Consider the following 72,089-nt stretch of genomic DNA (forward strand, 5'->3'; position numbering starts at 1 on the left):
TTGTCCCCGACCGCTGCCACAGCAGTTACCACATCCGCCACCGCGTTGGATGTTAGTCTGCGGTGTGTGGCTGGCAGCACATGTGGGGGCGCCCCTTCCTTGGCCACAAAATGAGCAAAAGGTACCAGTTTGCTGGCGCAGGGATGAGAGGCCCATGGACCTGGCCGTAGCCCTGGAGTCCTTAAAGCGCTCAAGCGCATGGTCTGCCTTGTTGCCAAAAAGGCGACGGACATCAAATGGCATGTCCATGTATGTATTCTGGACATCAGCCAAAAATTTGGCGGACCTCAACCAGGCTTAGCAACAAATCGCCACCGTGGTTGCCATTGCTCTGCCCAGTGAGTCGATGGTATCCAGCCCAGACCAGATCTAATACCGTGCCGCATCTCGGCCTTCCACAAGGGCTTGGCCGAGTTTGGCCCGTACCTCCAACGGGCACTCTGGCAGCAGTTCCGTGACCGTGTCCCACAGAGAATGGGTGTAGCGGACCAAGAGGCATGTGATGTTGGAAGACCGCTGTCCCAGACTCAGGGAGGATAATACCATCTTGCCGTACTGCTCATACCTCTTGGATTCCCTGTCCGGCGGAGCCGACGGGAATGCGGTCTGTGAATTGGAGGCCTGGATGCCCAGGCTCTTGGGGGTGGGGTGGGTAAACAGGAAACATGGGTCGGCCGGGGCCGGGTGTTGGCGTCTGGCCACGTTCCTATCTACTGCCAAACCTGTAGTGGGCCTGGACCTGTGCCCAAAATAGCGTCAGTCGATGCCTCAGTAAACGGCAGCAGAGGCTCAGCCGAGGTTGACTACAGTTGAAGGACCTCAGTGAGGAGGTTGGTCCTCACGGCCACGACAGGGAGATGAAGGGCCAAGGCTTTGGCTGCCTGCGTCAACACCACATTGTAGGTTGCCCCCTCCTTCGAAGCCACAGTAGGATTTGAGACAAAACCAGTGTCTGGGGAGGTGTCCAGACCACTCGCATCCACCAGGCCGCCTGTCCAGTCCTCTTGGGACTGACACTCATGTGTCAGAGGGTCTTCAGACCTCTCCCAATACTCCTCATCACCCATTCTCTGATAATCAGGGTTGTCAAAAGATGGGCCCGGCTCTTTGAAGTTAAACACCCCAAGCAGAGCCGGATCGAGTGAGGTATTGGGGACGGCACTGCCCGAGCACGGCGCCGGGGGTGACACCTGGGGGACTGTTGCCGGTGAGGTCGTGAGGTCAACCAGCGACGACCAGGATCCAGAAGTGGATCCAGTGGGGCCCAGCGGGGCCAGGCCGAAGGCGCCGGCGGCGTCAGAGCCAAAGCACCTGGCGGCGTCGGGGCCGAAGCATCCGACCCGCTAGGGCCCCCAGACAGGCCCGCTTGGCCCGAAGATGCAGAGGAGCCCGTCGGAGGAGCGAGGGACCTCATGGCCATGAGGAAGCACTCTTACTCCTCCAGCGTCGCGTGCTGCCCAGGGACCGGAGGGTGTGGGGCAGGCGACGACGCGCGCGACTCCGATGGAGCCTCGTGGGCGGTGTCACCCAAAACCCTGGTCGCATTGCACGAGCATCGTGGGGAGTTGGAAGAGCGATGACGTCTCTTTGACTTCTTGTGCATACCTGACGACTTTGACCCGGAGGAGTGATGTTGACTCCCGGAGCTCTGATGGCTCTGACCCCGTGCCCGGTCCCTCGACCTCCCTCCGGACCGTGACCTCTTGCGGTGCGGGGCCGACTGCTGGAGTCCGAGCCGCTTGCGGGACCACTCCCGCCTAGCTTCAGAAGTCAGGATCTGGCAGTCGGAGCAGCTCTTGTCATCGTGGTTGACGTCGAGACAGTGGAAACACCGACGGTGAGGGTCGGTCACCGACATCAGTCGGTCGCAATCCTCACAAGGTTTGAAACCTGCCATCCCTATTGGCACCGTCCAGAGTCAAAGACTCAAGTAAAATGATCAAAAGGGATCGTAGAAAGTTTAGTTACAAAATTACTAAGGTACCACTTATTCGGGATCTGCGCTGCTGGCGTGGAAAAAGAAGACCTGATGTCAGCACGCGGAGGACTCAGACGACGTCATCACGGCGCACACGACACCGACGACGGATGCGGAGCCACACACGATGCCTACCGACACGTAAGGGTACTGCTAAGCACAAATTTCCAGATCGAGTCTGACGCATGTGGATATTCTAAGGTGAGGAATCTAATACTAACCTGTTTCTTTCAGATACAAACAGCATGCACAATCTCGCACATGGCACAAACATGACGTGATCACACAGGGTCATGCTGGGCGTCAATTTGACATCTGTGACAGTGGGCATGTTGCTGTCATCATGTGACAGTTGCCTGTACTGAATGGTGTGACATTCCAGTGTTGATGTGCATCTCAATATATTGAAGACGTTACTCAGGTGAGAAGTGTTGAATGTATGTGAAACACATGTGCACTATGATTAATGACATGTCTCAACAGCTCTTCACACATCAACTGTGCCACAAGATCACATTTCCTGTGCTTCTTCACTGTCTGCCACACCTAGGGCCTGCTGATGGAAGGATGCCATGCAGATGTATACATCCACATCGTCAACATGAGTCTACACCTACATCCCTGCCATGTGATTTCCTGGGGTCACTCGCCCAATGGTGCCATGAATGAGATCATGAACGCAGCCTACACATGCATTCACTTGAGCATGTCTAACGCACTGTACCCCAAGTGAACGTGTGTGTGTACGCCTCGTTTCCCTATTGCATTGTAGCCATACGCGAGCAGAGCGTACCCCAATGGTACGGGCGTGTGTACGGGTCGTCTACCTATTGCATTGTAGCCATATGCGAGCAGAGCATACCCCATTGGTACGTGCGTGTGTACAGGTCGTTTCCCTATTGCATTGTAGCCATATGCGAACAGAGCATACCCCAATGGTACGTGCGTGTGTACAGGTCGTTTCCCTATTGTATTGTAGCCATACGTGAGCAGAGCGTACCCCAATGGTACATGCGTGTGTACGGGTTGTCTCCCTATTGCATTGTAGCCATACACGAGCAGAGTGTACCCCAATGGTACGTGCGTGTGTACGGGTCATCTCCCTATTGCATTGTAGCTATACGCGAGCAGAGCATATCCCAATGGTACGTGCGTGTGTACGGGTCGTCTCCCTATTTCATTGTAGCCATACGCGAGCAGAGCGTACCCCAATGGTACGTGTGTGTGTACAGGTCGTTTCCCTATTGCATTGTAGCCATACGGAGCAGAGCATACCCCAATGGTACGTGCGTGTGTACGCCTCGTTTTGCTATTGCATTGTAGCCATACGCGAGCAGAGCGTACCCCAATGGTACGTGCGTGTGTACAGGTCGTTTCCCTATTGCATTGTAGTAATACGCGAGCAAAGCGTACCCCAATGGTACGTGCGTGTGTACAGGTCATTTCCCTATTGCATTATAGCCATACACGAGCAGAGCGTAACCCAATGGTACGTGTGTGTGTACGAGTCGTCTCCCTATTGCATTGTAGCCATACGCGAGCAGAGCGTACCCCAATGGTACGTGCGTGTGTACGGGTCGTCTCCCTATTGCATTGTAGCTATACACGAGCAGAGCGTACCCCAATGGTACGTGCATGTGTACGGGTCGTCTCCCTATTGCATTGTAGCCATACACGAGCAGAGGGTACCCCAATGGTACGTGCGTGTGTACATGTCGTTTCCCTATTGCATTGTAGCCATACGAAGCAGAGCGTACCCTAATGGTACGTGCGTGTGTACGCCTCGTTTCGCTATTGCATTGCAGCCATACGTGAGCAGAGCGTACCCCAATGGTACGTGCATGTGTACAGGGCGTTTCCCTATTGCATTGTAGCCATACGCGAGCATAGCGTACCCCAATGGTACGTGCGTGTGTACAGGTCGTTTCCCTATTGCATTGTAGCCATATGCGATCAGAGCAGACCCCAATGGTACGTGTGTGTGTGCAGGTCGTTTCCCTATTGCAGTGTAGCCATACGGAGCAGAGTGTACCCCAATGGGACGTGCGTGTGTATGCCTCGTTTCGCTATTGCATTGTAGCCATACGCGAGCAATGCGTACCCCAAGTGAACGTGCATGTGTACGCCTTGTTTCACCATTGAATGAGTTGCATTTAAGTATGGGCGAAATTTGAGAATTTGCGTTCCGCGAATTTGCGTGAAATCGAATTCACAATCCGCAAAATCTGCGAATTCGTGCGAATTTGCAGATTTTTGTTTTTTTGCGTGTTCGCGGGGTTTTTTGCATGTTCGCAAGGTTTTTTGCGTGTTTGCGGGGCTTTTTGCGTGTTCGCGGGCTGCTTGCATGGTGAAGTTACCCATGCTGTCATGTATGGGCACAGCACCCTCTGGTTTACCACTGCCACCCTCTGGTTCATCACTGCCACCCTCTGGTTCAACACTGCCACCCTCTGGTTCACCCCTGCCACCCTCTGGTTCACCCCTGCCACCCTCTGGTTCACCACTGCCACTCCCTGGTTCACCCCTGCCACCTTCTGGTTCAGCACTGTCACCCTCTGGTTCACCACTGCCACCCTCTGGTTCACCACTGCCACCCTCTGGTTCATCACAGCACCTCTGGTTCACCACTGCCACCCTCTGGTTAACCACTGTCACCCTCTAGTTCAGCACTGCCACCCTCTGGTTCACGACTGCCACCCTCTGGTTTACCTCTGCCACCCTCTGGTTCACCACTGCCACCCTCTGGTTCACGACTGCCACCCTCTGGTTCATCACAGCGCCTCTGGTTCACCACTGCCACCCTCTGGTTAACCACTGTCACCCTCTGGTTCAGCACTGCCACCCTCTGGTTCACCACTGCCACCCTCTGGCTCACCCCTGCCACCCTCTGGTTCACCACTGCCACCCTCTGGTTCATCACAGCACCATCTCGTTCACCCCTGCCACCCTCTGGTACAGCACTGTCACCCTCTGGTTCAGCACTGCCACCCTCTGGTTCACCACTGCGACTCTCTGGTTCACCACTGCCACCCTCTGGTTCCCCCATGCCACCCTCTTGTTCACCACTGCCACCCTCTGGTTCACCCCTGCCACCATCTGGTTCATCACTGCCACCCTCTGGTTCACCCCTGCCACCCTCTGGTTCAGCACTGCCACCCTCTGGTTCAGCACTGTCACCCTCTGGTTCACCCCTGCCACCCTCTGGTTCATCACTGTCACCCTCTGGTTCATCACTGCCACCCTCTGGTTCACCACTCCCACCCTCTACTGAGACCTTTTGTGACGCAGCGGTAGCACAAAAGATGCGCCATGGTGCTGGGTATTAACAACGTGACTCATCTCAGAGATTCAAGAACGTAGAGGGAGAAGGACCGCTCCTCACCAAGATGTGCGCTCTGTAGCATGCGGAACCGTTGTTCCTTCAGGTTTTAATGTCTATCTTAAACAATAATTCTCCGCTTTTTCAAAAATTCAAGTATTTATTTTCATTATTCACATATTCATAATGTTGATCTCATGATTTAGTGATTTTTTAATCGTTTATTCTTTTTCCCAATCTTTCATAAACCCAATGCATTTTGGGTCACAATTAAAGGACCCTTCTTCAGGGGTCTGTAAAGGAAACATACAGGACCAAGTTAATTAACCCACATATTATACTGAATCTCAAACAAACTGAAAAGGTGACATAAATCTAAACTGACACGATAATATAGTATTCTTAGAGTGACACATTTCATGTTCGAAAAGTCAAAATCATAGCTTCCCTCGTACATGGACTTAACAAACTGACGTTAATGGCGGGCTGGCGAGAGACATGACTGACAAGTTATCATGAATACAACCAATTCTTGACTGAGTGCGTTCCTGGTTAATTTCACGCATGCCTTTCCCATTCTATACAAACTACCTTAACCACACTTTCAACCGTTAACATTCCTTCACGCACTTACTTGAAGACCGGGAGCATCTCAGAGATTCGTCATGTTGTAAAGCCCTGCGCCATCAGGAGGCGTTCCGGCGCAGGGGAGGGCGTTCCTGTGCAGGAACGCCTCCTAAAAGTTGCTGAGTGAAATCTACACGAGTTCACTCAGTCACTTTTAGGCCAATGCTGCGTCAAAACCCTGCGCCTGCTTGAAGCAGGCGCAAGGCTTGATGCAGCATTGGGGAGATAGGGCCCCCCAGAGCATTGCTGGAGCTGCATGGCAAGCTCGACGCAGCTCTAGCAATCCGCTGCTTTTACGGCATAGATGCGTGACGCATCTATGCCGTTTTTTGCGGCGCACCATAGGTGGCGGAGCTGCGGTGCACAATAACTGGCGCATCCCTGGGGATGCGCCAGTTATTGTAAATCTGCCCCTATACATTTAGCCAACGAGGGATCACTTACTGATTAGACAGTAGAAAGTACTCCAGTTGAGTAGAGGTATTGCACAAAAAGGTTGCATCTTCGTGGACAAACACGCAGGGCGGGATTCATTCTGTCCCCTGTTAGACTCGTTTTTTGTGCCCTTCTGCCCTCTGTTAGACTCGTTTTTCCCTTGTTTTTCTGCCCTTCTGCCCCCTGTCAGACTCGTTTTTTGTGCCCTTCTGCCCTCTGTTAGACTCATTTTTCCCTTGTTTTTCTGCTCTTCTGCCCTCTGTTAGACTCGTTTTTTGTGCGCTTCCGCCCTCTGTTATTCCCTTGTTTTTGTGCCCTTCTGCCCTCTGTTAGACTCGCTTTATGTGCCCTTCTGCCCTCTGTTAGACTCGTTTTTGTGCCTTTCTGCCCCGTTAGACTAGATTTTTGTGCCCTTCTGCCCTCTGTTAGACTGCTTTTTGTGCCTTTCTGCCCTCTGCATCACCACATCATCACTCAGCGCTACCCCAGCATCACTCAGCACCACCACATTATCACTCAGTACCACCACATTATCACTCAGCACCACCAGAGCACCAATCAGCGCCACCACAGGATCACTCAGCGCCACCACAGCATCACTCAGTGCCACCACATTATCACTCAGCACCACCACAGCACCACTCAGCACCACCACAGCATCACTCAGCACCACCACAGCATCACTCAGCACCACCACAGCACCAATCAGCACCACCTCAGCATCAATCTGCGCAACCATTCAACAACAACTGGTTCAAATATGTTCTCTAATGTTTCAAACTTTATTACAAATGTCACAAAAAGATGTTAATATTTCACTTCTGTTCTTGGATTTTCGTCACAATAAAATACACTGAACATAATCTTCACAAAAGTTATTTACAAAAGTTTAAGCTATTGCCATTATAAATTAAAATCACTTTTATTTAAGTATTAATTATTTTAAAAAAAATTAAAAGCCATTGTAATTTGTAATATCAATACAGCTAAGTCACGTAAATACAAAACATGTTGCATTACAAATGCTATATGTGTCACATTTGCAAAAGTTATAACTATTGGCATTGTAAATGACAAAGCTATTAATTTAGCTATTTTCAAAAACAACACATAAATTTAAAAAAAAATTCATTTACAAGACCAATAACTCAAACTTTCCTAATGCGAGACCTATTGCATTGAAAATGCTTGTTTTTATATCTGTCAGTGCTTCCTGGTGAGGTTTAGTTTTCGTGACAGGTGCCTTATTGCCTACTTGTAACTATTCTCTGACCCTGCTTCAAGGGTCAGAGCAGGGTCAGAGAATAGTTGCAAGTGGGCAACGAGGTGCCAGGAAGCACTTACAGGCTTACAGCAGCAGGTGCCCAAGTTGAAGTTAATTTCTTTGTAACCCTTTTGTAAAAGGTTACAAAAAAATAGCTTCAACTTCTGCACCTGCTGCTGTAACCCTGTAAGTGCTTGGCTGAAAATTCGTCCCCGCTCATTCGCGGATTTTACCGCGATTTCGCGAGATTCGCGGATCGTGAAATCGCAGAAAATCTGCAAATTCCGCGAGCGGAACTAATTTTCAGCCCATGCTTAGTTGCATTTGCAACGGCAATCACACCGTACTTGTGTGGGGATTAAAGAAAATACATAGGGAACATCTAGGGGAACAGTGGAATGGTTAGGATGCATCCAGGTTGTCATGGAAACAGAGATTTTAGAGTGTTCTACAGGTGTTCTGGAAAATTCAGTTGGGCAAAAGTATACAATGTTGCAAAAGTTGTTGTTCAGCTCAGGCTCAGTTTTCAAACCATGCATATGTGTGTCATGGCCTTATGTGTCATGGGATTGGATGAAACATAGGATGCAAACTATTCTGGCCTATCACACAGTACTCCTTGGACTCACAGACCCTCTGCAGCACAGATATAAGGCAGCATGTGGCTGTGAGAGGGCACTTGCCTGCTCAACATTGGAGTGGAAAACACAGCTGCTGTCTCTGTATCCTCTGGACCCTGATTAGCTGAGCATGGAGAGGGCACCTGCATTCAGTGATGGGGAGATCAAGGCCCTGCTGGATGCCCTCCTGCCTAACTACAGCCAGCTGTATGGGAGACCAGAGGAGCAGGTGAGTGATGTGTGCACTACCTTGGACTGTGCACCTGTTGTGTGTGTGACACTACAGCCATTGTGTATGTATTGTTAAGAGATGCTATGTTGTTTGGAGTGAGTGCCGGTGTGTGCAGTGTGGTCTGAAGAGGGTTTTTGGTGTAGTGGGGTGTGTGACAGCATGTCACGTGCTGCAGTGCACCCTGATGTAGCATATATTGCTCAGTGTGTGCCATGCTCAAAGATTGGTTTGCACCCCTTATGGCATCTGTAGCCTTTCAATGACATGTAGTGCATTTCTGTTTGCTCACAGGCCACATACACATGGACAATGATGCAAGTGTGGTCAGCATCCTATGCCCTGTTGTCATCGAGAATTTGGTGCAAATGTGTGTCTTTGGGACATGGACCAGGTGTACTGATGTTGTCTCACTTTATATTCGTGACAGGTATCTGCCTATGAGAAGGGTGACATCTGGCTGGACATCGCCAGGGCTGTCAGGAGTGAGGGGGGCCTCACAGGAGGCTCAGTAACATCAGGAAGAGGTGGCAGGACATCTGGTGCTGGACCCGCTGCATCGCCAGGGTACAGCTCTAGCTGGAAGCTCCAAGCCGGCATGGCGGCACCCACCACCTCACCCCACACATGCTCCGGGTCCTGGAAGTGGTGTTCCCAGACCTCCATAGGCAGTTGCAGGAGGGACAGCAGCAAGAAGGGGGTAGGTACATGTCTGTTTGTTGTCATGTGTGTCACATGCTACCTGCAGTGCTCCGAGGCATGGTAACACTCCCACAGTTGGAGTGGTGTGGTCAGACAGGCACTTTATGCATTGGTATAAGAATGGCCAAGTTTCAGCAGATGCTTGTTTACATGCCTTGCCCTACTCAAGATGTGACCAGCGCTTTGTCTATTGAATTTTTTTCACAGGTACTCCTAAGGTGCAATGTCTTAGTATTCCTTTGCACATCATCATGTTGGAGGGAGGTCTGTGACACCTGTTGGTACCTTACATGTAGCACCACATGTGCACTGTGTCTGACCTTATTCAAATTTTGCCCTGATCAGGAGTCTCAACATGTGTTTTCTGCACGAGTCAGCCTCAGTGGCCTTTGTCCATGGAGAACTTTATAATTGTCATGTGTTAGCTACAGGTGCACACTGTACATGCAAACTAATTTTGGCTTGTGCATACTCACACTGTGCAGTGTGGGTGTGCATAGACTCAAAATATGTTGGATGTTGGATGTTGTTTGTAAATCATATTGATGGTCAGCCACACAATGTGACTTTGGGTGTAGACAGCTGTGATGCCAGTGTGAGGTGATTGTATACTTGGTTCAGATCCCAGGATGGCATCACATGGCAGTTCAGGAAGGACTTTTCCCATGGGGCACTGCAGATAGGTAGATAACTTGGGAGCTTCTGCCACCTCTTTCTTTGGAGCGCACAGCACATAGGAGATGGTGCAGCGAAGAGCAGAGGGATTTCCTGAGAGTAGCGATTGGAATTAGTGGCTCATGGTGCCTTGTTTACACCTTGCATTCTATAGCTTGAGTCATGTTTTGAAGTTTGTTTACTTCTAAGTTTTTTGTCCAGCATCCGACGTGGGAAAACATTGTGAGCCAGAATAACACTGTTAGTGGTGGCATTCATGGCACCAGTTATGTAACTCAAAACACCTGAAGGACTTATAGATCCATAAGCATGGTTCCCAGATGTACTACACATTTTGTTGTCACTATTGATAAAGGTTGGTGGTTTTGATGGTGATGGCATTACGTGTCAATTGCTTTCAGTATTTGGCCACACTATGTTTTGCATATTCACGCTTGGTGGTAGACTTCACCACAGGAGCTAGCAACTAGGGAGTGATTGTACAGACCGTATGTCATATATCTTTGGTTTGTGGAAACCTGTGTTAAAGCATGGCGTGAAGTTTGGTCACTATAAACACAACAAACAGGTGGTGGCAGTGTATATGATTGTTTTGGATTAATAAGGATGATTTGATATGGTCATAGGTCAATTGAAGTTGTATAGATGATGTACATACCACACATTTTGACATATCACATTGAGGTGGTAACTGGACAGTTGAGGTAAATTATCTCTGAAAGCAAGATGGTACATTACTGTGACAGAGGACCTCTCTGATTTCTGTCTCTCACATGTGCAGGTGTGTTAGTTAGATGATGACACGCTGAGGAAACCCTGCAAATAATGTGGGGTCAAAACATTGACAAACCCTCCCATTTGTTGGCATGACGAATAACGGAAAGGGACTGTTGATTTGCTTGAACTATCCTGACATTTTTGTACTGTTGTATACAACAATTAGGAATTGTATATTGTCTTTTTGTATTTATGTTGTAAATATGATCACTATGTTAGGGAAAACAGCCTTAACAGCGCGGTTGGAACACTCATGTCTTTACCAGGCTAACTTTTACTACAAATGTGCCTTTACAACGAAAATGTATTTCACAGATAAGTGTAATTACCTACTGGCGGTCGCCAGTAGGTAGTTATAGTTAGGATTTTTTTCAATGTTAAATCTCAAAATTCTATTTGGAATAACTTTGGCGCCGGTTGACGAATCTGCCTGAAAATGTCCTCAAAATGGCCTCTTTGAGCTCCGGTCTTTCTCTGAAAGTTTGGGGGGGATTCGTCAAGCGGGGGCCGAGATAAAAGGGGGGTCCCAAAACGCGTTTTCCCCATGTTAATTTCCATAGGGCGGTCGACCTCACTTTTAGCCCGAACGGCTGAATGGATTTCCACCAAACTTGGCAAAATTGTAGGGACTGGTTGCCCGATGTGCCTTTGCTATGTCTCAAGATATGTGCTCCAGTGGATTTTGAGTAATTTAGGTTAAAAAAAAAATATATATCTGTAAGCGCGCCCCGGTACGCGCACCGGGGAGCGCACCGGGCGCGCCACACGACTTGCGCACGGAAAGCTGATTGGGTCACGGGTGTCTGTAAACATTCTAAACAGTCCGGAGCGGCCGCCATCTTGTGTCTCGGTAGGATCGAGACATGAGAGGTGGCCAAAACAAAGGGGTAAATGACCATAAGGGGGCAGAGTAGACCCTCCCTGAACCCCTAGGTTTGATGTGGGGGCTTTAAAATGGCCAAACAAAAAGTAATTTTTTTTTTTCGATTTTTTTGCGGGGGGGGGGGCGCCCGGTACGCGCACCGGGAAGCGGACCGGGGAGCGTACTATGGGGAAAAAAGACTGATAGACTTTTCAAATATTGTATTTTTATTATTTGTTGTTTTTTTGCTTTTTATTTTTCTATTTTTTTCTTTAGGTACCAACATGTAGGTACCAATGCAGAGTCTAAAATGTAATATACACTGTCTCCTTTGTAGATATCTTGCATGTTGTATAGTATATTTTAAGTCTCACTTTATATTATATCTATTTTGGTACTATTTCATAATTTACATATAAAAAAGAATAATGTCTCAAACAATTTTTAATTTTTAAATTTAAATTTATTGTTGTGATTTTTCAAAATCTAAAAGAATTTGCAACATTAATTAATCAGGTATGTCCTCCTTTTCATTCCATGATTCAATTTCTTCAACACATTTAAATAAGTCTTGGTCTACAGGGTGATCCAAAAAGTATATTTCATCTTTGTCTTCCTTAGGATTGTTTTCCATATTAATTTCAAATGAAATATTATTTTCATTTTGTTGTGCTTCCATTTTCTTGCTGTAAATTGCATAAAAAATAAATATATCAGTAGAGATAGGGCACTGTTGGGTTTAAGTTCAGACAGGCAGTTTGGATTTTTTAACAGTGAAGCTATCTTTGGGTAGTGTATGGTATCAGGCTGGAATTTGAAATATAAAAAAGTGTATGTGATAAAGCCTAAGTAAATTTATAATAATACACGGGAATCCTAACTCAATCTATAACTATAACAGAGAAGCCTATCTCAATCTATATCTATTACAGTGAAATAGTATATAACTAACAGAATATTTTTTCTCAAATTAACTTAAAGTGCACAACATACTTCACTTTCCAAAATAACAACTTACCTTTGAGAAAGCAGTTGAAGTTGTCAGTGTAATTTCTTTTCAAATGTACTTCAGGAAGTAGTAGTCAAAATGGCTGTGTTTCCTTCTCTTTTTTTTATATATATTCATGTACATAACCAATCAAATGTCAGGAAATAATCTTAGAAAATGAAAGTAACTTTTTAATTGGTTGTAAATTCTAACACTTCATATGTGTTTTGGTCATGTAATTTACCTCAGGATATTTAGACAGGCCTGTAGCCTAAATGTCTCAATGGAATTCCACCAAATTTGGGTAAATGGTAGGGACTGCTATGTAGTAGGGCCTATTCTATATTTGATGAAAGTGTCTCCAGTGGTTTTTCTGTAAATTACTTTCCCACCTTTTTTTTATGGAGCGCTTACCGGTGCACGCCCCGGTACGCGCACCGGCAGCGTTACGGGAGTCCTCCATTTTGTGTTTCGGTACAATCGAGACACAAGATGGAGGACAAACAACGTTGGGAATGGGTAGAAGGGGGCACTGTAGTCACTTCCTGACCCTCTAGGTTTTCTGAGGGGGGCTTAGGACAATCATATAGGCAAAAAAAAAAAAAAATTGAAACATTTTGCGGGGGGGGGTGCTCGGTACGCGCACCGGCAAGCGTAACGGGGAGCGTACTTTGGTGAAAAATAGTGAAAAAAGTTAGAAAAAGATAGACGTTTTGAATGATCCGAGGTAGGGTAGCTCTGAAAAGAGCTTTTGGGTTCTGTGGTTGATTTAGGTACCTACAAGTAGGTTCCAATGCACAGTCTTAAATTCAGGAGGAATATTCTATTCCCCTCATCTGAGAAGTGCACACCATCTTCTCTGTACATGTCTTGCATGTTGTAACGCAAGTTATTATTGTATATTGAACCCATTCCACAGTCTCTCATGTAAGCAGAAACAGATTTATTCACATGTTTCGTGCTTTCTCAAATTGTGGACAAAATTGGTTGGACCAGTTCCATTTCTGTCTTTGGCATATATTGGAATATACCAAGGCAGTTTGTGGAAAAAGTGTCATCAATTGATCAAAGGTGTCCTTTAAAAGCATTTCCAGACCAACCCCAGTCATAGTGCCCAAATCATTTCCACCACAGTGCACTATTAAGAGGTCAGGGTTTGGCAGATGCAAAAAGGTTTTCACCAATGGTATCAATTGATGACATCTCAATCCTCTCTGGCCAATCCACTTGATTTCCACATTTGATAAATCAAGGTTGTGATAATTTCTGCTTGCTGCATACCTTTGAGCCCAGTGGATGTAGCTATGTCCAATAATCCATACAGAATACATGATGTGACAAGGTTCTGGTGCAGTCAGATGAAGTGTGGGAATGAAATGGCACTTGGAACAGTAGGAGTTTACAAAAAAATAATTGTGGAGTTTCCCTGCTGTTGAATCACAAGCAATGATTGGTGGATTCAGTTAGTTGAAAACAGAAAGTTAGGGTGCATGGTTGTGTTGTGTGTAAGAAGCAATTTGAATGGTTAAGAAAAAGTCACTAAAAGCAATAATGCCCTGGATAAGCTGGTGTATTGAGAGGTCAAACATCCTTGCTGACTTAATTTGCAACATTGTAGAATAAACTTTTGAACCTGAGAGTTCAGTTAAGAGGGAGTTGCTATGGTAACAGATAGAAAGGTCTGAGAGGGGGAAGGGTGTTGGTTTGAAAATAGTGCGGGAAGACTTTTGATTGGTTGAAATAAGGCATATGTGTGTAAAGTTAGAGATTTTCTATGCCAGTCTTGGTTTCAGTGTATTGAGTGCACACCTTTTGCTCTGCTAAAGAAAAATTGGTGTGTGTGTCTGACACTGTTTTCAATCTCCCAAAGCATTTGTAAAGGTAAGTAATGATTTATTTAATTTAGATAGAGACTTGGCTGCTCTATGGAGAATATTTTGAAGCAGATAGTTAAGTTTCAGTAGTGTAAGTGAATACTTGTACATAGGTCCTGTGTTGTGTTTCTAAAATGTTAGAAATGTTAGTCCCTCTGTGTTTCTCCCTCTAGCTCTCTTTCTCTTTACACCACTCTCTTTGTCCCCATTCCTCATGCTCACTCCTTCATTATTTTTTTCTTTCTTTTTTTTAAAAGTGCGCTGACGGAACACGCCCCGGTACGCGCACCGAGAGCGCACCAAAGTGAAATATAAAAAAAAATGAATACACTTAAAAAAATATATATTATATTAATATACAATATAGGGTTCATTTTTAGAAAAACATACCTTTCTCAGCTAATAATAATAATAATAAAGGGGCTTGTAAAGCGCATGGTGACGCCATCCCGGCGTGTCCCCGCGCTGTGGAGAAAAGTCAGGGCCAGGAGAGGGACTTACAGGGAAAACAGATGGGTTTTCAGATGTTTTCTGAAAGTGGTCTCTGAATCCGCTAGTCTGATGCTCATGGGGAGAGAGTTCCATTCTTTGGCGGCCATTACACGAAAGGAGCGACCACCCATTCTGGCTTTCTTGATACAGGGAATTTTAAGCAGTCCAGTTCCCCCAGAGCGGAGAGTTCTGTTAGGCTCATAGGGGATAGCCAGATCAGTCATGTAAGGGGGAGCTTTTTGTGAGATTATCCTGTAGCACATTAGAAGTGCTTTAAATAGGACTCTTTTTTTTATGGGAAGCCAGTGCAAAGTGGCTAGGCCTGGTTTGGAGGCTGCTCTTTTTGGAAGTCTAAGGACTAGGCGTGCTGCTGTATTTTGGAGTACTTGGAGTCTCCTGATGTTTTTTTGCGTTGTTCCGAGCAGAAGCACATTGCCATAGTCTATCCTCGAGGTCACTAGAGCTTGGGTCATAGTGCGCCTGGCTTCAAGAGGGAGGCTATAGACATTTGCGAAAAAATACCCTTAGAAAGTCACAAAAAATACATAGGTATGAAGCCCTATAAAAAGTTAGGAATTAGCAGTTAAAAAACCTAAGAAATTCACAGAAAAAACCAAAGGTTTCACACCAGTTATAGTTAGGAATTAGCAGTTAAAAAACCTATGAAGTTCACTGAAAAAACCATAGGTTTCACACCAGTTATAGTTAGGAATTAGCATTTAAAAAACCTATTAAATTCACAGAAAAAACCATAGGTTTCACACCAGTTATAGTTAGCTGGAAATTTTACTGACATAAAACCATTGAAATTCCACGTTATAGTTAGTTGGACTCACTATAACTTGCGCGTGTAATGCACTGCTGATGACGTCACATATTACATCACTCATGACATCACTGATGACACCATCCTTATGACAGAGTGACAGACCTCCTTTCACTGTAATTTAACCCTTGAAACATATATTCAAAAATAGAAACTAACATTTTCCAAAAAAGTGGTGATACCCATACCAGTTACAACAACCAATTCAGTAATACCACCATCTATATACACATCCACTCATTCACCAACAGTTCTACATAGTCACTCATACATATATTCACTCATCATATGTAGTGAAGCACCTATACATCCTATTACACACCAACAGTCATCCAAAAGTTACTCACACACATAATCACACATGCAAATAAACTATTGAGCATCCATTAATTTGCATATACAGCTATACACACACTACCACCTTACTTCTAAGGAAACTTACACATACTCACTCTCTTAAACAATTACTTATAGAAACACATACTTATTTAAACAGGAACTCTTATAATCTCACATATACTCATTTATAAACATCAATACTCACATGTACTAGATTAAAACATATGTCGTTACTGATAAAGACACTAGTGAGACAGTCATTCACTCACTAACACACACATATACACACTCATCCACCCATACAGTCCTGCACATATGCTGTATTCAAAACACATACAGTGAGTCAGTCATTGATGCATCTATATGCTAAGTAATACCCCCACCAAACCATACAGACACTCATACTGATACTAACAAAACATCTAATAACCCATATACACACAATGTAGCTACTCACCAACCCATGCAGCCAATTATACACAAAGTGAAACACTGATACATATATTTAAATATTTAAACATTACTCGCTAATATATGTATTTACTAAGATACACTTAATAAGCCAGTTAACCAATCACTTTTTTTTTAAAAAAAACATTCATTGAAATACTTATTTAAACATTTATTCTTCCATCGACCTTTACATATACATATATAAAACATATTTATTTTTCAGAAAGGCACTCATTCACTGGATGGTGTCATCAGTGATGTCATGAGTGATGTTGCTGACCATGTCATGAGTGATGTAATATGTGACGTCATAAGCAGTTATAGTGAGTCAAACTCACTATAACGTGGAATTTGAATGGTTTTATGTCAGTGAAATTTCCAGCTAACTATAACTGGTGTGAAACCTATGGTTTTTTCAGTGAATTGAATAGGTTTTTTAAATGCTAATTCCTAACTATAACTGATGTGAAACCTATGATTTTTTCAGTGAATATTTATATATATGAACTGAAAAAAGGAACATTATAGTTAGGCTCAGATTTCACTTGTACAAACAAGTGAAATTCAGCAGTTAAAGTTACCCGAGCAAACTATAACTTCCGCCCCCACAATGCACTGCTTATGACCTCACATAATACATCACTCATGACATTGTCAGTGACATCACTGACGTCATCATTGATGACATCTCTAATGACAACACTCATGACATCATCTAATGATTCTGAGTGTTTTCTAAAAGTTCATGAGTGTTAAACATATATATTAAAGTACCACAGTAGTTAAAGAAGTTAAAGTGGTATAGTTTGTTTACTACTGACTGATTCCATTTCTAAACATTGATTATGTGAGTGTCTGTGTAACTGTGTGCATCCATGTGTGTGTGTATGGTTGTATGTATGAGTGAGTGTATGACTGGCTGTTGGGGTGAATAAGTGGGTCTGTGAGTAGCTGTATTGGTGAGTGAATGGTTATGTGAGAGACTATAGGTGTGTGAGTAGCTGTATGGATGATGGAGTGAGTATGCCAGAAGCTGTATGAGTACATGAGTGGCTGTATGGGTGAGTGAGTGACTGTGAATGACTGTGTGGGTGAGTGAGTGGGTGTGGTAAGTGGTTGGTGTATGAGTGAGTGGGTATGTGTGAGACATTATAAGTGAGTATGTGTGTGAGTGGCTATATGGGTGTGTGAGTGCCAGAGTGGTATAAGGGTGTGTGAGAGGATGTATTGGTGAGTATGTGCTTATCTCAGTGACTGTTTAGGTGAGTGGGTACATGTTAATATATATGTGTAAGTGAGTGGGTATGTGAGTATCTGGCTGCATGGGTGAGTGAATGGGTGTGTGAGTAGCTGCATAGGTGACTCAGTGTCTGAGTGGTTGTTTGGGTGTAAGAGTAGGTGTGTGAGTGTCTGTATGACTGGGTGTGTGAGTGACTGTTTTAGTGAGTGAGTGAGTGAGTGGCTCTGTCAGTAGCTGTATAGAAGACTACATGGAGGTATGAGTTGCTGTATGGGTGGGTGTGTGGTTGTGGAGTGGCTTTATGAGTGAATGGGTGTGTGAGTGGCTCTATTAATGAGTTAGTGGGTGCGTGAGTAGGTATATCAGTCTGTGAGTGGGTGTGTAGGTGAGTGGGTGTGTGAGTGGTTCTGTTGATGATATCATCAATGAGGTCTTTGAGATGTCATCGGAGATGTCACTGACCATGTCATGAGTGATGTAATATGTGAGGTCAGAATCAGTGCATTGCGGAGGCGTAAGTTATAGTTAGCTGAGGTAACTATAAGTGCTGAATTTCTGGTTTGTACGAGTGAAATCTGAGCCTAACTATAATGTCCCTGTAACCTTTGGTTTTTCAGTGAATTTCTAAAGGTTCTTAGTTCTGTTTCCTAACTAAAATGTCCCTGTAACCTTTTCTTCAGTGAATTAAAAAAAATTAATTGTTATTTCCAAAGTATAACAAAACCTGTAACCTTTGGATTATTTTACTGGATTTATAAGTTTTAAATGTTTTTAATTTTCTAACTCTAACCTGTAATCTTTGAGAGTAGGTGTGTGAGTGACTGTATTGGTTGGTGAGTGGGTTTGTGAGTGGCTGTATGGTTCTGTGAGTGGGCATGTGAGTGGCTGTCTGGGTGGTTGAGTGGGTTTGTGAGTGGTTTGGTGGACGTGAGAGGGACTATGGGTCTGGGAGTGAATGTGTGAGTGACAGGGTCAGTGAGTAGATGTGAGAGTTGCAGAATGGGTGTATGAGTTGGTGTCTGAGTGTCTGTTTGGTTGTATCAATAGCTGTGTGAGTGACTGCATCAGAGTGGAACCTCACCTTTAACCAACAAGAGTCCACAGCTTTGCACAAAAAGTCTACCCAACTGGAGTACTTTTTACTGATTAATTAGTAAGTGCTACCTTATAGGTAAATATCTACTGCCTATTCTACACTACAGCTGTGTAATGGACCATAAGGAGACTTCTCTAGTGACCCTGTGTGCGTTTTGGCATTGTGATTGTTTCTCATGCGTTTACATCCAGAAATATGTGATAAAATGAATCCTTCTATAGAGAAGACAGCAAGACTACAAAGAGGTAAATCTCCACCAAACAATGGTACTTCCCCTTAACTACATGAAGCAAGTGCTTGTTTGATTGGTGGAGATTTTCTGATTTTCTAGGGCGTCCAGTATGCAGCATAATTTTCTTCGGCATTAAGATACAGATGTGCCCATAGGGCTTTTCGTTTTATTTTTATTATTATTCGCGAATTAGTCGCAAAAAGGTTCAATGCATATATTCTGCTACCGTGGATATTCGCCAAATCGGCGGGATTTTTTGAAAGTCTAAAAAACATATATACAGATATTGTAATTACCGTTTATGATCAGTAGTTTAATATTATAACATATGCAGTGAGATTTTCCTAATTAATATTATGGTTGAACACTGTTTTATTCTGTTTCCTGTAATTGCGAATACGTCGGCATTCCCGAATACGCCCGCGTTCACAAATATCATATGACTATGGAATTAAGGGATTTCACTGGACAACACACTTTTCGTTATTCTAGAAGGTAAGTCCCCACACAGTTTTCTCTTTTTACACTTCCAGTGGAGAGACTGGAAGCATCTTTAGTACTCTCTTCTATTTTCCAATACTGGAAGTGTTTTTTGAGGTATTTTTGTTTTGATTTCAAAAATAAAATGGCATCTGATGGCAGTGAGCAGTAAGAGCCAGACTCTTAAGAGGACAATTCTTCTAATGAGGAACCCTCAACAAAGCGGCAGTCAATCACCTAGGATTTCTTTACTATCCCCTCTGGGGAGAAAAAAACAGCGGCCAAGCACATTAAATGCTCATTGTGCGAAAAGGTTCTTTTCAGGGGAATATCTAAAAAGTACTCCTGTGGGACAACAAGTGTGTTGACCCACCTGAATACACACCACTGCATAGATCTGAAAAGAGCGCGGAGGGAGCACAGTGCAGGACATCCATCGACTTCTACTGCAACTCCAATTGCATTGCAAAAGTCAGTTCCCACTGAAGTGGAGCAGCGTCAACCAGAGAAGTCCCCAGAACTAAGAAGAAGAATAGGGACAATTTGGAGTGCAAAAAAGTCCTCACAGCGGGGAAAGAATCAGTTGCTGCAGTTCCGGTAGCAGCAAAGAACCACACCAGTTTTTTTTCTTTTTTATTATTGGGATCATAACACTTATTACCCTATTTTTGAGTTTCTTCAGATAATATTTTCCAGTTGCCATTGTATTTCTGAAACAACCCCAAACAAAAAAAAATAAAAAACAAAAAAAATATAAGTTCTGTTAAAAAAACAAACAACAAAAAGGTTCTTGTTAGAACCACCCTACATAGTTTAAAGAAAGATACTTTGTATGCATGTGTTATGAATAAGAAAGAGTGTGTGAGTGCCCATATGGGTAACTGAGTGGGTGTGTTAGTGGCTGTATGAGTGAGTGACTGGGTGACTGCGTGGCTCTATGGGTGAGTGGGTGGATGAGTGAGGGGCTGTATCAGTGATTGAGTGGGTGTGTCAGCAGCTGTATGAGAGAATGGGTATATGGTTTGGTGACTGAGGCATGAAGAACTGTAGGATTGTGATACTGGGTATGTGAGTGGCTGTATGGGTGACTGACTGCTGTATTACTGGCTGTATGAATGATTGACTGGGTGAATGAGTAGCTGTATGAGTGAGACACTGGGTGTGAGTGGCTCTATGAATGATTGAGTGTCTGTGTGGTTGTATAAGTGGTTGAGTGGCTCTGTGACTGACTGTATGAATGAGTGAGTGACTGTGAGTGGTTGTATGTGTGAATGGCTATATGAGTAATTCAGTGGGTGTGTAAGTGCCTATATGACTGAGTGGATGTGTATTTGATTAGCTGTATCAGTCAATGAATGATTCAGTCAGTGACTCTTTGGGTGAGGAAGTAACAGTGTGAGCGACTAAATGGGTAAGTGAGCGTGTGTATAAGAAGCTGCATGGGTGAGTGAATCTGTTAGTGTATGCATCAGTGTGTCTCCTGGTGTCTCAGTGTCTGCATCAGTGTGTGTCTGGGTGTTATAGTGTATAGAACCTTGAGTACCTGTACATAATATTGCTATTAATTTTATTATTTTCCTTTTTCATATCATTTTTCAAAATGTTGTTATTATTACTTGCCTGCTCTAAACCACTATTAATAGCATAATATATTGCCTTTTTGTACATATACAATCTATAATACTTTAACAGACTTTCTGTAACTTATATTGTACAACTACTCATCAAGCTACAACTTACAACGAAAAACAGCATATTATTAATGAGGCTCCCTTTTTCAGTTTTTACTGATTTTTACAGATAAATACAGACAGAAAACATACATTTTCTTGTCTGTATTCATTTTTAAATGTTGATAAAAATGGAAATTGGGTTGCTTTTTGAGTAATTCTGAATACTGTCTGCCATGACTGCCATTGCGTTGTAACAATGTGGTCTTTGTAACAACCGTGTTGTGAAGTACCATGTAGAAAAGGCATGCGTTGTAACGTGCTATATTCCTTTGAAATCATGAATCTGATTGAAGAATAAGCTGGATCCATGAGCAGTACAAGATTAGCGGTTTCTAGGTTAATCTCTGAGTGCCAAGTGGAATGCCCAAGACCCTCTTTTCCATCCCCGAAGGACTACATCCTTTTAAAAGTTATATGTTTGTTGGTTTTCTCAATCTTTTCCACTGCCTGTTTCCACACTAGGCATAGTCAAATATTTACTACCAGTAAGGACAAGAGAAAATCCAAGTCCAGGGTGTGAATGTGAAGGGAACACACCCAAAATTGTTGGAGAGAAAAAGGTTTTGAAGTGCAACTGCACTACAGCATTACATGTACACATGCATAAATGTACATTTATGCAAAAGTGGACACTATGTACATTTGCACAAGCAAAAATGCTTTTGTATGGGCATAAACAGAAAACTGAATTCAAGAAGTGTTCTTGGGAGCATGGGGCTTTCATATCTTCCAAGGCTTTTTTTAGCAGGTTCTGCTCCAGGATTTATACCAGTTGGATATAATGTGAAATATTAAATCTGTAACTTTTCATAGGAAACTTCAATCAAAATCTAATTTGCAGCATGTATGGAACGTGTGCTAAAAAGGTGTTTACATAAATATTTTATTTCCTATTGACAGACTTCTGATACTGTCGATCCTTGCCTTCTGGACCACATCTTTCCTAGGCAGTGGCGCTCAGAAGACTAACTAGGATTCCGAAACTTAAATTCTATGTGCCTTGCTGCGGAGGACATTAACACTAACAGACCTACCCTTTACGGGAGGTATTACTATTGTATCTATACATTTATGTATGGATAGTTTCTATACGCATTGTACATTAGAAGCACAGTCACAAATGAAATGCAAATAAAATAACGATAGCTACAGTAGATACTTCTGAACATCACAGTGCATCATAAGTATACATAAACAATATTTCAGTTGATCAAAAAAGGCCCCAAATCAATGACAATTGAACTTAGAAATAAAATTGCTTGCCCAAGAGCAAAAACTGAATATTGTTTCAAAAGCGGATGCAAATCTAAATTACGATAGTGTAAAACAATGGGCAGTGTTTACTGAATACATAACATTCTTAAACCATGGATATTTGCCATTTTTTGTAAGAATCAATGTTACTATCCCCCTTCATACCGATTGAAGCTCTTCAGCAGATCTACAGAGCTTAATGTATCTCAAACGTCATTTATGGAAGCAAGATTTGGGGTTATACTGGGCAGGACTCATTGTAAATTGTTGAAAATACCTTCTTGAGACAGGAACTCTCTTTACCGCAGAGCATTCCTTCGTATGTAGTGCACGAAGAATTGGGGAAGGCTTTTATCTCAGACAAGCTGGCTTTCCGCCCCCTAGCTTTGTGGATGACTATTTGGCTCAAGAAAGAAAATGCCCTTAGCAAGGACATTCTAAGAGAATGTATTTCCCTTGATTACGTTAACCGTATTTGTTAGATAAAGTATGTTAGAGAATGTCTATGCAGTTTGGGAAGGGTAGACCTATTTGACAATTCGCAAGTAATCTGTAGGAGGATCTAACTTAGCTGAAAGAGCTTTTTTTTAAAAGGTGTATTTGGGAAAGAGAGGAAGTAGAGTTGAGAAAGCCCAGCATGTGCAGGTACATTGTATTGAAAACTGTGCCAACTACGGCACCATAATTTTTATGGATTAAAAGTAATCATGATCTCTTTTTACTGACTAGATTTTGGCTTGATCTTATTCATGACCTTTTGGCCCAACCACACAGCACTCAGAGGTCAGTGTCTTGTGTCCTGTGGCTGTGACGGACAGTCTCCACAGGATATGATGCACTTTTTACTGTTTTGTAGTTTTTATGAGGTTCCCAGAAAGTCTTTTATGACTCCTATTCTTAAAAAATCATGTTTTAGTAGGATCAGACCTGTTTTTATTTTCTTGCAACTTCTTTCAAGTGATTCAGTACTGTACATGCTTAATTTCCTAAGGGCCGCTATCAGGCTTAGGTCCAGTTGTGCTTAACCTTGATAGTGGGGCCTACTTTTTTATTCTGTATCTATGGGCCCATAACTGTCTTATCATACTGTCTTTTGTATATTTGTTGTAGTTTTTATTGACCTTTGTATGACTTTTATGGTTTTAACTGGAAAATCGAATAAAGTATTATGACAATGATTATCCCCCTTCAATGCAAACATTTTTAAGGCAAGTAGCAGACACAAGGTAATCTTTTGTTAGGGACAAACTGCCACATGTATCAACATTAGGATTTGCGATTCCTAAATAGCGATTTTGAAGGAATCTCTATTTCTCTATTCGGGAATCGCAAATCCTTATGCATTTAGGAATCACAAAATAAAGGTTTCCTAATGCGATTCACAAATTGCGAATCACTATTAGGTAATGTTACTCCATTAGTTCATATGGGTCTATAGGCCCATAGGAATGAAAGCCAATGCATTCGTAAATTGCAATTACCAGTTTGGTAATCGCAAATTGCGAATGCAATTCCAAGGGTACCCGGGGGCCTAAGGCCTCTCTGATGCACCCCTCCAAAAAAGTGAGTGTGCACATGTGGCGCACACACATGCCCTAAGGGGATAAATAGTCAAGACTGTTTTATATTTTATATTACTGTCTGTGACGGGGCATGGGGGCCGGAACCTCAGACTACTGCCGAATGGTGGACAGCCACACCTCTTTTACCCTGCCCCTTGTCCCCACAGAATACCTCAGCATCGTGGAGCGAAGAGGACGACTCAGGTTGGATTCCGATTAGTAATTCGGAAGGTCCCTTTAAAACTTCTGAGCCAGGCAACGAGTCTCCACCCCCTGTGGGCGTAGTGGAGTCAAAAGCCGGAAAGGCAGAATCCTCAACGGACGGCGTTTCCCAAGGAGCGGAGGCCCACGTGGAAGACGACGGGAGATTCCAGGACTCGGAGCAGAAGGAGAACGACACGCCAGGAGGCCAACGGTTTCACGCTTCGCCCCGCCACGTTCCCACGGGAGGAGCGTGGCTCCAAGAGGTACGGGGCCGGGTAGCGGGTTGGGTCGGGCGGAAGAAACAGTAGTGAGTGTTTCTGTAGAAAAGCCCTCTATCCTCTACCTCTGCACGAGCACTTCCTTTCCCCACCTGTTAGGGGTAGACTAAGTAGTGCACGAACTCACGACGGTTACTCCCTCACTCCCGGTCCCTTGAGAACGTATCACACCATTATTTGGTCCTGACCCTTGTTTCCTTTCCTTTGCCGGTACCGGAGCGGAACCAAACAACGACTCCCGGTGTGGACCTCGACCACCTGACGTCCCGAAGCCAAAAAGTCAACGCCGGAGGATTACTTTTCTTCGTCCCAATTCTAAAGACTGTGTTTCATGAAAAAGACTTACGTCCCAATAAAGCCTTGGTTAAAACCGTTACTGAAGGCGCCTGTGTTCCTTTTTTCCTCAGCCCCACCGGTAGAACCAACAACCCCGAGTTCAAACCCCAACGTCCCATCAACCTCGGGACAACTGGTGTCAGAAGTGGGATCACCATCCGTCTGTAAAGAAAAGATGGAGGCCCTAATTGACCATATCATTAAAGGACAGGAGAAATTGGAAAAAGCGATGGAAAACCAAATGACGTCCGCACAGGCAGACCGGGACATGTTCACTTCCACGATAACAGCTCAACTGGAAAGTCTAAAGAGTATAACTCCTGCGCCACAAGTCGTCCAAGGGGAGGTTAGAGTACATACCCCCCATCCCCCAGGGGTGGCTCTCCAGAAATATCTTTCAGGTGAAGATCCGGACGCCTTCCTGATTAATTTTGAACGGGCGGCACGTGCACTGAGTTGGCCAGAAGAGAAATGGCCGTTTTTTCTAGCACCTCTTCTCACCGGCGAAGCCCAGTCTGCCTATCAAGCTGCTAATCCCCTCGGTACAACCCCTTACGCCACCATCAAAATGGTGATCCTGGACCATTTAGGTTTGGATCAGGAGGCGTATCGGGTGCGATTCAGGAAAGAAAGAGGCATTCTCGGGGAGAACCCAAAGACTCTTTTTTTTAGGCTAAAGATGTCAGCCGACAAATGGTTGCGCCCGGACCTCTGTAGTAAAGAGGACATTCTAAAGAAAATCTATTTGGAGCAGTTCATGGAAGCCTTGCCTTACGCTACACAGCGTTGGTTGCGCCAACATGTGGGACTTACTGTAGAACACGCAATCGAAATGGCTTCCCAATATGCTAGAGCTCAACCAAAAACCCTCACGTGGGAGCCGGAAAAAACTCAGAAAGTGCTTCCGCCATCCAAACTGGAAAAAAAACCTAAGGGCGGAGTTGAACTGCCCCGACTGCTACGCCCCACAAGTATGGTCCTTCCACCAAACAAAGGTCCTCAGTGCTTCGAATGCGGAGAGTGGGGCCATATCGCAAGAATGTGTCCCAAACGTAAGCCACCAGAGGAACCGATGGAAGTCGGCTATCTCCCGAGGACAGTGATGTACTCCGCCGAAATGGGCAGCACCTTCTACGTGAGTATGAGGATGAATGGTTACTCTGTAAAGGCATTGCTAGATTCAGGGTGCAGGCAGTCAGTGATTCAAACCCGATTTGTTAAACCAGAACAGATGAATCCAAAGGGGCCCGTTTATATAAGGTGTGTCCACGGAGATGTAAAACCATACCCCGTAGCATCTATTACGATAGCCCTTCCAAATAGGGAACCTTGTAAAGTCTGGGTAGGGGTGGGGGTGGTGGACTCACTTCCTGAAGACATGATCTTAGGAACAGACAACCCTGAGTTCTTGTCCCTTTTTAAAGAGACCCTTTCCCAAACAAAACAGAATGGTTGCCTTCCTGCATACCTGTCCCCCGAACCCTGGGTTATTGATAGAAACTTCCGACAGAACCTTAGTCAATGCCTGGGAAGCTGCCCATACTGCGGGTGATCTAGCCCCTTCCTCTTATCCGCGTTTTGTGATAAAAAACGACCTACTGTATAGACAAAACAGAGCGGAAGGAGAACTACAACTGCTGGTACCCCAGTCCTTTAGAGAACAGGTTCTTTTCTTTGCGCATGCACATTTGACAGCCGGTCACGCAGGAAAAGAAAAAACTACTGACAGCATAACCAGACATTTCTTTTGGCCCGGGATATATAAAGACGTGCAGGAATATTGTGCAAAATGTGAAGTGTGTCAACGACAAAATACACGTCAACCACCCATGGCTCCCCTACAAAAGATGCCCATTATTGGAGTACCATTCGAAAGGGTCGGCATGGACATCATAGGCCCCTTGCCAAAGTCGAGCCGAGGGTACCTGTATGCCCTAGTCATAGTTGACTACGCCACCAGGTTTGTGGAAGCTTTCCCGCTGCGAACCACCACCACAGCAGCCATCGCTGAAAAATTTGTAGACTTGTTTTCAAGAGTGGGGTTTCCTAAGGAAGTACTGACTGATCAGGGAACTCCCTTTACTTCCAAGTTAATGAAAGAGGTCTGTGCTTCCCTTGACATAAAACATCTAAAGACCTCGGTGTACCATCCACAGACCGACGGTCTGGTGGAACGGTATAATCAGACCCTTAAATCAACCCTGAAGAAAATGTTGTCGGCCGAAGGACCCTCCTGGGACAGGCTCTTACCAATAGCCCTTCATGTTATTAGGGCACAGAAACAAAGCAGCCTGGGATGCTCCTCCTTTGAACTCCTATATGGAAGGATGCCACGTTCCTTGTTGGAAATAACTAAGGACATGTGGGAGAGTGAGGAAGTAGAAGAACAAAAATCAATGTTAGAGTACACAATCAACTTAAGATCCAGGCTGGGAAAGCTACAAGAGCTAGCCTATACTAATCTGGAAGCCCAGCAGAACAGATAAAAACAAACATATGATAAAGGAAAGAAGTTGAGAACACTAAAAAAAGGAAGCTGGGCCCTTGTACTCTTACCTTCTAGCATGAGCAAACAAAAACATGAATGGCAAGGACCCTATCAGATAGTTGATACCATTGGACTTACTACCTATAGGTTACAGATGTCCCCATCCAAGACACAAACCTATCACATTAACATGCTCAAGGAATGGCTAGGACCAGTGCCACGGGAAGGACATTTGGTCGCACAAACGGGTGTGGCCCAGACGTCAACCCTGGACCAGTTAGTGGTAAACACAGAGCTGACCAATCAAGAAAAGGAGGAGTTAACAGAGACACTGAAACCCTTTTCTGACGTCTTTTCCAACTTGCCCGGAAGAACTAATCTTGCTGAACATCGCATAGAGACCTTACCGGGTAAAGTTGTAAAGCAAAGACCGTATAGGATCCCAGCTGCCCGAAAAGATGCGGTCCGCAAAGAAGTCCAAGATATGCTACGACTCGGTGTCATACGGCCATCCCAGAGCCATTGGTCTTCACCCATAGTGATGATCCCCAAACCGGATGGGTCCAAACGGTTTTGTATGGACTTCCTTGCTCTAAATGCGGTGTCGCATTTCGATACCTACCCCATCCCAAGGGTTGATGACCTGATAGAAAAGATAGGCGATGCCCGTTACATAACCACTATCAACCTCACAAAGGGGTATTGGCAAGTGCCCCTTCGGGAAGAAGATCGGAAGAAAACGGCCTTTGTAACAGACGATGGAGCTTACGAATTTACAGTGTTGCCCTTTGGGTTGCATGGGGCCCCAGCAACCTTTCAACGTTTAATGAACCTGGTGCTACAGCCCTACACCGCTTTCAGCTCGGCCTATTTGGATGATATAGTCATTTACCGCCGAGATTGGAAAGAACATCTTGTGCATCTGACAACCATCCTTTCTGCTTTGAAGAAAGCGGGACTGCACATTAATGCAAAAAAATCAAGAGCTGCCTTTTATACTGTAAACTACCTGGGGTATGTCTTGGGGGAAGGTTCCATAGCTCCCCAAAGTGAGAAAGTAAGAGCAATAGCGGCCGTACCTTTTCCTTCTAACAAAAGAGACCTACGAGCTTTTCTGGGACTGGTGGGGTACTACCGCAGGTTTATACCTCATTTTGCGGAGATAGCAGCCCCTTTGACCGATCTCCTTCGCAAAGACACCAGGCCTAGCGTGTTTAAGCAGCCCTCACCTGAGTCAGTAAAAGCCTTTCAGTTCTTAAAAACCACCATGACTACGGCACCCGTATTGACCTCTCCTGATCATGCTAAACCCTATATTCTAGCTACAGATGCCTCCAATGTGGGTATTGGTGCAGTTCTGTCCCAAGTCAGTAAAGATGGTATTGAGCATCCTGTGTTGTATGTAAGTAGGAAGCTGTTTCCAAGAAAATGCAGGTATTCCACTATCGAAAGGGAGGCCCTGGCTATAAAGTGGGCTGTAGAGAAGCTTAGATATTATCTCGAGGGAAAACCATTCATCCTTCATACAGACCACGCGCCCCTGAGATGGATACATCAAAACAGTAGCCATAATCCCAGAGTCTTGAGGTGGTTCCTGTCTCTTCAACCGTATGCCTTTACCATTCAACACCGTAAGGGAAAAGACAATGGTAACGCGGACTTCCTTTCAAGGGTGTTTCCTCTCCCCGAACGGGAGAAGCCAGGGGGGGAGGAATGTGACGGGGCACGGGGGCCGGAACCTCAGACTACTGACGAATGGTGGACAGCCACATCTCTTTTACCCTGCCCCTTGTCCCCACAGAATACCTCAGCATCGTGGAGCGAAGATGACGACTCAGGTTGGATTCCGATTAGTAATTCGGAAGGTCCCTTTAAAACTTCTGAGCCAGGCAACGAGTCTCCACCCCCTGTGGGCGTAGCGGAGTCAAAAGCCGGAAAGGCAGAATCCTTAACGGACGGCGTTTCCCAAGGAGCGGAGGCCCACGTGGAAGACGACGGGAGATTCCAGGACTCGGAGCAGAAGGAGAACGACACGCCAGGAGGCCAACGGTTTCACGCTTCGCCCCGCCACGTTCCCACGGGAGGAGCGTGGCTCCAAGAGGTACGGGGCCGGGTAGCGGGTTGGGTCGGGCGGAAGAAACAGTAGTGAGTGTTTCTGTAGAAAAGCCCTCTATCCTCTACCTCTGCACGAGCACTTCCTTTCCCCACCTGTTAGGGGTAGACTAAGTAGTGCACGAACTCACGACGGTTACTCCCTCACTCCCAGTCCCTTGAGAACGTATCACAACATTATTTGGTCCTGACCCTTGTTTCCTTTCCTTTGCCGGTACCGGAGCGGAACCAAACGACGACTCCCGGTGTGGACCTCAACCACCTGACGTCCCGAAGCCAAAAAGTCAACGCCGGAGGATTACTTTTCTTCGTCCCAATTCTAAAGACTGTGTTTCATGAAAAAGACTTACGTCCCAATAAAGCCTTCGTTAAAACCGTTACTGAAGGCGCCTGTGTTCCTTTTTTCCTCCGCCCCACCGGTAGAACCAACAACCCCGAGTTCAAACCCCAACGTCCCATCAACCTCGGGACACTGTCATAACTGTCTACCACCAACTTTTCTCCCTTAACTCTTCGTCTTCCCTACACTTCTCATCCTCCTATCACCGCAACTCGTAACACTTCTCTAAAGTGGCTTCTCCTCAATGCCCACTCTTTGCCCAAGCACAATACTGAAATTAATCTTTTCATTAGTTCCCTTCAACTAGATATACACTTTACAAAAGAGTCCTGGATTAAAGATGCATCTATTCTTTACCCAGCCATTGCCATCCGGATACCCAAACTATCATTAATTTTGATTGTCATTCTTGATAAGGTGACAGTATTGCCATTATTTTCTATGCTTCCCTTTTGTTTTTTTCTGATCCCCACCGTCCTATCTGCAAAAAAATATTTATGCACCACTTCTTGCTCCCACTAATTTTCTATAATGACTGCCCTTATTTCTTGTCTCTACACACCATTTGGTTCATTCTTCAATGACCTCACAGTCCAGATCGCACCTTTTATTCTCCGTCAATATAACTTTGAGGTCTTAGAAGATCTTAACTTATGGCTGAATGATCCAGAGTGTACTGAAGCTCATCGATTATCTGCAACCGCTTGGTTTCCAGCTTCTGGTTCACCATCCTACTCTTATTTGTTTTTCCCCATGTCAGCCCATGTTATCCAATCTTCCCAACCTCTCAGACAATCTGTTGTTACCTCTCACTTGGACAGATAACTTTGCTGTCTAATTCAGTCTTTTTAGGAGACATTCAACTCATACACCTGTTAATCTCTCAACTATTTTTGACTGACTGGCTGAAATATTTGTAAAGCGCACTATTGTTGAGGCGTCGTGGCGCTGAGGAATGTGAAAAACGGAACACCAGGAAAAATTAGAGTTGCGTAAATAGACAGGTTTTAATATTTTCCCTAAAAAGCATCCAACAGGACTGAAGTCTTACTTGGACGGGGAGGGAGTTCCATAACTTAGCTGCTTGAAATGAAAATCGTTTTCCTCCCCATCTTACTTTTTTTTATCCCCGGAAGATGTACCAGTCCAGTGTCAGTAGATCTTAGGCAGGGCGGTGGAGCATATCAAGGGAATAGAGATTGTAAGTCATTTGCCCCTTCTCCATAAAGGGCTTTATGAACTAGGCAAAGGGCTTTAAACTCCACCTGCCATCTCACTGGAAGCCAGTGAAGTTGCCTTATACTGGTGGAAGTGGGGTGGTGTTTGGGTAAACTGAGCAGTACTCGTGCTGCTGCGTTTTGAAGTGATTGGAGTTTAGTGAGCTGCCTTGAGCCAGCACCTAGGTCGTGAGCGTTACAATAGTCTATTCTCAATAGAACTAAGGCTCCTACCACCATTTAGCTCAGAGAGAAAGGAATGAAAGGAAGGATCTTCAGAAGAACGCTCAGTGTGAACAAATAGGATGAAGCCACTTGGTTTATCTGTGAGGCAAGTGTTAGATCTTTGTCAATCAGGAAACCTAGGTTACAAGCCTTGGGCACCGCAACCGGGCATGTTCCGGCTTCGATGGCCACCATGATTGGCTCCAAATCGATGGTTTCTGACCGAATTCTATGATCTCAGTTTTTTCAGTGTTGAGTTTTAAGAAGTTGGCATTCATCCAGGACATCAGCGATGTAAGTCAGTTACGAAACTGTTTGGCTGTCATGTCCCCCTTTTGCGTAACAGACACCACTAGCTGCATGTCATCAACGTAGGACACGAGCAACAGACCATGACTTTTTATTAGTCTGGCTAGAGGGGCCAGGTATATGTTAAACATAGTCGGGGACAGGGCCGAGCCTTGGGCGACTCCCTCCTGGGAGAGTTCACAGTTCTGACCGAAGTCCCTCCCAATGAATTAATTGATGCCTGGATGACAAGAATGATGTTAGAAGGGCCAGGGCTCTACCACTAATACCTACAGCCTGCAGCTTTTGTATTAATACTGCATGATTTACGGTATTAAAGGCTGCCGTAAGGTCAAGCAGTATCAGGGCAGCCCTACCACCTCCATCCATCACCTTATGGATCTACTCTGTCGCCATGATCAGGGCTGACTGTGGAATGCCGAGATCTAAAGCCATGCTGAGTGGAATCAAGGATGTTATGTAGATCCAAATAGGCTGTCAACTCAGAATTCATGGCTTTCTCCAAGATTTTGGAGGGTAGAGGTAGATAGTAGATCGGGCGGTAATTTTTAGCCTCTAGGGGATTGAGCGTGGTTTTTTAAAAAAATAGGTTGAATACAGGCAAAGGGAAGATTCCTGATCTTGTGACTTGGTTTAATAGAGGTTTCAAGGATGTACAAACCTCGCCTGGCACCAGATGCAAGATGTGTGGGGGACAAGGATCAAGTGGGGACCCTGATTTAATTTGCAGCAATAAATCTAACACTTTCTCTTCACTTAAAGCGGAAAACGGAGTTAGGCTGCAATGGACTGTCTCCTCTTCCTGATCCTCTAGATTGTTCCTCCCCCTCGCTTCAGGAGTTCATTATAGACGGTCTGGAGTTTGTTCTGGAAGAAGACCGCCAATTTGTCCACAAAATTTGGTTCGGAACAAAAACAGTATCTCGCGGGCAGTGCAGCTCAACAAAGCTGTTACTGTTTTGAATAGTTCCTTTGAGGAATTTGTGGCCTCTTGAATTTTGGAAGTAAAATAAGTTGTCTTTGCTTGTTTTATTGCCAACTTGTATTGCTCTAAGGCTAAGCAATATTTTTCCTTCCTCCTTGAGAACCTAGCATGGATCTAAATTCTAAAATATCACTTTTTAATGACTAAAAAGTGTTGCCTCTTATCGCTCTACTTCCACCGTGGCTTAGAATAATTAGTATCTAGATAATGATAAATCTCTTGTGAAAAGCTTGAAGGTAATTGAAGGAAACAATGTCTCCCCTTAGACATATTGATTTATGCCAATGCATTATATTCCTATAAGCTGCTCATCGTAGAAACACGCTCTGAACACAATGCTGAGTGCACTGACCCAGCTAAATACACTTCTAAAAAACTCTTAAAGATTGTGAAGGAATTTACCGCTCATAGGTCTTGCAGTAAATGGTTAAATGGATACCTCCTTTGCTGCTTTGTGTAATAATCATTCTACTTTTTTTACTGATAAGATTGGGACACTATGTACCTCTCTAGTTGAACTTCTATCTGTGTCTCCTCCTTCTGTTGCTGTATCTTCTCCTGCAACTGAATTTCCAATATTTAATCCACTTTAAATACGAACAAATCTACTTGATCTGGTTTGCCTCTGCATCCTTGTACTGGCCTTTTTTCCCATTGCCCTAAATACTATTTGTCCTACCTAACTAATCACTGGTCTCCTGTACCTTCCCAGGTTACTGGAAGAAAGGTATGGTGGTACTGGTGCTGAAAAAAATAGTTGCCGACCTCTCCAGTCTCTGCAATTTCAGACCTATTTGCCCACTTCTTTTTCCTGTGAAAATTCTTCAGATTGAAGTCAATTATCAATTTCCAGTTTTTTTAAGACAACCATATTCTGGATGTTGCTCAATCTGGCTTTCACTCTTTAAATGGGATTCCAGCCATAACTGACAACAGTCATCTCTGCTTGGATGCTGGGGGCAATGCTGTTATTCTTCTTGACTTATGTCCAGAATTTCCCATAACATTCTCTGCGGCTACCTTTTTAAGTCAAAATCCAAGGTCTTGCTCATGGATCCCAGACAATTCCTTTTCCTCCTTTCTACTACTTTGCCATCCTTTACACTGTTAAAAGGGCTATCCTTTGAGCCCTACTCCTGCCCCACCTTTATGTGCTTCACTTGGCTACCATGATTCATTCAATCGGCTTTTCTCTTCTGGTATACACCAATGACATCCAGATCGCAGTCATTCAATCAGAATTTCAATTGTATGCGAGCTGTAGGTGTTTGGAAGAAGAGCAACTGCTTAAAACTTAATAATAATAATAAGAGTGAACTTTCATCTTCAGTATGTTATATTATGCTATGTTATGTTATGTGAATTTTTAGTGCACAGCTAATCACCCGTGAGGGTATCCGGGCGCTAAGTAGGGCAAGCCTAAAGTGGGAGGGGGACATCATGCCTGTTTCATCTGTTCCTTGGGACGTCCATGAGGGATTTAGAGATTCTGATGTGTTGTGGAAGGTTGTTCCAGGTCTTGGCTGCAAGTTATGAGAAGGAATAGCCCCTGCTTTTGGTCTTCTTGATGCGAGAGAGGCGTTCTCTTGACTGGGACACAGATCGAAGGTGTCTGGTGGGTTGGCGGAAGCTGAGGCAGTTGTTGAGGTAAACTGGACTCTTGTTCTCTTCTCTTGTTATGGAGGGCTTTTTAGGAGGGGGTACATAGATTGAATTCATACCTTTCCTGGACTGAAAGCCAGTGGAGCTTGTTGAGGTGTGTAGAGATGAGCTTATTTAGTGGGATGTTCAGGGTAAGTCTAGTGACAGTGAGTCTGTGTATGACATGGGCTGAGATTCCAATGTAGAGGGCATTTCTGTAGTCAAGCCTATTCGTGATGAGGGCCTGGATGACTGTTCGTCTAGTTTTAAGTAGGATCCACTTGAAAATCTTGTGTAGCATTCACAGGATGTGGTAGCAGAATAAGGTGACAGCATTGATCTGTCTGCTCTTGGAGAGGTTGGTGTTCAGGATGATCCCAAGGTTTTTGGCACGGTCCACAGGGGTGGATGGGGGGCCAAGTTCAGAGGGAGACCAAGAGGCGTCTCAGCAGGACTGTTTTTTACCAAAGATTAGGACTTTGGATTTGTCTGTGTTGAGCTGGAGGCAGTTGTTTTTCATCCAAGCAGCAACGTTGTTTATGCAGCTGGCCAAGTTTGTTTTGGCGGTGCTGGTTGAGTCAGTAAGGGAAAGGATGAGCTGTGTGTCATCGGTCGTGATACTATGCTGATGCCATGGGCTCCGACGATGTCTGTGAGGGGCGTCATATAGACATTGAAGAGTGTTGGGCTGAGCGAAAATCCTTGTGGGACTTCACAGATGAGTTTCTTGGGTTCTGAGGTATGTGGGGGAAGTCTGACCCTGTCTGTGAGGAAGGAGGATACAATCGCAATGGACCGCACACCGCTAGCACCTCCTCCGGATCGCCCCTAGGGACTCTGGTACATGGAGTTCTTGAGTGGTTCACCCCAGTGGGTGCAAGTAGGTACTTGTTGAACTGATGATCTCTAGACCCGATACATGTCCCGGGTTTTTGGATATCGTCCGAGACATGGCTCGGGTTTCGGGATAACTTCCCACATCAGTAGAGAAAATAGTTAGGGGTGGAAGAGAAGGCCGCCAAGCAACCGTCAAAGGCCTCAATGCCCGAACCGGCACGCAGGTGCTTCATCCAGGAGCCCGTCGGCTCAAAGCTCAAGGGGAGGAAGGAGGATATCCACTTGAGGGCCGGTCTGCAGATACCCAAATGCTGAAGCTTTCTGATGAGTGAGTTGTGGGAGACCATATCAAAAGCTGTGGAGAGGTGGAGGTGGAGGAGTGCAGCTGTTTCTTCTTGGCCAAGGATGCTTCTGATGTCATTGGTGGCTGTAATGAGGGCTGTTTTGTGCTATGATGTCACAAAAGCCAGATTGAGAGCTGTATAGGAGTTGATGGATTTCTAGGTGGTCTGTGAGTTGGGTATGGATGTCTCCATGACTTTCACAGGAAAAGGCAGGCTTGAGATGTGTCTGTAGCTGCTGAGGGTGTTGAGGTCTGCTGTTGGTTTCTCCAATAGGGGGTTGACTTCTGCATTTTGCCAGCAAGACCAGAAGGTGGAGGTGGTTATCGAGGTGTTGATGATAGCTGTGAGTGAAGGGAAGATGATGGTTCTTCCAAGGTTATATATGAAATGGGGCATAGGTCACTACCCCTACCCACAAGGCAGGACACACGCTCTACCCCATCTTCGCAGGAGGGAACAATATCCACTGCAGCCACACCACGCAACCCCCCTGGACAGACCACCACTGTGTTTACTTCTCCTTCGATAAAGCTACCACCCACAAACTTACACCACACCCTCCGTAAAGGAACTGGAGCAAGGTCACTGAGGAGAACCTCAACTCCACCCTCAACCACGATCCCCCTACCAACACGACCGATGTCCACTCTGCACCCAACAAACTACACAGATGGATCACCAATTGCACAGACAAGCTCGCCCCCCCATCCGCAACTCTGACAGACAGAGCCCCATGAAAGCCACCTGGTTCACCACTGACCTCCGAGAATCCAGATGCACCTGCAGACGTCTCGAGAAATTAGGGAGAAACAGGAAAACCCCGGAAGATCAGACCACCTACAAGAAAGCCATGACAGAATACCACCAACGCATCAGATCCATCAAAAGATCCTTCATCCAGAACAAAATCCTCACCAATTCCAGCGACTCGAGGGAACTCTTCAGCATCAAACAGGAATTCACCAAACCCCCCACCGGAGCCTCGGACATCACACCTTCCCAGGACCTCTGTAACAAACTCGGCTCCTACTTCCATTTCAAAATCAAGTCTCTCTATGACAACTTCAAACAAGCAACACTAGACACCGAAATCACACCTACCTCCAGCAACGCCAGCCAGCCTACCATCTCCGCGTGGACCGCGCTCACCACCGAAGACAACCACCAAGACCATGAAGAGCATTCACTCAGGAGCTCCCACGGACCTGTGCCTGCCGCACATGTCCACAGAGCCACCGCCGCCATAGCTCCCGAGCTACGACGCACCATCAATGCCACCTTCAAATCCGGCACATTGCCCGACGACTGGAAATGCGCAGAAGTCAAGCCCCTCTGCAGATCTGCCAGACCTCAAAAACTACAGACCCATCTCCTCCCCTTCGTGGCTAAAGTCACCGAAAAGATCGTCAACATCCAGCTAACGAACTTCATTGAAGATAACTCCATCCTCGACTCTTGCCAATCCAAATTCCGCAGCAACCACAGCACTGAGACCATCCTCCTCGCCGCCACAGACATCCGCACTCTCCTCGACCAGGGCCACACCGCGGCCCTCATCCTACTAGACCTCTCTGCAGCCTTGGACACCGTCTCCCAGCGCACTCTCACTGCACTCTCACCGTTAGACTCCAGGCCGGCATGAAGGGAACCACCCTCGACTGGATATGCCCTATCTTCACCGGCCGAAACCAAAGAGTCAGACTGCGGAGTACTCAAAGGATCATCGTTCAGCCCCACGCTCTTTAACATCTACATGGCGCCCCTCAACACTATCGTCAGACAGCATGGACTCAGCATAGAATCCTACGTCGATGACACCCAGCTCATCCTCTCCCTCACAAAGGAACCCGACACCACCAGACTCAGGTTCCAGGAAGAAATTAAAGACGTTCCATCTTGGATGAGCAGCAGCTATCTGAAGCTCAACTTTGAGAAGACAGAAGTCCTCGTCCTCGGACCCACCCCCTCAGCATGGGAAAACATCTGGTGGACTACTGCCCTCGGCAACCCCCCACTCCCACACCCAGAATCTCTGCATCATACTCGGCTCCTCCCTCACCATGACCTGACAGATCAACGCTGCCTCCTCCACGTGCTTCAACACCCTCCACATCCCTCGCAGACCTTCAAGTGGATCCCCCCCGAATCCAGCAAGACCATCAATTATGCACTCATAACAAGCAGACTGGACTATGTAAATGCCCTCTATGCCAGAATCAACAAATCCCTGCTCCACAAACTCCAGACCATCCAGAACACTGCTGCCAGACTCGTCCTCAGCATCCCACGCCATGAACACATCACTCAGCACCTTTGAGACCTCCACTGGCTCCCCGTCGAGAAGAGAGTAACCTTCAAGCTACTCACTCATGGCTATAAATCCCTCCACAACACCTGCTCCAAAGCCTCAACGAAAGAGTCTCCATCCTCAAACCCAAGAGAGACCATCATTCCGCCGACCTTGCTCTCGCCAAAACCCTGTGCCGCCGCAGAGCCAGTGTGGGTCGAAGAGCCTACATTGTGGGAAACACCTGGAACGAGCTCCCGCTCAACATCAGATGTTCCCACACTCTGCACACTTTCAGGAAGAGCATCAAGACCTGGCTCTTTGGCTGATTCGGAGCTGCATCAGCCCCCCAGCACCTTGAGACCCTCATGGGTGACTAACACACTTCAGAAATTCCTGATTGATTGATTGAAGAGGGGGCTCCTCGGTAGATGGTATTCATATTCATCAGGGCTGTGGTGTCTTCACTCGAGAGGGGCTTCCAGTTGCTTAGCTGCTGTTTGGTGATTAGGGAGGTGTCCTGCTGGAAGCTGGTAGCGGTATGTGTGGGTCAAATGTCCTGTAGATCTTGGCAAACTCCTTTTTGAAGACGTTTTAGAGGTCATTGTAGAGTGCTTTGGGATGGGATGATGTAGTCATTAGCAGCGGCAGGATTGGAGAACTCTTTGGCGTAATAACCTCAACAACTCCAATGGGTGACCAACAGAACTTGCCTCTGCCTCTATCTAACCTAGTGACATCAGTCTGCAGCCTAGGCTTCATCTTCGACTCAGCTCTGCATTTTTAAATATCAAACATACAAAGTCACCAGCACCTGCTTCTGTATTTTATGGATAACTATAGACAGCCTGTGGTTCAGACCCTCACTTTCCTTTAGATTAGTGTAACACCTTCTATCTGGGCCTGTTTGATGCAGCATCTTGAACTTGTATGAAAATCCGTCACCTGTCTCATTCTTGGCCGTCCTGCATATTCCCTGATCTCTTCTTATCTCTTCTCATCATAAAGAGCTTCACTGGCTTCAAAGGGTAAACAAACTCTGTTTAAACTACTCTGCATTTGTCACCGATCTTTATTTTGAACCGGCCCAACTTATCATAAGGCCTGGCCCAGGCCTACCATCCTGGTCAAGCCGATATGCTCTAGCAATTCTGTTCTTCTTTAACCCTCATATTTCCTGCGCAGCCACAGTGCAGGTATATCTTTTTCTTTCCTTGCACCCAATCGCTGGATTTTCCTCCTTTAAAGATTTGTTGTACCACTAATCATTTCCTCTTCCATCGTCCTCTCAAAATCGTTCTGTCCTAAAGCTTGAGAAAGGTTCAACAGCTGCAGTTTCTTACCTTATTCTCAACAGCTCCAGAACACCGTGGGTACATTATTTCCATTATATTCATTGTTAAGGTGGTTCGTAACCTATTTTTAAATAGGACCAAAAACACAGGGCTAGCTGCCTGATAGGTTACTGCAAATTATAATGATTCATATGTTGTGCTAAAGTGACGCGTTGCAACTTTTCCTGGTTGCCAGAAATCAACGGGTACTAACTCAAATTGGCAACTCAATATCCAATAATCCGGACTTTCTAGTGGAGACACAGAGGAGAAGGTGCATGTTTGGAAAGGCGAATAACAAGCTCAGAGAAAAGAAGATCTCTAATATGCTACCACAACAAACTGGCAAAACAACACACCAGTGTGAAAGGAAAGAACCCCTTATTTGATAGGCTGGAATTTAAGGGCCATACCTAGAGAGGCTAGACCTGTGAGAAATGGCACAGATGGCAAAATGTTATGTGAAGGTACAGGAGTAGCAGAATGGTGGTATTCAGATAACAAATGTTAATAATGTCATGTGGCACATACTAATTATATAGCTATGGGATAATACCCTCTTCCTGGAAAGGAGCGATTGTTCATCCAATTTATAAGCGGGCCCCTAAAGATGATCTGTCCAGCTACAGACTAATAGCATTACTGGACTTTGAAGGGAAACTGTTTGCAAAACACCTTCAAAATAAATTAAGGTCATGGGCGGAGGAAAAATCATTAATACCAATAAATCAAACTGGATTTCGCTCAGGGTGTTCGACACTTGATAATATCGCTTCATTGTCCTTATTAGGAAAAAAGGCAAGCATGTGGAAGATAACACTATACGCCTGTTTTGTGGATTATTCCACATCATTTCATAAGGTTAACCGGCAAAGGCTGTGGAGTAAATTAACAGCATGGGAGGTCTATCTGAATCTTCTGAATGTTATTATTGGCTTGCATTCGGAAACATGGCTTAGGGTGAAAGTGGCTCATGATAATACATTATCACCAAAAATGGATACTACAAATGGTCTTAAGCAAGGCTATGTCCTTGCCTGCTGTTATTTTCTTTGTATATTGCAGATATAGATTTGATGCTAAGTTCAGAAACGGGCATGGCACCCAAACTAGGAATCAAAAAGATACCATATCTAGCATATGCCGATGATATAGTAATCTTGTCCCTAACTCCAAAAGGACTCCAGTATCAACTGAATCAATTACATACATATAATACAGTGAATGGTTTGATCGCTAACTTGTCTAAAACAAAAAATGTGATGTTTGGACAGTCCATAAAATCTAAAAAGTGGACTTTATTTATGTAATTGAGGTAGTGGAACAATATAATTATCTTGGCGTAACGTTTGACAAAAAGTTATCGTGGTTAAACCATAAGACTAGTAAGAATGCAAAATCATTAGCTATTACTAAATTAATCTTGAGATTCATGAAACTGTTCGGTGGAAATGCAATTATTCCATCACTTAAAGTACTACAAATGAAAATGATTCCGTATTTACTACATGCATCTCCAGTTATGAACAAGAAAGCCATCCTTGAACTCGAGAAATGTTTTATGAAATGTGTACGCACCTTACTTCACTTAAGACAGGCAACTCCGCATTGTACGATAAGATTGGAATTTGGTCTAAAATCGCTGGAAACGTTGCATAAGATAAGTTGTGCTAACTACATAATTGTCTGTGCTAAGGCTGATTTATGCACACTGAAATACCTAATATTTGAAGAACTTTGGAGCAAAAAAAGACAGAGATTTGCAACTATATAGTATAATGATGGAAATAGGATCTTATGATCTGCCTGATATACAGGAAATGGGGCGAATGTCCAGGGATGTGCGGAAAAACCTAATACGTAATACACTAATGATGATAGTGGAATTTAGATCTTCTACATGCTGGGAAATATAAACATACAGATTTAGTAATTGATACTTATACTTTACAGGCTCAAGATTACTTGGGATGGAATTTGTCCAGTTACATAAAATGGAAATATTTAGGGTTTAGACAATTTTATATTCCGAATGGGGAGTTTGAAGGGACTTTCTAATCAGGTACTTACAGGTATACAAGTATGCCGGCTTTGTGGAATCGGTAAAGAAACTCTTGAACATTTAATATGCATCTGCCCGAAGCTGTTGCCGACATGGAGGATATACTTACGTCCCTTGTTTAATAATATAAAAATAAGAACAACTGTAGAGGCTGCGCGTTATTGTTTCAGGCTCAAAGAGGACAGTGCAATTATAAGGACAGTTCAGTTTTTAGAACATGCCTATAAAGCATTAACTGCTTAGATTGTTTTAAAATATGTATATATATATATATATATATATATATATATATATATATATATATATATATATATATATATATATATATACATGGGTTTTAATCGTACTTTTATTAACTGCCACAATGATGAACTCACACGAGGTAAATGGTGTATGCACTACAAGACCCAAGCAGGAGCCATTGAAGAAGGGATAGACTCCCTAAACTGGTCTGGCTGTACACAAACAGATGGTGACTGTTCTCTCTGCGTCTCCTGTTGCAGCTGCTCCTTAAAGAAACGGATCCAAATTTTACCATTCTTGTGGCTTCTTCCACTGAGGGCTAAACTCTTTGTTTGGATATTTTGAGGCTGAGCCCAGTCGCGGAAGCAAAGCCTGCCGCTTGCTGCGGACCCGTGATTGCGCCCAACGGTGCGATCAGTACACGGGGGAGTGGTGTCCAGAAGCAGCTGACCACAGACAAGAGGACACCCAGAGCCACATGCTCACCAGCCCACATGGGTTTTAATCGTACTTTTATTAACTGCCACAATGATGAACTCACACGAGGTAAATGGTGTATGCACTACAAGACCCAGAAGGCCATTTCATCTGACCACGCCCTTGAAGGCAGGCTTTAATATCACGAGTGCATACTGCATCATCATTGCCAAGCAGGAGCCATTGAAGAAGGGATAGACTCCCGAAACCGGTCTGGCTGTACACGCACAGATGGTGACTGTTCTCTCTGCGTCTCCTGTTGCAGCTGCTCCTTAAAGAAATGGATCCAAATTTTACCATTCTTGTGGCTTCTTCCACTGAGGGCTAAACTCTTTGTTTGGATATATATATATATATACATATATATATATATATATATATATATATATATACATATATATATATATATATATACATATATATATATATATATATATATATATATATATATATATATATATATATATATATATATATATATATATATATATATATATATATATATATATATATATATACAAAAACACAGGTTGCCCCAAATGAGAACACCACACACAGCGGGATGATGCACACCACCTCGCAAGCGTCAGCGTGTGCAGCAGGCCACTCGCAGTCCCAAAAAGCCATACGCGTTTCGAGCTCTTCTTAGCTCTTGATCACTGGCAAAGAAGCAGGAAACTGCAATGTAAGAACAGCTGATATTTATTTAATCATGAGTCCCGCCCCAATGGGCGCATGGCATGCTGGTTAAAGTAGTTCCATATATTGCCAAAAAAGACTTGAATGTTCATTAACCAAGTGGCTGCAGTTCCTGCTTCCCAAAAGATAACAATCCCTGTAAGGTGGGAGCGCGATGTCAGCTCTGTTGCTCGCTGCAAGTCTCCAAGCGAGTGAGGCTCCCTCTGTCCAAACACGCACCCAGGAGATCCAGGTGCTGATGGTCCGCCTTTGGGCGGCGGGGCATTCTCGCGGCCGGACTAGCCGCTAATACACAAAAACACAGGTTGCCCCAAATGAGAACACCACACACAGCGGGATGACGCACACCACCTCGCAAGCGTCAGCGTGTGCAGCAGGCCACTCGCAGTCCCATACATATATATTCCAAACAAATTTGCTCCTGCTGGAAATCCTTCCCCTTAGGTGGGGTAGCTCGCAGCCGGCGGAGCTAGCCAGTAATAAATATACCACAAAAACGGAGTACCGTCGAGCATTAGGTCCGTATAAATAACACAGGGTACCTGGTTCTTTAAGCCAAAATAGCCTACTGGCAGTCGACAGTAGGTAGTTATAGTTAGTACCTAGTTTCCATAGGAAATCCACAACATTCTATTTGGAATAACTTTGGCGCCGGTGGACGAATCTTCGCGAATTTCTCCAAGAAAATGGCCTGCTCGGTTCCGCTCCTTCCCTGAATGTTTGGGGGTGATTCGTCAAGTGGGGGCAGAGAAAAAAAGGGGTAGTCCCAAAACGTGTTTTCCCCATACAATTTTCCATAGGGACCTTTAGCCAGGGCTACAGCCCGAACGGCTGAATGGAATTACACAAAATTTGGCAGAATGGTAGAGTTCGGTTCGCAGATTGTGCTTTTTGTTAAATGGTGTAAATCCATTCAGTAGTTCCTGAGAAAATTATAGCGATATCTAGAGACGAAGTTCAGCACGCGTACGGAAATCCGTAGAATTACGAGAACGAGCTGCATGCTGATTTGCTGTCAACTGTCAATACTCCAAACCAGGAAGTGTTGACAGCCATCTTGTTCATCGCTAGCACCGAGTCACAAGAAACCAGTAAAACAAAGTTGAGAAATAAGAAAAGGGGGCAGGGTAGAAACATCCTGACCCTCTAGGCTTGCTCAGGGGGTCGTACATGGATCTTTATGCTCAATTTGTTTTGTTTTGTTTTTTTTTAAATCGAAGGGTAAGCGTATGGTACTCGTACACAATGGAAAAAGGAAAACAAACTAGAAGTCTGTTTTATTCATTAGGTCCCTGGGGGGCAAATTCCGGGGGCAATTTTTTTCCATAATGGGGGGCTTGTGAGGTGCTCCGAGCATCGGGGAACGCCACCCCTCTGTGGTTTTATTTTGAAGTATGCGGGGGGTTACGGTCCTCCTCCCCTCAGTCTCGGGGACCGGCAGCCCGTCTGGGCTTTTTTAAAAACATTTTTTTAAATATTTTTAAGTAGTTTTCAGCTTTCCCTCCTTCTCTCCCCGTACACGTCGCGGGGACCGCCAGCTTCGCGGGGCAGTAATATGTAAAATGACCTTCCAGCCCCGGGTACCTGCACTCCTCAGGGTTTTTTAATGTGGGAGGGGGTCGCGCAGCCCCCTTACTGGAACCATTGATGGCCCTGGGGACCACCATCTCCGAGGGCCGGCTCTTGCAGTGTCTCGGGGTGCGTACTCCCGGGACACTGCTGTTTGCTATGGTAGGGCGGTACCGTCGCCGCTACCACTTTACCATAGCAAACTGCTTTCCTATTTGAAAAAGAGAGCAAGTTAATCTGCTCTCTCTTTCAAGTAAGAAAGCAGATTGTTTTTCGTCAGAGAGAGCAGCATGTAAAGCAATGCGGGCTCTCAAAGGACGCGGGGAGCCGTCTGGGATCGTGGCGGCATTGGGGCTAAAAAAATAAAGAGTTATTTTTGAGAACTAACTTTACTGGTCAAAAAAAGAGCTATATTTCTATGATAGTATGTAAAACTTTCCGGGTTTTTTTGTGCACCAGTTGTACTCTCTACGCATGCGCATCCTCGTTTCCAAGCCCACGTTTTTTTTCTTTTTCTTCAAGTTCGCCAAGCAAACCTCTCCTCATTTCAGGTATTAAATTAGCCGCTTTCTTTTTCCGGGCCGTGTGTGTCATCCTCTGCTATACTTTTGTAATATATTAATAAACATAATGTATCTATAATTATTTGAAATGTAGTGTTGAGGCGCCAAACGTTGATTACATACTCCATCCACCGCCATTTTAGTAGTTTTCCTCCGTTACTTTTATCATATCTGTTACTTTCATTTTACCCTCCGCTTATCTTCTCTGTGATCGATGAGATTTCCTGCCACAGACACCACGGTGTTTGTCCTTGGCCTCTGATGTTATCAGACTTGGTCACACTTATACCTAAAAACTAATTTGAAGCATGTAAGCCACAGCCATTACAACGCATGTTTGTCAACACAAAGACATTATTATGATTATGCGTTTATCATGCGTGGTAAATGTTTACTAGTTGTAAGAGTATGCGTGGTAAAGCCATATGTGTGCTAATGGCTTCGTGGTGACAATCACACATGGTTATGACCACGTTGTAATCCTACTCTTGAACATCTTACTATAGTACTTCAACATTATAAATATTATTTTTATTGTGGACTGTCACCCCCCCCAAACAAAAAGAAGTATGTCTTTTTTTATTAACTTTTATTAAAACAATAACTGTAAATGAAACTTAATGATAACTGTATTATAAACAACTAGAAAAATAACATAAAAAACAATATTATAAACAAATTGTGAAGTGGACTCCAAAAGACGTATGATTGGTAATCTGCAAAACAAAAAAAAAATTAGAGTTTGGAATTATGTAGATGTGAGTAAATGAGCTGAAGCATTACAAGTCAAGGGAACACTACGGTTGCACGTGTGTAGTGTGCCTAGTACATTTCAGTTCTGTTATAGTGCTGCGTTCAAGTGGTGTGTATATGGAAGTGCCTACTGTGTTACTGACACAAAAGTCGAACAACACGATTGTAAATATGCCGACTTATTTCCAATGCATTGTAATGAAGGCATTGTATATCTAGGCCTCTGTGCTTACCGTTGTATAAACACTGCGGCCAAACACTGCGGCCAGTGGAATTCACAACTTCACTTTAGCTGTTGTTCTACACGTCAAAGCAGACAGCAGTGTCTACAAGTTTAAAAGAGAAAGATAAATGATGTCACAGAGAGTGAGATAGAGAAAGAAAGAGAGAGAAAACAACATTAAAACTGTCTCCCAGAGTCTGGAGTTGAGATTTTTTCTTGAAAAGTCAGACGTAGATTTACAAGCTCCTTGTGTCACTTTTCCCATGTTAAAAGTGACACAAAAGTGGCGTAATAAACCTGTAGATCTATTTATCAGACTGTTGTAACCTATCTGTTGTCACTGCACGGAGGTAATTATACATTTCTGCGCAGTCAAGCTGCTGCACACTACCCACTCTTGTTTCACAGATACAGGTAATACTACGGTTTTACGTGTGCAGTGTGCCTAGTGCATTTTAGTTCTGTTATAGTCCCGCATTCAAATGGTGTGTATATGGAAGTACCTACGGCGGTACTGACACAAAAGTGGCACAACGGGATTGTAAATGTGCCGACTTATTTCTAATGCATTGTAATGAAGGCATTGTATATCCAGGCCTCTGTGCTTACCCTTCTTTAAACACTGCGGCCAGTGGAATTCACAACTTGAGTTCAACTGTTGTTCTACACGTCCAAGCAGACAGCAGTGTCTGTAACTTTAAAAGAGAAAGAGAAATGATGTCATAGAGAGCTAGAGAGAGAAAGAGAGAGAAAAGAACATTAAAAGTGTCTCGCAGAGTCTGGAGTTGAGATTTTTTCTTGAAAAGTGAGACGCAGATTTACCAACTCCTTGCGCCAGTTTTCTCATGTTAAAAGTGACACAAAAGTGGCGCAATAAGCTTGTAGATCTGTTTCTCAGACTGTTGTAACCTATCTGTTGTCACTGCTCGGAGGTAATTATACATTTCTGCACAGTCAAGCTGCTGCACACTACCCACTCTCTCCTTTCACAGATAATTTGTTGTTGTTTCGGAAACGAAATTCTTTGTCACCTAGTGCCATTGGCGTGATTGAAAGATGGTGCTCTACGTGTGTAAGAAGCCTTCACTGTAGAGAGAGTTAATAATTTCAATTCAGATAAGGTTGTATACAGCAGAGTGGAGATAGCAGCGTCCAAAACTTTAAAAAAGAAAGAGAAATGATGTGAGAAAGTAAGAAAGAGAAAGAGAAAAAAGGGCATTAAAACGTGGGAGAGACATACACGACAGGGGAGGGGGTACCTGAAGCCAGAGGCGCAACCACAGTCAAAAATATCGGGGGGGGGGGCTAGAAAAAATTTCAGGGAGGAGCTTAATTTCAAGCAAAAAGAAGAGTGGAGCTGCAGGGGCTGTAAGCAGGGGGGATATCAAAGCTTCATTAACAAGCAAAATGTCTTTAAAAGACCTGTGACGTACTCGGGTGCGACTGTGTGTGGGCCCAGGAAGCTATCTCCTCCTAGCTGAAGCCCCGTTAGCCCAATGTGTGTTTTGCGCGCCTTCTGTATACTACAGATTCTCTCCTTTCACAGATAGCTTGTTGTTGTTTCAGAAACAAGCTTCCTTGCTGACCTAGTGCTATTGCCGTCGTCCTTGTTACATAATCCATCGTGAAGCTGTACATCTAAAAGATATTAAAAGAAAGATTTTATGATTGGTAATTGTTGCTGTATTAATTTGGAGTTAGATAATATCACTCTTTTATAGACGTTCATTGTCACATTTCTACGAACTGTTTGTATTGTGAATATATTCCAGACATTTCAGCGATTATAAAAACGTTACTGCTATTGGGAAAAAAATTAAACATGTAAATTAATACATTATGTAGGAGTGCGTTCGTCTAAAATACTAAGTCGCATTTTTGTATGTAGTCAGCTACAACCCTGTGACCGATGCACTAAGGGGGGGGTCTGGGAAGAAACGAGCGCTGGACCACTAAAGGTTCTTCATAGATGCTTCTTTATTTCTTTTATGATAACTATAGCCAAATGTCTTAACACCCTTCTTCTGGGTGATTGGCCAGTGTCAACCAAACGATAAGACAAAGAAAAGATGGAGGGTGGCGTAGGCAGTTGTCCTTCCTGGCCTCCTTGGCTGACTTCAGGCGTTCTTGTCGGGACTTCTGGGGAACTCTCCGCCGAGAACAAAAAGAGAAGAAACAAACCCCAGGATTACTGCTATGTTTCTGGGATCCAAATGTGAAGGAGGAGGGAGGGGAGTGAGAGGATCACCAGGCACCGTCACCGGCATTTCGGTACAACAGAATCAGGTAGCGGGATGGTGAGGCGATAGACGCGTGCTTAGGGAACTTGAAGAAACAAAAGACCGCCACACAAAACCCGTCCCGTGACCACCCTCACCCACCCCTACCCCGTCCCACCCTGTGAGAATGCAAGTCTACGGAATCGGTCCCGTACCTTGTTTAGCCACACTTCTCCTGAAGTGCGGCGGGCGGCTTGTGTTGTCGGTGGCCTCCAGGCTTGTTGACTTCACTGGGCTGGCCGTCTTCTACGTGCTCCTTCTTCCTGGGCTCGCTGTCAGGAATGCAGCTCTGCTCCGGCGTCTCTGTTCCCGGTCCTCCTTCGGCTTTCGCGCCATCGTCTTCCTGCTGGTGAAGTTTGTACGCCTCCTCCGATCCGGATTGGTTAAGCGGCGGTGACGTCACAGGTGAGGTTTCCTCCCCCTGGAAGGCCCAGGCGGCATTAAAGGGGCCGTAGGCATCCTGTTCGCGGGGCGGAAAGGAACAGCTGTTAAAGTCCTCGCCCCGCTCCTGTACCAGACAGCCAGGATCCCCGTGACAAACCCTTTGACTCCTTCCGATGCGTACTCAAGTCTCACTGCTCACCTTTTCGTGGAAAAGACACCTTCTTCATGATGTAGTCCCGATCTCCAACAAAGAAGTCTCATATATGCTGCCGAGTCTTGATCTCTCTATGGCTAACGACATATTTGTGCTCCCATCATCATCATCATCATTGCAGGTTCTTCACCCGCTCAGTGCTTCGGGCACCACTATCTCAGTGACCAAAGAGGCCACGCATGTAGTAGTGGGCTCCTTGTTCGGTGCTTTGGGAACAACTTTAAAATGGCATACAACACGTGCACTCCGTCTTTTTTAAACATAGGGTCACGTGTGTAGTGACAGATATGCTGAATGGGGGTGGTGTGTGTGTATACCAGCCATGAGGGAGTGTGTGTGTCTATCTGACAACTAGACTTGCAACTAAGAAATCACTACAATGGAAATTTGGGCCTTTTACTGTTGTTGTGTTTTCCTGGTAGCGTAAGAGTGGCTTTCTTTTTTCTATGTGACGTTACGATACAGTCACCATGTATGTAGCCTATTTTGTGACGCATTTTATTGTATAAAGCGTTTCAAAAACTAGTTGTGGTAGGGTGTTTTTAAAATAAACTGTATACTCTGCTTACGAGTTTGTTGAGTGTAGAAGTATTTTTTTCTATTTTCTATTCTATCATAATTGAGTGACTTTTCTCCTTTAGCGTGCAGTACTATATTATTTTATAAAATGTATACCTGTTGAAATCATCTTTGAAAGTAGAATAGAAGCATGTAAGCTGCTCTCTGTGACGAAAAGCAATACCGGCTCCCGCAGGAAGTGGGGAGCCGGCTGGGACCGTGGAGGCCTTGGGGCTCTTCCCACGGTCCGCAACGTTACATTTGAGCCCCGGGGGATGGGGTCTTCGGGGATTATAAAAAATTTGTGATAAAGGCTATTTTTCTTATGGTAGATTTATCGTACCAAGTACGTATGGACGAGGTACGGTACGAAGATTGGAAGTCATCCCATAAGCATACTGAAGGAAGAAAAATAATATTTTTTAGATATTTATGAAGTGTATGTGTTTAGATGTTGGGTGACTCTAAAAAGAGCCCTTGTGTTTATTGGGAGATTTTAGTACCTACAAGTAAGTACCAATGCAGAGTCTAAAGTTCAAGAGGTAGACTGTTTCCCTCATCTGTAAAATGTACACCGTCTCTCCTATAGATGTCATGGATATTGAAACGCAGATTGTTGTGGTAGCTGGATCCCATTCTATAGTCTCTGAGAAAGGCAGAAACCGGTTTATTCACATGTTTCCTAGCTTTTTCAATCTGTGGACAAGAGTGGTTGGACCATTTCCAAAATAGACAAAGGCAGTTTGGGGGAAAAGTGTCATCAATTGTGCAAAGGTGTCCTTCATAAGCATTTCCAGACCTACCCCTAAAGTGTCTAGGTCATTGCCACCACAGTGCACAATTATGAGGTCAGGGTGTTGGAGATGTAAAAAGGATTTCACCAATGGCATCAATTGGTGCCACTTTAATCCTCTCTGTCCAATCCATTTAATGTCTACATTTGGTAAAAGTAGGTCTTTGTGAATTCGTTTCTGTTGTGCGTACCTTTGGCTCCAGAAAATATAGCTGTGTCCCACAATCCACACTGTAAGCATCCTGAAGAGAGGTCTGGATGCACTCTAAAGGTCTCTGTAAATGAAATGGCAGTTCGAAAAGTAAGATTTTTCTAAAATGGTGGGCAACATGCAGTTTTGAAAAAAGAAAAGAAATGATTGGTTGTTCGACAACATTCTACACTAAGCTAGGATGCATGTTTCTGTTTTTAAAAAGTCTGATTTTTATTGGTTAAGAAAAACTGATAGAAAAGAACGTTACATAAGATAAGCTGGTATATTCTCAAGTCAAGCACACTTGCTGTTTTAATTTGCAACAATGTATGATGAACTTTTCACCTGTGTGCTGAGTTAGGTGTTCCCTGAAGTCTTTCTATGGTAACTGGCAGATTGTGGAATGGGGGAAGGGTTGAAAGTTTTGTCAGTTGGAAAGGGTGCAAATGTTTAAGCAATATAAAAGTGTGTTTCGTTTTGATTAAATGTGGAAATAAATGTGATTTTTTATTTATTTCTATATGTGTGTAGATTGAGTGTGTAGATTGACAGGAAAAGTTTGATATTTGCTATAGGACTTCCTGTCCCCCTAGGACTGCTTAGGGGGGTTTACAATGATCCCTAAGGTCAAGATCTTTGATGGCCTTTGTTGAGCCTTTGATGGCCCTGGGGACCAACACCTCCCAGGGCCGGCTCCTGTAGTGTTACGGGGTACCTATCCCTGGGACACTGCTGTTTGCTATGGTAGGGCGAGAGTTCTCTTTCATGTAGGAAAGCAGATTGCTTTTTGTGGATCACTGAAATAATATCGAGGGACAAAATATCGACTTGCCAAAATATCGTGGACAAAATATCGACAGTCAAAATATCGAGTTTGTATCTACAAACAGGTAAGTACAAAAATATCGAGTACAAAATATCGTTAACAAAAATATAGATGTAAAAAATATCGACTTTATTAAAAACAGTGTTAAATTAAATTAATATTAAATTTGAATTACTAAAATATACTTAAAACGACTTAAATTAAATTATAATAATTAAATAATAAATGAAAATAATAAAAATAATTTTTTAAAATCTTATTTGTTGACCCTGAACCCTAAAAATACCCCTTTACCCAAAAACCCAAAACTGACCCTGAACCCTAAAAATACCCCTTTACCCAAAAACTCAAAACTGACCCTGAACCCTAAAAATACCCCTTTACCCAAAAACTGAAAACTGACCCTGAACCCTAAAAATGCCCCTTTACCCAAAAACTGAAAACTGACCCTGAACCCTAAAAATACCCCTTTACCCAAAAACTGAAAACTGACCCTGAACCCTAAAAATACCCCTTTACCCATGAACTGAAAACTGACCCTGAACCCTAAAAATACCCCTTTACCCATGAACTGAAAACTGACCCTGAACCCTAAAAATACCCCTTTACCCATGAACTGAAAACTGACCCTGAACCCTAAAAATACCCCTTTACCCATGAATTGAAAACTGACCCGAACCCTAAAAATACCCCTTTACCCATGAACTGAAAACTGACCCTGAACCCTAAAAATACCCCTTTACCCATGAACTGAAAACTGACCCTGAACCCTAAAAATACCCCTTTACCCATGAACTGAAAACTGACCCTGAACCCTAAAAATGCTCCTTTACCCAAAATGTATCAATATTATTTAATTACCAATTAATTATTAATTAACAATAACAATAAAGTAAAAATATTAGAACATTAGCTGTAATTATTTTAATAATTAATATTATTTTTTCCAAATTAATTACTTAAAAATAACACAAAATTATATATATTAAAAATGTACTCTAATTAATGTAATTAACTAATTACAATTAATTAATTAACAATTATTTACTAATACAAAATATGTTCAAAATTATATTAATTAATTAACTAATTAATATTAATTAATTATCAATTAATTATTAATTAAAAATATTAACAAACATATATTAATTAATTAATTATTATTAAATTACTTCCCACCCTATTCCCCTATAAACCCACAACCCGCTACAGAATTACATTACGCAATTATTATAAAAACAAAATTCATGTAATAAAATATTTTATAACATTAATACACACTATTCACACATATTATTACATAAAAATACACTATAAAATATTATATATTATTAAAAAATCGATATTTTTGCTGTCTATATTTTATACAGTCGATATTACTTCACTTACCTGAAAAACGATATTTTTGTAGTCGATATTATGTCCAGTCGATATTTTGTCCAGTCTATATTTAAAACTCGATATTATGTCCAGTCGATATTTTGGAGTCGATATTTTGTCTCTATACCGCTTTTTGTCTGATAGAGCAGCATGTAAGCTGGTCTCTCTGACAAAAAGCAATTCCGGCTCCCGAAGGACGCTGGGAGCTGGCTGGGACCATGGGGGTTTTGGGGCTCCCCCCACGGTCCTGAACGTTATATTTGAGCCCGGGGGATGGGGTCCCCGGGGATTGTAAAAAATTAGTGATAGATGCTACTTTGTTTTTTTTTTACGGTATATTTAGTGTATGCGTACTGTGCGAATTCTGAAAGTCGTTTCATAAGCGTACGTAAGCAAGAAAAAATCAATAAAAAATATATATTTTGCAGATATCTATCAAGTTTATGTGTTTATATGTTGGTTGCTTGAAATGAGACCTTTTCTCTTTATTGGTACTTATAAGTAAGTGCTTATGCATAGTCTAAATTTGTTGAGGAGCAGTGCTTTATACAGGGCTGAACTTTTAACCTCTGTTGACAGTTGACTTTTACATGATCTGTTGGGGGTAGGGTGGAAAGTTATGTCAGTTGGAAAGGTTTGAAATGTTAAAGCAATAGAAATGTGTGTTTCGTTTTGAATTAATGTGTGAAGGATTTTAATTGGTTGTTTATATGTATGTATGTGTAAAATGAGAGGGAAAATGTTCCATTTCGTGTTTCTACTGCAAAAACTGAACTAGAGAGATTCTGTATAAGAATATCTACTGTGTGAGTGGCATTCTTCTTAATCTACAAATCAATTTGAAAGGTGAGTTGATAAGTTGTATGGGAATGTATGTGGTGCATCTTTGTACATTAAGGAATTATGGGGCATATTATCAAGACAGGCGATAAAATGATCGCCGCTTTATCGGCAGAAAACTGCTGATAATGCGGCGATAATGGGCTTGATAATATGCTCTATGGAATTCCTATTGAAGCCCATGTTAGATGTGAAGGACACATAGGCTTCGATTGGAATTCTATAGAGCATATTATCAAGCCCATTATCGCCGCTTTATCAGCAGTTTTCTGCCAATCAAGCGGTGATAATTTTATCACCTGTCTTGATAATATGCCCCTATATTCGTCCCTTGTTAAACGTTTTTTAGTAGTAAATGTGTTTTGCTATAATGCATGCTGTTATGTTTTTTTGTTTAATATCACATTGTGCGTCTGTGTACATTAAGGAATTATGGGCCATATTATCGAGAAAGGGCGATACATTATCGCCGCTTTTATTGGCAGGAAAGTGCCGCTAAGCCGGCGATAATGGGCTTGATAATATGCCCTTGTGAATTCCCATAGAAGCCCAGGTTATGGTGTTAACCTGGGCTTCTATGGGAATTCACAAGGCCATATTATCAAGCCCATTATCGCCTCTTTAGCGGCAGTTTCCTGCCCATAAAAGCGGCGATAATGTGTCGCCCTTTCTTTATAATATGGCCCTATATTTGTCCCTTTTTCCATAATTCCAAGCCTCTCTTTTTATACTTCCCTCTCTCTCCTCTTACTCTTTTCTCTCGCTCGGTACTACTGTCTTTTTCTTATATTGTCCTCTGTAGTCATATTGCCCTTCTTTGTCCTTATATTTATTTTCCTGTTTCTCCTCTTATTCCTTCTGTCTCCTCATTTTCATCTATTTCTCTTCATATTTCATTTTTTTCTTGATACTCCCTGTTCTGTCCTCTTTCTCGTTTCTCTCCCTCTGTATATAGTCTGGGTCGATTTACAAGCCCCTTGTGCGTCTTTGTTGTTTTATTGTGTTAGTTTTTTTTGATGTAATAGTGGCAGAAATAATGTAGTAAATTGCATATGTATTTGGAAAATGAGTCAGTGTTGTGCACTGAAATGTAGTAATTATATACATGGAATATGTATAGTCACTTAAACGTTTTTCAGTCGTAAATGGTGAAATGCATGGTCTCATTTTTTTTGTGTAATATCACACTGCGCATGTGTGTACATTAAGGAATTATATTTGCCCCTTTTTAAACGTTTTACAGTAGTAAATGTGTTTTGGTAAAATGCATGGTCTCGTAATTTTTTGGGTAATATCACACTGTGCATCTGTGTACATTAAGGAATTATATTCGCCCCTTTTTGCATATTTTCTACACTTGTCATACTCCCTCCTCTCTCGTCTTACTCCTTCCTCTCTCATTATACTATCTTCTTTTTCTTATACTCTGCTCTCTTTTTATACTTTTTTTTCATACTTGCTCCTCTTTTTGCATATTTGTCCTCCTCTTTATATTCTCTCTTGTCTTTATATTCACCACTGTTGTCATAGTTCTTACTGTCTTCTCATAGTACTCCCTCTCTCCTTATATGGTCAGTCTTCCTTTATATTTGTCTTTTCTCCACATTGTTGTCTCTGTGTCTTTTTACATTCCTTCCTCTTTCTTCATATATACTCTTCTGTTCTTATATTCTCTGTTTCTTCTTATTCTCGCTGTTCTTTGCAGGTACTCCCTATTGTTTTCTCATACTTTTCTTTTTCTTTTAATACTCTTCTCTCTGTACTCACATTTCTCCTCTCTTTTCTTATACTTTGCACTCTCTACTAATATTGCCGTCTTTTCTTATTTTCATATTCCTCTCCTCATTTCCCCCCTGTTATTATACTCCCCCCTGTTTTTATATTCTCCTCTCTCTTCTCTTACTTCTCCATGTCTCCTCATACTACTGAGTTTTTCTTATATTTCCTTTAGTCCTCTATGTTCATATTTTCCTCTTTTTCATCATATTACTTTTCTATTTTCATTTTCTGTCCTCTCTGTTTATACTTCTTAAATCTGTTCATATTGTTTGCTCTCTTCTCTTACTCCTCCTTGACTCCCTGAATACACTCTGCAGCACTTTCCTCCGATTCTCCGTCTTTTCATACTGACCTCTCTCTTTATATTTGTTTCTCTTGTCATACTTCTGCCTCTTTCATCATACACTTTTCACTCTTCATAATCCTCCATCTGTTTATACTCCTTCTTTTCTTCTCAGACTGTATCCTCTGTTCTTGTACATCCCTTTTTTCCTTATTTTCCACTTTTCCCCACATTCCCCGTGCTCTCTTCTGGTACTGTTCTCTTTGTCCTTATATACTCTGTCCTTTGCTAGTATTAATTTTTTATTTAGAGTCTTTCTCTCTCTTCTTATAGTGCCCCCTCTGTCCTCTTACTCTCTTTTTTTCTTATACCCTTTCTTCTTTCCTCATATTTCCATCTTTCTCTTCATACTCTCCCTTACCTATTCATACTTTCCAGTTTATTCATACTTCCTTTATCCTGTTATATTGCAGTGTGTGTTTATACTCCCTTTTTTCGTTATATTTTCCCTTGTTTCATACTCCTTCCTCTCTTGTTGTAAGTACTTTTATTTTCATAGTCTCACGTTTGTCCTCATAATCCTCCCTCTGTTCTTATAAGTAATATTATTGAATATTTCATATACTTATTTTTGTAATGTTATATATGATTTTTATAATAGATTCTGTTTATCAATACTGAAGAAACTGTATCATGCCTACGAAATCTCAAAAGAGGAAACAACGAAAGAAGGGTGTTTATTTGGAGAGAAGTCATCCACAAGATTTACATGAAGAACCATGTGTTAACAAAAAGAAAAAAAGTCCTGGTAAGAGAAGGAACACTTTTCTGAGGAAAATTTTAAAGACCAAGAGTAGTGTGCACAAAGTGAAAAATTGTATTAGTGTATCTGCAACGAAAAAGAAAAAGAAGAATAAAGAGAACAATCATGGAAAGTTAACTGCAGAAAAAATAGTGTATAGTAAAAGGAGGAAAAACCAATTTTTTGAAATTAGGAAAAAAAAATGTAATAATAGAGTTGTGTTAAATTTAATTAAAGAAATTAAGGGATATAAAAAAACAGCATTTTATAAGAAGAAGAAAGGTATAGAAACTATAGTTGAGAAAGCTTTTGAATTGAAAACAAAATTGTTTATTTTAGTAATCAATAGAATTCGATCACTAGATAAGCCAATCCATTTAATGAAGGCCAAAAGTAAGTGGAGAAGAGTAATTGACAGAAGTCATTTTTGTGAGGTTTTTTTTGGGTGAATGGAAACATAGTTCAAGTTCTGAGCCTTTTTTTAATGAAGAAAGTTATCTTCAGAGTAATGATTTGTTGCATGCAGGTGACACTAGTGGTTGTGCTTATGAGGTTAGAAATGGTTGTCCTATTGAGAAAGAGAACATTGTTCCTAGAAATGCAGAAGAGGTGTTAGCTGATGACGTTTTAGGGAGACGTCCCAAAGCTCCAGTGTACACTTGGAATTGTAGTAGTATTTGTAGTGTATGGCAAGACTCTATTGATTTTTTACGCAATTTCTTACGTAACTATACTAAGAAAAGTGTTAAACAAAAGATTAAGATGTTGCAAGGACTAGACCCTTGCAGAGTGAGAGAAAATACTGGTTTGCAAGGTCATTCTCTGGCTTGTGTTTCTAATAAAGTATGTCAAAGTGTTTTTCACCATTTCAGGATGTTAGCAGTACATCATATTGAAATGAGGAAAATAGTCAGAAGATTGTATTATGCAAAAAGTCCAGCTCTACTGTTAAAAAGTTGAACAGTGCTCTTTTACATGGATCTGTATCAAATGTAAAGAACGTTTGTGATAAAATTGAGGTTAGTTATTTTGGTCCTGAGGAAGACAGTACAGAAATTGAGATATTAATAAAAGGAAATGTAGAAGAGAATGTACAACATTGTAGTACAGAAAATTTTGAGCAAGAAATTACAAAGTTTAAGGCGATTTCAGGTGAAAGGCCAAATTATTGTTGTGTCTGTTGTCGACGAACTCATTATAAAAATCAGACCAGGACTGTTGATTTGTTTTTAAAAAGTGAAAAGGAAAATAATAACGAGTGGAAGGATTTTGCAACTTATTTGTCAATAGAGAATTGTTTTAATTTGGGTTCTGATCAGCGTATTTGTAAATATTGTTATAACAAATTAGACGAGAACAAAATGCCTGCTAGTGCTGTGCATAATAATCTTGAGTTGGTAAATATTCTTTCTGAACTGATGGATTTAAATACCTATGAGTCTATTCTTATTCAGTGTGTGCATCCATTTCAGGCTATTGTTCGTATGGAGCCTAATAAAGGACAATTGCCTCCTTCTGATTGACAGAGGATTAAAGGGAAGAGTTGTATATTTGCCTTAGATTTAAAGAAAAATATTGAAACAATTGGTGTTGAAAACGTAGAGGATGAACCTTTAGTTATTCTTGTTAATGGCGTTCCTACTAAGAGTAAGAAAATCTGGCAAGAATTAGTGGATGTTAGGAAAGTGAAAAAGGCAACGTTGTATCTGGTAACAAATAATCAATATTACAGAAATGTGTATGTGAGAGAAGAAGAAATAACTGTAGAAGAAGATAGTGACTTGCCATCTGGACTAATTGAAAAAGTGGATGTGTCCAGAACTGAAGAAATCTACGAACATTACAGTGTTCATCCACTGCATTCTAAAGAAGTGATGGGGAATACTATAGAGTTATTCCAAATGAAAGAAGCAAAAAGAAGTCCCATTAGTGTATGGGAAAAAAGCTTGGAAGCTCGTTGTTTCCCTCAGTTGTTTCCCACAGGAAAAGGAGGACGATATGATGACCGACCTGTGCAGATTCCTGCATCTGAATACCGGACATCAAGATTATATGCAGAAGATGCAAGATTTTGGCAATTTATTCCGTATTTGTTTCATCTTTTGTTTGAGAGTGATTTGTCTGGACTTTCTTATGCAGTACACCATATATTGAAAACAGGTGTAGATCTGCAAAATGTTTCAGCAAAGGAATTTATGGATAAAGTACTGCAGAAAGATAATGTTTTGGAATCTCAGCTAATTAATCTCATGGCATGTCAGCGTAAGTACTGGTACCGTTGTCATGGAGAACTGAAATGTATGCTAAGGAACCTAGGAACTCCTACATGGTTCCTTACTCTAAGCTGTGCTGAATATGCTTGGGATGATTTACTTCAATTTCTTCGAGAGGCAAATCCAAGTATACTAAATATTGAATACAAGACACCTGGAGAATTGTGCTCTTTGGATCCAGTTAATGTATGCAGGTATTTCAATCATAGATTTGAAGCAATGATGTCTTTTATCACCAATAAAAACAATCCTTCTCTTGGAGAGGTTCTGGACTTCTTTTGGAGAAAGGAGTATCAAGCAAGAGGTGCTCCTCACATACACATGCTAATATGGATCAAAGATGCTCCCAAATTTGGAACAGACTCAGATGATACTGTGTTGTCTTTTATTGAAGAATATGCTACATGTGATATACCCAAAAGTATACAAGGTAAGGACTTAAGACAACAGGTCTTACGATTCCAAAGCCATCGTGGTGGGAAATACTGTCATCGAAAGTACAAATCTAAGGACAAACTCTATACCAAATGCCGTTTTGTATTTCCACGTCCAGTAATATCGAAAGGAAGAGTGAACAGTTTTATGTCATCTTTGCGACATACTATCACAAGATAGTCTCCAAAAAATACCTACAACTTAAGAAGAAATGAAGTCAAAATAGATAAATGACTATAACCCAGGGGATAACTTTGACTAACCTGCGGTCTGAGCAGCAGCATTGGCAGTAAGAGGGGGCCACGACCTGGTGGAGAACCACGCTCCCCTTTCATCTGCGCTTTCTTCGGCAACTTCTCGCGTTTCCCGCTCTGCGGGAAACGCTCGCAGCTGGGGACCTTGGAGGCAGAAAGGGAGCAACAACTACGGAGCCCACAAGCCATCAGGGCTTAGCGTCACCCTCCCGCCACACCCTCCACAGGTGAATAAAGGCGGCCGCATCATCCCGCATTGCAGGGAATACTTTGACTAACCTGTGGTCTGAGCAGCAGCATTGGCAGTAGAGGGGGCCACGATCTGGTGGAGAACCGCGCTCCCCCTTTCATCGGTGCTTTCTTCAGCAACTTCTCACGTTTCCCGCTCCGCAGGAAACGCTTGCAGCTGGGGACCTTGGAGGCAGAAAGGGAGCATCTACTACGGAGCCCACAAGCCATCAGGGCTTAGCGTCACCCTCCCGCCACGCCCTCCACAGATGAATAAAGGCAGCCGCATCATCCCGCATCGCAGGGTATACTTTGACTAACCTGCGGTCTGAGCAGCAGCATTGGCAGTAGGAGGCGGCCACGATCTGGTGGAGAACCACGCTCCCCCTTTCATCGGTGCTTTCTTCGGCAACTTAACACTCGCAGCTGGGGACCTTGGAGGCAGAAAGGGAGCAACAACTACAGAGTCCACAAGCCATCAGGGCTTAGCGTCACCCTCCCGCCACGCTCTCCACAGGTGAATAAAGGCGGCCGCATCATCCCGCATCGCGGGGAATACTTTGACTAACCTGCGGTCTGAGCAGCAGCATTGACAGTAAGAGGGGGCCACGATCTGGTGGAGAACCACGCTCCCCCTTTCATTGACGCTTTCTTCGGCAACTTCTCGCGTTTCCCGCTCTGCGGGAAACACTCGCAGCTGGGGACCTTGAAGGCAGAAAGGGAGCAACAACTACGGAGCCCACAAGCCATCAGGGCTTAGCGTCACCCTCCTGTCATGCCCTCCACAGGCGAATAAAGGCGGCCGCATCATCCCGCATTGCGGGACGAGCCGGGCGAAGCCCGGGCAAAGGGCGGGCCGTCTGAGGCCGTCAGAGTCAGGAAGAGACTGGACTGGGCCACCCCCTTTGTTTTTTCTGACTAGTAAGACTTAAGTAACGTGTTTAATTGCTATTTTAATATTCATACATATTTGTTATTTGTATTATTTTTGTATTTTAGACCTTTGATATAGGCACAAGTACTTGGCCAATGGCACATAAAAACCAGAAAGGAAATAAGCTGGGAAATAAGGGGGGGGTGGTTTAACCGGCACTTTAGACGCATTCATTACTAGGGCGGCTTCTGCATTGGAAAAGGAGGTAGCCTTAACACAACGTCGCTTATCCCTTGATCCTACATTTTTGAGAAGATCATCACTAGGGGTGATAGCTTTGGCACCATCTCCCGACCGCCCACCCCATCTTCAGTGCCCAACATGAAACAACACCCCAAGCTCAGGAAGATCTCTCTATTATATTAGATACTAGTGGGGCAGACCCAAGTATTGATTCTTTTATGGTCTACCCCAGAGCAGTTCCTGCCCTTAGTGACAGCCCTCCATTAGCAAACAAATCATTGATTGAACAAACTACTTCTGAATATGCGCTGGATTCCCCCCTTAATTTAAAGCGCAAGCGTGGTGGAAATCAACACATCGGCGGACGTTCTAAGAAAAAAGTCATCTCGCCTAAATGTAGGGATAAGGTACCTGAGGACAGGATTATCAGACCTATGCAGGCTGAAAATAGTAATCTTAAACGCCATAGTCCCCTTGATGATATAGTAGAAATATCATATAATGACAACCGGAGCAAAGAGTGCTCACTAGAAAATATTGAACATCTGGTTAAATCTTTAATTTTACCCCTAGTGGAATGAACCAGAAGGATAAGTAAACAGATGGGAACTCTCGAGAAAATTACCATGGCTAATTCTGTAATGTTAAAGAAGTTGATGGATACTCATACTTCGCAAATTGGCATTCTCACATCACACACAGAGGAAAAGCTCCCATTACCTAGTGAGAAGCCAGGCCAGGGAGGTAAACAACCACCTAAGCCAGCCAATGGAAAGACAACAGGTGGGGCCCCCCAGGCAGCTAGACCTATGCTAAATGGAGGCCAACCCGAAGGTCAAAAAGAAAGACCAATAAAGAGGTCGGAGATTGCAGAATATAGCGTGTAAGCGGATAAGGCTGTGCTAACCACAAATAAGGGAAATAGTAAGAGAGTCGACCTCCCCCAGATTCATACCCATATGTTATTGTGTTGGCTGGTGTCCCTGAGTGGAAGCATGATAGGGTTGAAACCTTTCAAGAATTAAAAAATAAAGTCATGTTTTGGCTAGGAAGAAACCGACCCCTCAAACCAGATCTACAAGGGGAAATTCTAAATGTAAGGAGAGTAAGCTGGTTGGGTTATCAAGCAAAGGCTATCGAAGGAGACTGTATCATAGTACATTTTGGAGACCCACGAGTGGTACAGTTTATAAGTGGCTATCCGAATCAAGATAATTCTGGTGGTATCTTTTCCTTTGTTTTAAGCTACTTCTACCCATCGGCCGCCGTTGCTTTCGGAGGTCATAGGCCTCATAATTTCCATTATGGAAGCCATAATCTCCTATCAAGAACCCGACCCTATGCTCCTTTGGCTCCAATCACGAATAGAGGCTTTCTGCCTAACATCTTACATCAGGGCTGTAACTATCTTCCGGCAGGGGATCAATTTAACGTTCCAACTAGTAATTATTTTGAACCCCTGTCTGAGCTTGGGGGGGGTGGATTGACCAATAGGGGAGAAGATAACCCCTATTGGCACTGAAAACCCCACGCACCCTTTATCTGTGGTTAACAAGGCGAGCTTAGACCCCCTGACTATTCATGTTCAACCAACGCTACCAATGAGCCTCTACATACTGATATGATTGCCAAGATTATCCCGATGGATTTAAATGTGAGTGAGGTGATAGCGGGTTGTGACTTGGGAAAGGTAGCGAATTCCCCTGATGTTATTCATAGTAAGATAAAGGACAAATGGTTGATTATCTTCTGGAACATCGCCGGACTCAGAGCTAAATTAGATAGCCCATTCTGGGTTAAACTAACTAACGATCATAACGTCATATGTTTACAAGAAACATGGGCCAAGGAAGCGTATCATTTAAATGGTTTTAAAACTATATTTTCCACAGCCATAGGCTCAACACACGGCAGAGCCAAAGGGGGGTTCAGCACTTATGTTTCAAATTGTTTTAAATGTAAAAGCCTGGAGATGTTTTATAACAATCGTTTTTATCATATAGTAGGACTGCATATGAACAAAACTTTCTGTATTTTGATTGTAAACTTATACAATAATATTCCATCAGCAGATATTTTTGCAGTCTTTAAAGCCCTGAGATCTGAACTCAACAGTCTAACCTGTAACAAAAGTAAAGAATTTGTTGTTACCTGGGGGGGGGGTGATTTCAATTGTGCCCTTTGCAGCAGAGGTGTAAATGGGAACTGTGGTCTAATGGTTGACAGGGAGTCTACACTGGCCCACTTTGAACACACAGTAACGGGGGACGTATTAAACGAAATCCTGTTTATGAATGATTTAGGTTTTGCAAATAAACTGTGTCAGCCAGAGGTACCCTTCTCGGCAACTTTTATGGGTAGAGGGCTATCCTCGACAATTGATTACATCTTGATCTCTACCTGTTATGGCGACAGTGTTTCCATCTACAGCTTGCTGAAAACTCCCTTAAGTGATCATTTTCCCATTAGGGTGGAAATAATAGACCCATGTGCCGCTCCCATTACTGATTGTACATCCAGGTTGAACTCGAGAGACATTGATATTTCAAAACAGAATGGATATACCTTAAAATGGACTAAGGTTGTACCCGAAGAATTGCTGTGCAATTTAATTAAGGCCTGTAAACCGTGTTTCAGTGTTTGTTTGGATTTGGATGCTGATGACACTGAAACAATTAATAGTTTCAGGCAAATAACTACATGTATAAAGAATAGCTTATGGGTGGAAGTAAAGAACCAACAAGGTAAAAATAGTGGCTGGTTTGACTGAGCGTGCACTAAGGCATATTCCAAATTAAAACAGGCTTTGAGTAATCCCGCTAGAGAGGAGAAGCAGATCAGGGAGCTTCGTAAAGCATATAAAACTGCAATAAAAAAGATGAGGGATATGCTGAAGATGGAGGCATGGGGGCATTAATCGAAGCTTCTCAAATGAAAGATATGACAGCCTTTTGGAAGGCAGTTAATGCACCATATTTTAAGGATAACACCATGGCACGGATGGAGATCGCTATCTCTGAAGATGACTGGGTGTGCCATTTTGAAACCTTTTATAGCACCCAGATAGTCTCTGTGGATTTACAAAGTGAGTCGATTGAGATGGACACGCTTAGTTTGTCCAGAAGCAAAGAGGTGTTGAACTTCACCTTAGAAGAAGTAATTAAGGCCATTAATTTAAGCCAGGGGGGTAAGGCACCCGGCCCGGATGGCATCCCGGTGGATATTTTTAAACATAACATATCTTTTTGGGCGCCATTGCTTACTAGAACTTTTAACGCTGCCAGCTCGGTGGGACTTGTCAGTACTTGGTACGAGTCGATTATAGTACCCATTTTTAAAAACGGCGACAGGGCTAGTTGTGTGTGCTACCGCCCAATATCTTTGCTTGATTCAACCATTAAAATTATTGGTAGGGTTTTCCTAAACAGATTGCACCTATGGGCAGAGGAACACATGGTTATTAGCGACTTACAATATGGCTTCAGAGAGGGAGTTGGGACCATAGACCAATGTCTTTACCTTTCTATCCTCCTTGAGTAATACACTAAGGCCAAGGGAGGCAGGTTGTTTTTAACCTTTGTGGATTTGACATCCACCTTTGACTGTGTAACTCATAGCAAATTGTGGCTAATTTTAGTCCGGTTGGGTGTCGAGGACAACATTATTCAATTTCTCAGAGAGCTTTATAATGGTGCCAGGGCCACGATTAGATACGGTAAAGGAGGGGAATGTACCAGAATCTTTAGCATTGCAAGAGGAGTGAGGCAAGGCTGTGTCCTTGCCCCTTTCTTATTTAACATCTATATCAATGACTTAGAGAAAACCTTGCTACAGGAGTGCCAAGATATGCCTACAGCATCAAATTGTCATATTCCTGCACTTATTTATGCAGACGATGCCGTCCTGATGGCAAGGACCCCCATAGCCATGCAAAAAATGATTTTATCATTCACCATCTTTATGACTAACTTGGACCTGAAGGTTAACAGTGCCAAAACTTTCTGTATGACCTGCGGTAGAGGAGCTAATCAGAAAAGAAGATCTATGTTTATTGGTTCCAAATCATTGGACTATACCTCAACTTTTCTATATTTGGGAATACTGTTTGATAGTACAGGCCAATGGGGTAGCGCAGTGAAAAGTAGAAATTTGTTATTTGCCAAGTCAGTATTGGCCCTCAAATTATTTAGTAAAAAGATGGGGAAGAAACCAGTCAAGGAGCTCTTGTGCATATATAAAGCAAGTTGTGTTGTGGTCGCAACCTATGGGGTGGGAATCTGGGGGGATGCTAATGTCTCAACTTTACAGCTCACGGAGAATGGTTTTTTGAGATACCTTTTATCCATCCCAGAGAGTATGTCCACCCATAATTGCCACACTGAACTCGACCTGGCATATTTAGAAGATATCATCAAGGTACAGCCGGTTCTTTTGTGGCATAGGCTATGGACAACGGATGAATGCCATTTGAACCGTTTAATCCTAATGGACGCCCTGAAATTAGATTGTGTTAATCAGGTGAAGTGGTTGAGGTATGTTAAGTCATTTCTTGTTAACATAGATCATCTTGATTACTATGATGACCCCCTATTAAAGACTGAGGTCCCGAGAAAAGTACTTAAAAAATTATGCATTACTTACTTAGAGAACTGCAGGGAGAAAATTTAATTCACCAAAAAATAGGTGACCTCTCATCAGTTGATACTAACACCTCAGGTTATTCAACCTTATCTAACCCCTCAGATGAAAGACAACGTAAGGTTCCTATTGATTCGATTTAGATTTGGGATCTTATTTAGGTTACTAAGCTTTCCTGTTATTAATGACTGGTCACGATGTATTAGCAAATGTCCCTGTGATGATATGTCCACTCAATCTGACATACATATTTTATTCTTTTGCAAATTTTATTCATTACCACAGAAAAGATGGCTTATCCCCATATTAAGGTGTTTGAACCTAAGACAGTGTCGACCTGCCTTTCTATTAATTCAGAAGCTTGATGATATATTTACGGTAGCGTCTGTCTCGGCGTTTTCTTAACAATGTTTTTTATTTACGGAAAACTATAGTTATTTAATTTTTTTTATCTGAACTGAGCCTATGATGCCTAACTGTTTGTTCTCTGTTCTTATTTGTAATAATTGTGTAACTAATATGAATATTAGATATGCTGTGATTATATGTACTTTTATGGTTATTTATGTAATATAACCGAATAAAGTCTTTGAAATTGAAATTGACTATAACCCAGTCATATTGTCCATGTGGAATGTTAATATGGATATTCAATATGTTGCACACAATTCCATTGCTGTTGCTCGATATGTAACATCGTACATAACAAAATCAGAAAAGACGGAATTGAAGGAAATGTGGGAAGAGATTTCCCACGAGAAGAGTCTAAGTAAGAAATTATATAATTACAGTTTGAAGATGTTATCTCATCGAGAAATTGGAGCGTATGAATGCTCAGATCGCTTATCATCTGCAAGTCCATACTCCAAATCTAGAAGAATCATTTGGGTGAGTATGGGACTTGCTGCAACACGAAACCGAGTTCTTAAATCTGTACAAGAAATTGAATATTTAGCTGAAAAAGAGCCAGAAAGTACAGATATTGTGAAAACAAATATGTTGGATACATATTATCCAAATAGAAGTCATCATCTTGAGAACATTTGTCTCTATGAAGTGCTGCAAAACTATATTGTTAAACGGAATATTACAGAAAACATCAATAATGGTATATATGCCGTGATTGGTTCTGAAAAGGACATTTGATTAATCACCGTAAACTGAGCTCTTTTGCAACTTTTCAAGCCATGGCGTTCAGAATTGGAATTACTTGGAGATTTCGAGAGCTATGAAGATTCCTTCAATGCAACTAAAGATACTATAGAATGTCCTGGTTTTGCTAATTATGTGAAAATGTTGTATGACGAAATTGAGCAGGAAGCTACAATTGCAGCTGAGATTGCTAGAGACAGTTCTCAAGAGTGTCAAACTTCTGCTCCGTTGAGTCATGACCCACTAGGAGAACCAATTGTTCAAAATGAAGCAGCAACTGCTATGGAAGAGGTGGAAACAGCAATGTATCAAGCTCAAGAAGATGTAAAAAACTTAGGAAACTTGGAAGAACAACTAAATCTTGAGCAGAAAGAAATATATGAGAAAGTGAGAGAACAGATTGACCATGGATTACTTCATGAGAAGAAAGAGTGCTCTTGCTCATCATTTGAACCTATCCAAATGTATGTGAGTGGACAAGCTGGAACAGGCAAAAATGATGCTGATTATGGAACTATTCTTCAAGATATAAGAATTGGAAAAATGACTGAACATGGCAAACAAGCTTTACAGAGACGATTACTTTCCAATTTGTTTCCAAATGAAAATATTGTCCCAGAGAAAATATACATGAGAATTGCAGAAAACAAATCTGTAATCTGCTTAATGCCAACACTACGTGAATGTTCTATATTCAATGAAGAAATGTTAAAGTTGGAAAATGAAGATATTATAAAATTGGAAGCTATTGATAAAATAGAGCATGAAGGAATCACTATTATTTTGACTGAAAAGTTGAAGAGGAAATTGGATTCTTTAGAGAAATCGATGAGTAAAACTGCTCGTTTAGAAAAGAATTTGCATTCATGTGTAAACTGTAGGGTAATTTTACGATGTAATTTGAATGTGGTTAAAGGTTTAGTAAACGGAGCAATGGGTAAAATTGTTGATTTTGTTAATTATGTAAATAGAGATGGGATTGAATTTTTGAAAATCAAATTTGATGAAATTGCTGAAGTACAACAATTTAGTCATTGTTCATCTCGGTTTTTACTTGTAAAAGATTTGTATGTACACAGAAAACAGTTTCCTATTTGTTTGGCATATGCGGTGACCATTCATAAATCTCAAGGTTTAAGTGTAGATAGTATATGGCATATGTTGCTTTGTCTCGAGTCAGAACTTTATCTGGATTGTACTTGATTGGTTTTGATGAGACAAAGGTTAGTGCAGATGCAAATTGTGAGAAAGAGTATAATAGGATAAGAAGAGAATATGCACCCAATTTAGGTCAATATCCAGTATTTGAAAAGCATGTGGTAAGTAGAAAAAGAAGATTTGAGAATATCAGTAGTGAAACTGTAGAGAAAGAAAAGAAACAAGATGAAGTTGGTCCTGCAACCTAAAAGAAAAAGGACAGTGTTGATGAGAATGTTGGTAATCGGTTTGAAAATAGTTGATGTGTCAACTGCTATGCTAATGTAGTTGTTAATGTTGTTTTTGTTCTTGAAAGTTTGCAACAGCAAATTGTTGAAAATCGGGACGAACGATTCTGTTCATTGTTGTATTCTGTTTATGAGAAATGTAGTAGTGATAAAAGTAAAATACAAAGTGTTTCTGATATTCAAAATGTTTTGGACATATGTTCTGGTTCTAGTCAATTTATGCAGAATATTCAGCAAGATTGTCAGGAATTTTTAATGTTTATGCTTGATGTACTGGAAGATGAAGGTGTAGATATTGAAAACCTTTTTGGCCTTTCTTATAAATGGCAACATGACTGTCAAAATTGTTTGTTTACATGTAGCACTAACATAGACACTGAAAGATTCATATTTTTGACTTTACCTGACTGTGAATCAGTGTCTGTTAACAATCTAATTAGAGGAGCAAGTCAAAACATGGAGTGTAGCCAATGTAAATCAGAAATGTCATCAACATTATTTAGAAAGTTCTGAGTAGGGAGCTACCCTTTCTAACAGGAAAAGGATTGGGTCAACAATCATGCAAAATACAGAGCTCCTTCTCCTGGCTATAATAAATCCTGAGTGATGTACATCCCTAGGGGGACGTTCTCATTGGAAAACAAGGAATTTGCAGTATTGTACGGGTTACCAAATTTACAACTAAACAATCTGTTGGACCCACAAGTACTATGGAAACCTCATGCACATGGACAAAAGTTTTTTTAAAAATGTCATTCATTTATTTTATAAAAGTTAAAAATTCATAATAACACAGAACTGTTATATGAAACAATAAGAAAAACACTTTCAATATTTGCAAAAATATACACTCAAATGTTAAAAAGAGTTATGAGATGAAAAAATGCTATTATAGCATTGTCTACATCAACATGTTAAAACATCACATTTATTGGTCAAACAATGATAAAGGAACAAACTGTCGACGCGGCGTTTCGGTGCCCTTTTTTTGTTCTCAACATTATTTATACAAACATATGGACAGTATGTAATTTTAATGCTGCAACGTTGTAGAACTGATTTAGGAAAATTGGAAACTTTAATTAAAATGTTTGTAGCTGGTCAAGTTTCAATATCACGAAGAACTTTTGTAGCTGTTGCAATTATTTTTCATGATGGACCTTCTACAACATCTGGTCATTACACAGTTTATTTAAAACGTCTGAAAGGTTGGATACATTGTAATGACAGTCAATTAGTTTTTAAGCAACGTTTGCCTAAAGAGTTACCAAATTCTTACCTAATATTTTTAAAGCCAACATTTTAAGATCAAAATTTGGCCTTTCAGGATTACTGCTGTTAAGGTAGATTAGTCTGGTGTTGTAGAGTATTTTGTAAGTGAGGGTGAGGAGCTTGAAGGTGATCCTCTTGTTAATATTGAGGCAGTGTAGGTGTATAAGGTGGTGGGTGATGTGGCTGCAGCAGGGGACATTGATGATCACTCAGGTGGAGGTCTTTTGGATTTGTTGTAGTTGTTGTAGGTGTTTGGCTGGAATTCCTGTGTAGAGTGTTTTGCCACAATGTAGTCTGCTGCTGATGAGGGCCTGTGTCACTGTTCTTCTTCTTTTGGTTAGGATCCACTTGTAAATGTTGCGGAGCATGTGGAGGGTGTTATAGCAGTACGAGGAGACGGTGTAGACTTGCTTACACTTGGAGAGGGAGGAGTTAAGGATGAATCCCAGGTTGTGGACATGGTTGGTAGGTGTTGGTACTGTCCACAGTGTAGTCAGCTAGCAGGAGTAGTCCGAGGCTGAAGGAGTGGGTCTGAGGATGAGTACCTTCATTTTGTGCGAGTTCATGTTTAGAGAGCTGCTTTGTATGTAGTTGGTGACGTCCTTCATTGTGTTGTGGAGGTTGCTTTTGGTGGTATGTGGCTTCTTGGTGAGGAAGAGGATGAGCTGGGTGTTGTTGGCGTAGGAGATGTTGTTGAGGTTGTGATGGTGGGCTGCTTGTGTGAGGGTGGGCATGTAGATGTTAAATAGTGTCGGGTTGAGGGATGAGCACTGGGGGATGGAGCAAATGATGTTGGTGGTTTTGGATCAGAAGACTGGGAGGCAGATGCTCAGGATTACTATTGAACAATTTCCAAAGTAAGGATTTGACACATACTATTGGGCCGTGTGGAAAAGTATGTCAAACCAATAATGAATTTTTGTTGTATATTTTGTCAGCATATATTTGTAAGTAACATTATTTTCAGTGTATGAAAATGAATCATAATGTTTTGTTATTTTATGATTGTTTGAGATGTCATATTTAAATAAGAAATTGCTCTTACAAAAAACATTTAAGATATGTTTTATTTCTATTTTTTAGATTGTTATTGAAAATGTTGAATGGGTTTTTCAAGATAATCTTATTGATTGCCTTTTTTTTGCCCGCAGTTATGTGATGAGTACTATTGAACTCACTGTTTCTAGTGAAATTCAATATATTCTGATAACAGCAAATAATGCAAATGTAATACTTTACAAATTATTTTGTGTTGTAAAACATATATTGTAACTGTATTTTTTTGTGTCTTCCACAGATGGTAATTTTATAATACATAATGTTTTTATTATATATTATGCTTAAGGTTAGTACAAGTAACTGTTAAAAATGGTCGATAGAATGTGCTTCAACCAAGCTGAAGTAACAAAACATGGATGGAGAACATAAGTGTGTAAAGATGGTTTGTATCTTTTAAAGACATTTCAAAAAATGATATACTGAGTTTACCTGTCAGAACCCTTAATCAATCAGTGGATACGATAATGACTTATCTAAATCCTAGCTGGCGCAGCAGAGATAAAGAATCCGCAAGGAAACAGACTTGGAGTGCTTTAGTGCATCAGAGGAATTCTAAGATGGTTGCCTCGAGGAAAGACGCGGTGGCGGTCTAGACATTTACCACACACCTATGGGGAATCCTTGGTGAGGCGCGCGCTCCCTAACGAGTGCGCACTTCACCTAAGACGTTCCGGAGTTCAGACCCGTTTTCAATTGCTCCATAGACATTCCTGAAGAGAAAGCACAAATAGTTCTGAGAGAGTTCAAGAAGGTTACCGGTTAAACTTACCTTGTTATAGTGCCCGCAACTAGAATTCAGCTTCCGAGTTGGAAGAAGCCCGAACATTGCACAGCGGTTGATTTTCCCATCGCGGCTCCTTCCGGGCAGACGGACTCAGTCGTGTTCGGCACCTGAAAAGCAGAGAGAACAAGAAATCATACAAGAAATCTAAGTGATACGTTATAGTTAGGGCTCCCGGTTTTATGGTATTTATTTTTTGGCCATTTCCGTCTGTATTTAACCATATTTATTTTTGGGCCATTTTATCTGTATTTATCCATATTTATTTTGTGTTTCCGTATTAATAAAGTTGTAAAACTGTACATTTCCATATCTATTTAACTGACAGACGCACACTCATACTTTGATGTCTGTCGTGTTTTAGCTACTTAAGCTGCCAAATATTACACAATACATACACTGGTAGATATTAGCACTATACCATAAATATATGTTAACATATTTGTTTGTTTAAAGACATTTCATCCTGTTATTTAATTTCACATGCTGTCCATCTGTTCAGCCACTGGCCTATAATTCATGAAAAAAGCCACGGAGTATCACTTAAAAGAAGCACAATTTTCTGTATTTATCCACTTTTACAGATAAATGCAGACAGAAAACACATAGAGGTCCATTAGGATGTCGGGCTGTGGCACCACCGCGGTGCTGTCGGCAGGGAAAACGCCTTTTTCCGCCCGCGAACAGTGGAACTCACGTCCGCCATATTAGTATAGCAAAACAGCTCATTTCCCGTCCACCACGGAGCAACGCGCACCGCCATTAAAGTGCGCCCGGCACCACGGCCAATCGAGACTCACCGCCGTGCCGAATGACATCCGCACCGCTGCACAAATTAGGATAGCCCAAACAAGCAAACGCACCGCAGCGGAGACACCGCATAACCAGAGCCGGCGGAAAGTCGATAGCGGAGCACTATAGCCAAGACCCAGCCATGAACGCCATGGACCCAGCCCTCCACATGATCCGGTCATGTACCTGCTACTGCACTACCATCAACAGGGCCACCGCGGATGCCCCGCAGGTACGCACGTACACCAATACAACACACAACACACGGCGAGACACAGGTTCCAAGTCCACCACAGACACCCTGCTGGGGGTCACAACACATCCACAAGGGCACCCCTATATTACCCACCTGCCAACAAGTCACCCCTCTGCATCTGGGACACACATCGACCGCGAACTAGCAGCAACGTCCCACTCCAGGTCACGTCACAGCCGCGGTCAACACATAAGCACAATGCAGGAGGCAGGGCCAGTCCAAGGCATGGGCAGGGCACAGAGACCACAGGGACACACCACCCTCAACTACACATCAACACACACCAGAAAGTCACATGCCATGTGCCCATCCTGTACATCCCCATGCACATCAACAAGCACAGGTACAAGCAAGCACAATACACACCATGCACCACACAACAGACAACCAGGGAGTCAGCCACTGCAGGAGTAGCTGCTAAGGATTACACTACACCAGTGGCACACACACTCAAGGCTGACAATACTTCCCAG

The 72,089-nt window shown here is 42.7% G+C and overlaps 1 protein-coding gene across 1 annotated transcript; it reads left to right on the top strand.

The window, feature by feature from the left end:
- Positions 1–24,870: 24,870 nt before the first annotated feature.
- Positions 24,871–29,509, top strand: LOC147722509 (uncharacterized). The gene is made up of 2 exons (XM_086967318.1): positions 24,871–26,010; positions 29,165–29,509. The coding sequence occupies exons 1-2, from the start codon at positions 24,871–24,873 to the stop codon at positions 29,507–29,509; spliced, it is 1,485 nt and encodes a 494-aa protein (XP_086823444.1).
- The last annotated feature ends 42,580 nt before the right edge of the window (positions 29,510–72,089 follow it).

Source organism: Lissotriton vulgaris, chromosome 4_1, assembly GCF_964263255.1.
Source record: "Lissotriton vulgaris chromosome 4_1, aLisVul1.2, whole genome shotgun sequence".
Lineage (NCBI taxonomy): Eukaryota > Metazoa > Chordata > Amphibia > Caudata > Salamandridae > Lissotriton > Lissotriton vulgaris.

Coding starts and splice junctions, on each gene's coding strand:
- LOC147722509 (XM_086967318.1), top strand. CDS start 24,871: ATGAAAAAGACTTACGTCCCAATAAAGCCTTGGTTAAAACCGTTACTG. Junction 26,011..29,164: donor AAATGGGCAGCACCTTCTAC/GTGAGTATGAGG, acceptor TTGTCCCCACAG/AATACCTCAGCATCGTGGAG.